At 49.2% G+C, this 71,729-nt stretch overlaps 1 protein-coding gene across 2 annotated transcripts; it reads right to left on the bottom strand.

Annotated features, from left to right (window-relative positions):
* Positions 1 to 23,217: 23,217 nt before the first annotated feature.
* Positions 23,218 to 54,479, bottom strand: LOC120906296 (homeotic protein ocelliless). 2 transcript variants are annotated; one of them, XM_040317852.1, is made up of 5 exons: positions 53,060 to 54,476; positions 34,749 to 35,094; positions 29,762 to 29,916; positions 26,085 to 26,730; positions 23,218 to 25,983 (listed from the first exon to the last, which is right to left on the bottom strand). In XM_040317852.1, the coding sequence occupies exons 2-5, from the start codon at positions 34,927 to 34,929 to the stop codon at positions 25,601 to 25,603; spliced, it is 1,365 nt and encodes a 454-aa protein (XP_040173786.1). In that variant the 5' UTR covers positions 34,930 to 35,094; positions 53,060 to 54,476; the 3' UTR covers positions 23,218 to 25,600. The 2 variants fall into 2 exon arrangements, with proteins under 2 accessions (XP_040173786.1, XP_040173785.1); XM_040317851.1 differs by having other exon boundaries at positions 25,806 to 26,730; positions 34,758 to 35,094; positions 53,060 to 54,479.
* Between the last annotated feature and the right edge of the window lie 17,250 nt (positions 54,480 to 71,729).

Here is a 71,729-nt window from a genome sequence, read left to right as displayed (position 1 = left end):
TAGTGGCGTAATGGCAACCAAAAGCGAGCGTAATGGCATGCAAATTTTATTGGTGAAAAATAACTTTACTTGAAACAATAGTAACAAACACATTTTGTATTTATCGTGTACAACATTGCAATGTTTTTTGGTTTTTTTAAAAAATCGTGCAGTTAGTAAGCTGTCGAATCCTATCTCATGGGAAAAGATAGCAGGTTTTTGTCGGTCATTCAATGATTTCTACCGAGAAAACAATTGCATTCCACCAAGCGTGCACCTTTTCTACTTGCGAACTCGTACACGAACAAATAATTCCCGCAGTTGGATGGGCCGCTATCTCACAAACTGCTCGAATTAGTATTTTTGGAGGGTTTGTGTTTTGGCTACATTTAATACTTCGAAGTTCACGACTTGGCTAAAAATAGCAAAAGAAAGGATCAGCCCTCTACACTACATAGGAGAAGCATTACATGTCTAAAAATATTCCCAAGCTGGATTATTGTGAATACAATTAATTAATTTAAGCGATAAAATCCTGAGTTTGATTATGACGATCATCTTCAACCACACGGACAGCGAGCATCTTCAGTGTTGTTGTAGTATGTTTTTTGTACAGTTTTTCCCCTAGTTATGCTAATTAGGGTTAAACAAATTTTTCAATTTTGACAGTTTGTGTTTCAAATTGGTATAGTTTTTGCATTTCCACAATTGTCAAATGCAAAAAATAAGCTTTTTTCTTATATTTTCAAAACTTTAGAAATAATCAAATATTTTTTATAGGAGTGTCATTGGATAAGCAAGTATATGCATTTTAATAAAAAATAACTGTTTATTTACAATATTGTGAGTAAAAAAGTATTGTGTGAGTTACGCGAATGTCTCTGAAATTCTTAAATCTTTGTGTAAAATCTTTCTGCGAAACCAGTGTTGCATTGTGCTTAGAAAGTTGTTAGCTAACAATATTACGCAACTTTAACACAAGTTTCATTTTAAAATAATGTCAAGAACCGAAATTATAAGCTACGCAATCTGCAATATTTCAAACGCGCATACAAAATGCATTGTCCTACCCTTGTGAGCAGTGTTAAATGTAAAGAGTAGAAATCGAAAAAAAACGAAAGAAAGTTATAAATGGTTGATTTTTTTCGAACGAGATATTGTAAAACATATTTCTCGAGACATGTTATGATTTTCTAATCGATACGACTTTTCCATCAAAAGAAACTAGGAAATAAAATTACAATAACTAGGGTTAACACTAGTCATTGACACTAGGGTTAATGTGTGTTACCGTTGAATCAATCGAGATTGAAATTCCATTCGATCGGGCAGCTCGATTGGTTAAATTGGTGTGACTTTGAGCACTTCATTAAAATACAGTGGAACGTCGATTATTCGAGCAGCTCGGGACCGGGCGGTTGCCGGTTAATCGATTTGCACGGATAATGGTCCAAGAAATGTCAAAATTCATATGAAAATTAAAAATTCACTAGTTTTATGATTATTTTACCTTGAATCAATCGATAAATCGTTAGTAGAAAATTATTTCAATCAATAACTATAGGTTTAACCACTGTTCATGAACAAAAATAAATTTCGAAAACACCACTAGACACTACAGAGCTGCACAAAAAACTGGTTGCACACTTGACTATCGCAGCAAATGTTCGCTGTACGTTCGAACAGCTGTCACATTTATGCGCACGGTTAAGCCGCCCGCCGGTTAATCCGCCCCCGGATAATCGATTTTTTACTGTATTTTTATTTTACGAACCTCGGCTGCTGTTTTCTCACGTGTAAATACGTATGTACCGTGTAGACGCCACTACAGATTGCAATGAAACGTATTGAAATATTTCACGAAACGCTCACGAAAGATTGCACGCAAGTAGGAAATTTTGAAATCCTTCAATTTTATTTCACCTCCAATGAGCTTTAAGTGTAAACCACCGAGCTTTAAAGCGCGACGTATATCAAGCATTTTGTATTGCAGTTTAAGCTTTCGATTCCCAATGAACAATTTTGCCTTCGTTGTCACGTAGTTTTCCACTTACGTTTAGCGCACACTTGCCTGTGCCGAAAAAGGGTCGACAATCAGCCATTATTTGGACTACAGAGCGAGATACAGTCCAATCCGGCACACTTGCGCATGAAGTTACGTCCAAATTAGTAAAATGGGTTTCGTTTTAAAGTTCAAGGAAAAAAAGTTTAACATTTAAACGCATCAAAATAATACCCGAATCAGTTAACAACAAAAACAATCAATATGGAACAATTAATTGAGCTTGAAATTTCGAAAACTTGTGCTTTGGTCATCTCCTACATAATGCAGGACAAAACGAGATTCTTTCACTCCCAGCAAAAATCCCATGTTCCTCGCTTGACACACAAAAACGTTACATGCAGCAAGCAGCGCACTCGCTTCCAAACGACATTCGAGCACGCAGTGCTACCGAATGCTTTTAACCACAGTTACTGTTGGTCGGCCCACGGTCGTGCCACCTAGTCTTTGCCGCACGAAAAGTGGATATTGATTTTTCCTTCCCAAGCAGCGTCGGCACCGGTGAGTATGTAGATGCAGATACTAAAGAGTTTTACAACGTTGAGCAGAAAAAAATGAAGACTGTTAAAACGAATGGTAGGTTTGTTGTCTGCAAACCATTTTATTAAAGGAAATGGTAGGAAATAGAAATAAAAAATATTAAGTTTATAAGGGTGTCGAGTGTCATGGGCATAGCGATTTTCTTTGTCTTTCATCAACTACTGGCTGGTATGTGCTAATACAGCAATAGGAAAATGTAAGAAATTGCTAGAGGTGTAACTTTCTGTTTACATATTGGTCTGTTCTCCTTTCCACTCGACACAGCTTCGGTACGGCACTCACAGCTCATCTGCAGTGGTGTGGTTCAGGCAACCAGACCGGGGGAAAGCGGTGAAAAACATTACTTTTGAAATAAAAAAAAAAAAATAGCACATTTTCCTCGACCACCTCCTCGAGACAGTCCTGCGGTACAGGGTGGGTGAGGTCGAGTGCGGGCACGAGGCAGCTATTTTTATTCGCCCGGATGAGTTGTTCGTCCATGAGCTGAAACTCGTTGGCACATGGCAATGGTTGTGTACACAGCTACTTGGCTCCTGCAGGCTGGTGTGGCGGCAGGACCTGGCCCAAGAGGGAAGTCCTAACGTGAAACAATCGCACCGGGGTGTCAATTCCATTTCGTTCCATCAGCGTTTTCCCGAGAACCTTGCCTTGTCGACGGTTCCCACCTAAAGCCCACCAAGTTTGTATCCCCTCCTTCCTCTTTTTCTCACATACACACACACCCTGGGTTGTTGCAGGTCTGTGGCCCGGGTCTGCCAAGAAATAGCGAGCTACACTGAGCACACGTGTGTGTGTGTGTGTGTGTGTGTGTGTGTGTGTGTGTGTGTGTGTGTGTGTGTGTGTGTGTGTGTGTGTGTGTTTGCTTGACAACAACGGCACAAAAACGAAGCAGAAGCTCAAAAAGGTCTCCCGCGGCTCGCGTGTGCCGGAATGTTGCCACTGGGAAAGCGGAAAACCAAAACCTTTCCAGGCGACTACTTACTTAACCCACTCCACTGTTGCCAGCGTCCCTTTCCAGGGTACGCCGTGGTCGGGGAAAATGCTCCGAAAAAGTCCTTCGCCCCAGCACTGGTGAAAGCAGGACACGTTTAGTGACAAGCTCCTTGTGTACCACCGGAACCTTCGTGAGCGAGAGAAAGAGAGAGAGAGAGAGAGAGAGTGGAAAACGGGGACAAGACAACCCATCCGCACTCCGCGCGTAATAGGTAATGACGTTCGGTGTTTTTTTTGTCTTTTATTACTTTCTTATTTCTTCGCCTAGTGTAATCGAGTCTCAACATTGGCGAGTTGTCGCCAACAATAGTAACATCAATGGCAACAACGAGCAACCGAGTGTACCAAGTGCGCCACTGCAGAGCACAAACCCAAGCAAGGCCGGCGTCACCGTGTCCATCGTTGCTGAGTGGTTTCCCCTTTTTCTGTGCTGTCCAACCCAGGGTCACCCTGTACCCGTGCGTGGGCACTCGCAGGGGGCGTGTCCGATGCCCCGGCACCCAATCGGAGGCCTTCGGGCAGACGTCATCTTGGTAATGCTCCGCCCACTGCGCAAACCGCACGTATACCTACGACGGCTCCACCTTTCCGGTTCCGGCTGCACACACACACACATACACATAGCCACACACGTTGGCGGGGGGGGGGGAGTTGGTTGGACCCCACCCGAACGCGACAGCATCGGCAGCAAGGACATTCGGGCGCTTTTATTTATGTGTTTTATTTCTGCTGCGAGAGCGAACTCCGTGCGCGCTGAAGGATATGGTGGCACAGGTATGTATCAGGCGAGGCATGGGGACGTGGCGGGGGAAGGCGTTGGGGATATATGCTGATAAGGCGACCATCACGATACACCTTTTTGTTTGTGAGTTTTTTTTTTTTTGTTTGGCTCGCTTATGTTGTTCGTGCGAGAAATTGTCAGCGCAGGGGACGGTTTTTGGAAAACATTTGGAAACGAAAAACAAAAAAAAAAGGAAGGTCTTATATTTGAATATTTATGACACAAGTCCACCCACCCCCAGCTTCCTCAAGGCCCCAGATCCCCTCGCACAACCCGACCTTCTTGCCAACGTCCAAGGTCCTATTGTTAGTGGTTGTGCGGGGCTTGTTTGCTTTTTTTTCCATTTGTTTGGAGTTTGCTCGCTGCCGCTACCGCGTGTTATTTTCCCAACAAAAAAGGGTCCTGTTTTATATACATTTTGCGAAACAGACTAATGATTTCAATGAACTGAAAATCCAATTCAGGCTAGATGACTCCCGTTTCGGCAGAAAGTATTACAAACGGGTATGTGTCTTTGTTTTTTTTTTTCGTTGCTTTCCTTTCTTTATATAGCTTCCACTCGTTGGCAAATATTCAAACCGTAAACACCGGAGGGAAGCAGGAATACTAGGAACAGGAGAGGACGGTTTTGCCGGAACATGATGGGTAGATACATTTAAAGCGAATCCTTGGGCCTCATTCGGCGCAGCCGGAAAATCTGGATTTCTGCAAACAATTCTTTGTGGAATTTGCTAAAACAAGGTGACACACAGGCTGCCAATAGCCTAGGCTCAACGGTAGACTGACTGGATGGTGTTTCATGTTAGTTTGTCTTTACTGCAGCCTTAAGTTTTAATATCATGTGATGCAGCTGTCTAAATTTCTTTAAAGATATTGTCACAACAACGCTCACAATGCTTAGTAGTTACGGTGTTATGAAGCAGCCTCGCCTCGTGGAGGCCTATGCATGAAGATATGTAAACGTTGCAGGAACATTGGTTGACAACTCATGTGGAGGAAATGTCATTTCATGTAGCTGGAACATTGTTAGTAGTCCGCTAAATCAATCAATTTCTGTAGTTTTTGGCAAAACAATCATACATTCCATGTAGATGTAGATAACGTAGAAATTCATATAATTTTAGCTTCAAATCAATTTAACGAGATGTTTCTGTGCAGTTTTCTCCAAATAAGTTTTGAATATTGATTGATTTCAAGTTACTGTATGGCGTAGAAACGGTTGAACTGAGTTTTAAAAAGGAAAACAGACAACCGAACCGGGGAAGAGTGTCGAAAGCTCTTTGAAACCCCGAGAGCCGCTTACGTAACGCTAGTCGGAATAATAAAGTTGTATTAGCCTAATAAAGCCACCAGCGTTACGTAACGTCAATGAGATTGAACTCGAGTTGGGAAACAGTGTTTGCTGTTTGCTCGCTTTACACGGAAGTTATAAAACATTTCTCTGGTAGCGAGGGCGTTGTGACGTCAAAAAACAAAAAAAAGGGGAACGTTCTAATAATAATTAAAGTGCAGGAGAAACTGTCAAAAACTTTTCGAACAGTTTCTGTTGTTCTTCCTTTGCCTGTGCAACTCACTTTAAAAACCGCGGCCTGTGCAACACGGCACACGGCGTCCGCTGCTCTTTCGCTGTAATTAATCCGATTTGAACTTTGACCTAGAATTTTAATCATCGCCCGCTCCTTCGGCCGCCGGCCTGGCGACGAACCTCGCCCTTCGGTGGCAATCAATAGCCTGCCGAAAGTTGCAAATTGCGTTGCCGCCTGGGCGTGCTTTTATTATAATATTTTTATGCTTTTTTTGTTTTTTGTTTTGTTCCCATCCAACAACGGGAGCGGAACGGCAGAAGGAAAGGCGCCTCACTGTGCACGATGGGCAGATTATTAGCGCGCACACGGGTGTAATGCGCTCGATAAGAAAGGGTAATGATTAGAACGGCAGGAGCCCAAATCGATAAGGCATCGCGCACGGGGTGTGGATATATGATGTTCGTGAGCGGGTGATAGTGAAAGCGTAAGAAGGAGGGCGAAATAGAGAGTTGAGAGGAAAATTGCTATAACAACAACAAAAGTATGTCTGAAAGTAATAACTCCCTCTTCAAACTCGCCAACATTATTTGCTTTTGGGAAGGAACAAGCGGGAAAAGGGGGTAGTGCAGAGCTTTATGAGTGTTTATGTCCCTCTGCGTGCGTACGTGCGTCCAAATGCACCTGCAGTGTGTGTGTGTGTGTGTGTTGGGAGCGAGTGGCACAGCCTTGACATTTGCTGAAAGATCCTGAACGCACTGAAAGGAACAGAATTTTCCCTACCATTCTTGTCAGAACAATGTGTGGTTTCGTTCCTTTTTTTTCGTTTAATCTAGAGGGAGTTCTCCTTTTTTTTCCTGTGCGTCGGTTGCGGAGCTATTGTCCAACCATGAGCAGGCCAATAAAAGAAAAGACTACTCATCCTTAAAACCCACAACCCTCGAAGCCCCCCGTACAAATAGCGCTTAAAATACGTTTTAAGAAGACACACACACACGCACACACACACACATAAACCCACTTGGTGACCATTTTCATTCCCGTCAACGAACGAACCACTATTAGATAAATATTGAACGTCAGGCTTTGCATCGTTTCGGGAACGCACTGTGTGCCCGCGGCGACCATTCGTTCCGCTCACTTAGCGCAGCAGAGTAACGACCGCTGGAACGCGAAGGAGGAAATAAGCAAGGACCCTTGCCCTCCCGGAATTGTGATGCAAATGTCTCAGATCCCAGCCAGCTGACCACTGTTTTCACCTGTCCCGGAGGTTTCGCGGTCCTTGTCGGCTGCCAAATGCTCGCCGCAGCGAGAGCGCGCGGTTCGTCGCCTGATTTACAAAGCTGCTGCGGCGAGCGAGCGCACGGGTTGGATGGTGCAACACGCTTTCAAAACTAAGAAGTTAAAACAAAAAGACAGCCAAACTTGGGAGAAGAACCTCCCCGGTGAAACGAAAAGGATGGAACAACACTACCGTTCGCTGGCTGATTAATGGCATCAATGCTTAATCAAAATTAGAGCGCTTCAAAACCGTTTCGCCTTTGATCGGGCCTTTAGGAGTCGCGTCGATTTCCCACCGCAGCGAGGAACCGCTGGAGCGGGCAATAATATGCGGTGATTCGATTTTCCGCGCCCCGGCATGCGCAATCGACGGATCTAATTCGCGCAGCGGGCGGGAAATGGTCGCCGGGCCCTTCTGCTTTCCGGGCGCTCCGATTTCTCCTGATTAGGTTACGGGTGGGAAACCAGGTTCAAACGTTTTCGTTTTTCTTCATCCCAGCGGTTTCTCGCCGCTCCGCTGGAATGGGTGCGGGACGGCGCGCGGGACCATCTGACTTCTGGGAGGATGAGCTGACTACTGAGCAGCAGCAATGGTTTAAATCGAATTATTGTGTTACTGTGCCCCTCGCTCTGTTTGCCCGCTGCCGCACACAGCCACACGCACCAAGCAAATGATGCTCCAGCAACGTATGCTCCTCCTTTGCGTGTTTCAGAAAACATCAAAGCCAGAAAATCAGAACCTGCCCCGGGTATCGAAATCCGCGGGACGACTGTGTTCCGACCGAGCAGAAAGAATTCGATTTTCGAAGTATTTTACAGTCAATTTAATTTAAACAGGAGGGTTTCCCTCTCTCTCTCTCTCTCTCTCTTGCGTTCCAGCTCGTTTGGCTTTGTTTCAGGTTGCTGCTGGTATGATTGTATGATCAGAAATATTCCCTTTTCTTCGCGTACTTTGCGTCTTGCGCCCGCTTGCTTGCTACGGGCTGGGTACGCAGCGAATTTTAGACTCTAACTGGGCTAGCCTCCTCCCGCTACACATTTGCCACCGAAGGGATGGGGGGAGGGAGACAGAGATAGAGACCGAACCGAAGCTGTTCAATTCGATTCGCAGCGACCTAATGAAGCGAGCTGAATTGCGATGAAAACAAGGAAAAACAAAACCGAGCTACAGAGTGGGGGAAAATGGAATTTATTTGAAAAAAAAAAAAGGCAGGCAACCGCTGCCTGGCGCCTGGCGGAAGATGGGCACCACCGCTAATGAGCACGCCTCCCGGGGAGACAGACACCAGCAGAGGGAGAGACAGACAGAGAGTGAGAGAGAGAGACATTTTACAAGCTCTAAAGGCACGATTGGCGTACACGGCAATACATCAAAGCCTGGACAGCGTTGGCGACGGAGAGGCGCAGCAAAGGGTTGTGAAACCGTTCCACCATCCATCTTTGCCAGCATTAGACACAGAGTGCGGTGAAAAGCCTGGTGCCGCACCTCCCGGAGCTCGTCTGGGCTGCGGCTGTAACGGGCTGGAGCAGATTTGCTGCTGGTTGTTGCCCATGTTGCGCTGGTTCGATTACGCACGGAGGTTCCATATTTAGATCGGCCGTGTTTTACCTAGTGAGCGTTCCAACTCAGCAAGCGCTTTTTATATTTTCCCCCCCAAGATGGCTTATTGCAGCATCTTGGGTACGTTCTTTGATCAATTTCCGGCTAGGCTAAAGGTAAGTTCTAATGGAAATAGTTTGACTGTAGCTTAGGAAACCGATTCAATCAGGTACATTTGTTAGCTGTATGATGTCTTGCCTATATTTAGGGTATATGCTGAAGTTAGGACCTAAATATTACTTTAGGCATGATGATGTAATCAAGTCACCGTTAGGTTTTGTGTCTTATCTTGACTAAGTAGAATAAGTACGAAGAATAAGTGTAGAATTCTTTCTTCGAGAGTGATATTCTACTCGATCCCTGTTCCTGTCATAGATTACACTTGTTTAAACAGTCATATTATCATTTTTGGTTCTACTTTCAACATTTTGGTCGATGGCAGACTCTGTTCACTAAAATCAATGCATTAGGCTAAAGGTAAGTTCAAATGGAAATAGTTTAACTGTAGCTTAGGAAGCCGATATTTATAACCGCATATAACCGCTGAAGTTAGGACCTAAATATTACTTTAGGCATGAAGCCGTAATCAGGTTATGTGTCTTATCTTGACTAAGTAGAATAAGCACGAAGAATAAGTGTAGAATACTTTCTTCGAGAGTGATAGTGTACTCGATCCCTCTTCCTGTCATATATTACACTTGTTTAAGCAGTCTTATTATCATTTTTGGTTCTACTTTCAACATCTTTGTCGATCTCAGACTCCATTCACTATTATGATATCATGACTCTGCGAAGTAATCTTCTCTCCATCTTAGGTTCTTAGGCTCGATGTATGTTGCAAATACGTATCCCAGTATGATGCTGTTTGCCGGGTTCTACACTTCAGATCAATTCCTCTATATCTGCTGTCTTATTGTAGAACCCAATTCTAAAGCTATTATATCAGTTATTTAGCGATGCTTCGAGCGTCAACTTTATCCCTTCAATTTATTTCAGTGTTATCTCCAGTGTCCAGTTATTCTAGCATGCTTGAATTTGTGAAAAAGTATCCATTGTATGCATGTTTACATCAAGAGATATCTTTTGTTTCAAAGTTTGTGACCATGCTCTTCGCCTGCCGAACAAATGTATAACATCCAAACAATTCCATCGGATTCAAATTAGTTTAACAGCTCCAAAAATCACTCAGTACATTCATGAGAATCTTTGAGTAGTTTTGCTAGAAACAGAAGGTACTTTGATAGAAGATCTGAACATTAACAATATTTTTCTAGAAATGTTTTGGTCTATTCTTATATTCAATAACTGGAAGTTTAACTTCCAGAGATTATTGGGTATGCTAACATTCCAGAGATTGCTGGGACTCTGATGTCATAAGATTCTTAAGAACTCACCGAAAGCCTTGAAGACAACTGTCCCAGCTCGTTACGTAACCGGTAAAACATACTAGCATGCTGCTCGTTAAAATTAAATAACAACACTCCGATGCGAACGCACTCGTACGCACGGAGCGCACCAGACGGATGCCAGAAGGATGCAGAGATAAAACCCATCGCACTAATTAGTGAGCAGCAAAGCGCAATGCCCTCCGCACACCGGTCCGATAATGTAGCATGCCGCATGCGATAGCAAATCTCGCAATCATTTTTCGATCTACAATCACAATCAATGCATTGCTCGTTTGCATGCGTCACTAGCGATTAGCCCCTCGTGCCCCTCGGCTGCCCGTATCGCCGGCAACTCCGGTCGCCGGTGGCAACTGCAGCAGTAACTGCGGCAGATGTTGCACATTAATTAGCGACGCAATTTTCAAGCTTCTCAAACCGAGCTCGCTTCCCCCCTAGAGCCTGGTCGCAATCGTGCGGCAATGTACGGAGTTGGGCTCGCGTTCGAGTGGGCCGGCTCGATTACACCTCCCATTCAAAACAGGTGATCCACCCTAGCGGGTGGATTCTAATTCTTCAGCAAAATTCAATTCGTTACGCTCATTTCCGAAAAAACCCATCGGCCCATCCCAACGGACGAGCAAGGCGGGAGGAAGACACCAACAGCAACAACAACAACTACAGAGAAAAAAAAAAAGATAGTTTACGCAACTCTCCTTTCGCTCTGCCCGAATCTAGCTAGCTCTGTGGTGCTGCGTTGCCTGCCAGCCTGTGGGTCCCGGGTGACGAAATTAAATGAGTTTCCAACAGCACACACACAAAAAAAAGGGATCAAATCGGTGAGCGCACGCAACCAACGGTTACCGGCATCGGACGGTTTCCCTGCCCGGGAGAAGAAGGAAGACAACAACAAAAAAAACAACAACCTTTTATCCTTTACTTTACTCAACCAGGCTTTTCTGTGTAGCACACACACACACACACACACACGTACACAGAGCGAGCACATCTTTTCCATTACAGTCCTCCCGGCTGCGGGACTGATTGGCAAAACCTGGAACCTGGTGGTGGCTGGTGTACTTTGCCGCGCCTGCCACCACGCACCGTGGCGAGCGCTGCGCAAGCGGGGCAGAGTTTTCCGGTGCAAACCCTTCGGGGGTTTTTTGCGAAGAAGAAACAAATTGATAGTCGCCTCCGATAAACTGACAGGCAGCGGCACTGGCGACGGCCGCAACAATTGCTCGCTTCCCATCGGCCGGAGTTGAAGCGTGTCCCAATCCTAAAGCAAACTATTTGCGCCCCGTACGCCGTGACGGTTTTCCTTCGCACGATGTGTCACACCGAAGCACACACACACACACACACACACACACACACACACACACACACATGGGAGGATGTGTCACTGTTATCCTGTTTTCAGCCCTGGCGCTTGTTGTTATTTCTTGCTGTGCTGCTGCTTTCAGCGCCCAGCATTTTCAACATTCCTGGCGCGCTTCCAGCGCACCCCGCCAACATCGGGCTGATGATTCGATAATTGAAAGCAAACTCAAGAGGGGGAAAAACCTCTCTCTGTGTGTCTGAGTAAGAGTGGGCATGAGCGAAATGATTTTGATATTTATAGGATTTTCCGGAGGTTTTCCGGGCAGGGCGGTAGTGGTAGTAGTTTGCCCCGCACCAAATTGGGATGATGAAGTGAGCTCGGATGGGTTTCACCCACCCCGGGTAAATAGCATTATTTTTTTAACCCATTTCCATCCTACCGGCCGCAGTGCCTACCGGTCGACCCGGGGGCGTGAAGGGGTACGGTAATGTGAATTCCCTGCGTGCGGCGTGGCTGTTGGGCCCCGGACCCCGATAAGGTTGGCCTGATTTGACAAATATTTGACTAATAAAGACGATGATATGGTCGATGATAGTTTCTTTGCCGGCTTTTCTTTTCCCCCATGCTTGGAAAAGCGTGTCCGTGTGTGTGTGTGTGTGTGTGTGTGTGGGAGAACAAATTTAGGAGGGCGCTTGTCTCGGCGGCGGATGCGGCAGTTTTGACTTTTCGAGAGGGGTGTGTTTGCCTTCTCGAGGCGTCACCGCCTTGTGCTAATGATGATGTTTGACGATGTTACCCGGCGGAACTAATCGATAAAGGCTGTTCCGATTTTTGTTATTTTTCTTCCTCCCTCAGCTGCTCCCACGCACTATCGCACCCTGCAGTTTTTTGTTGTTGTTGGTTTTGTTTTTTTTTTTATCACGGCTTCGGGGTGCGCCAGGTGGACAATAAAATTGGCACATGAGTATTAACCGGAGGTCGCGGGAGTGGTAATAATAAATGCGTAAACACTTTGGAATTACTTTACTCCCCTTGGCTGAGGTATTTGATGTATATTTTTAATATCGCTCTCTCGCTCTGTTTCTTTCTCTCTCTCGCACACACACTCTCATTGGAGCAAATGGTCCTAGCGAGGTTTGCAACAGCAGCATTAAATAAAGCCATTCCCGTCACAGGCAGGCAGGCACCATGAAAGCCCATCTGATGGCATTTCGATCAATAATCGGGATGTAAATTGAATCAAGCTTGGATTAATATTTTTTTTACACCCCCGTACGGGCGTTGCCACGAGGATGCTTTAAAGCGAGCGAATTCGGTCGATTGCAAATGGTTGATTCGGTTTTGGGCTTTGGGCCTGAGTTGGCGAGTTTGTAGTGCTAGGAGAGATGGCGCTGGGCGTGTAAGACATCAAGAGCCATTTTTGTTTGGGGATTTGAGATGCTGAGTCGTTGTACCTTTAGACGAGAATATATTCCAACGGGAACGCTATTGGAGCTGGACGTCCATTTCCTGTTTTTCTTGGAACATGGAGCATTGGAAATACCGGAACCGAGAGGCATATAAGATCCGTAAGAGGCTGTCAGCGCGCTAGTGCTGGTTGGTTGTGTACTAGAGATGGGTAAGGTTGGCAAATTCGGAGTCAACTGTGATTCAACTTCGAAAATTTCGGAACCAAGTCTGGGAGGTAGGTCCGCCCAGCATTATCCAGAGCTTATTGGAATCGCCTGGAGCCGTTCGGAGTTAGAGTAATCCGGAGTCGTCCGGAATCAGCCGAAGTTAGCCGTAGTTATCCGGTGCCGACCGGAGTCCTCTGGAATTGGATTGGAATCTGAGCCGTCTCGAGTTGTCCGGAGTCCGAGCCATCCAGAGTCATCTGGAATCGTCCAGAGTCGTCCTGAATCGGTCGGGGTATGAGTCATCTGGAGTTGTCCACAGTCGGCTGGAGTCGGGATCGTCCGGAGTTGGCTGGAGATGGCTGGTGCAATGTTATTGGCTCGCTTACTTAAGAAGTGCACGAGCATTACGAAAGAGGAAAAAATATTACGATATGTTTACAGTACGGCCAATGCCAGGCGACTCCGGACGATTTTGACTCCAGACGACGCCGGACGACTCGAGACGAAACTAGTTATGCCGATTTGGCGAGAGTTGAAATCGGAGTAGCAATAGCCAATTGAAGCTAGTAAGGCATAATAAAAAATGGAGCAGAAATCATTTTTTGGAGCATTTTTTGTAGAGACACAATGCAGAAGTATCTTGCTTTAGTAGCTTGCGTGCTTTCATTGCATTAAGGCTCAACACAGATTTAAATTCATACTTATTTCAACCGTGAATGCGACAGAATCAAAGTTTTGTGCTGAAGTGTATTTCAATACTGGAAAGTGAACTAAACAAGGTACAACACATCGATGAATGTGACAGTTTTCCATTCTGTACGCAAGCGAGTCTTCTGTTTGTCAATTGAAATCTTCCTCTTCCTCACCTTCAAAATGTTCATAATGAAGAAAGAGTGGATCAAGATGTCAATTCCTCTGCAGGATAATCCCAGACAGTGAGTAAAATTCTAATTGCTCCTTTGTTTCATTTCTTCAAACATCCTGATCATCACTACTTTATGGTGATCAGGTTGCTGGTGAGCTCTTTTTTGGATGAATTGGACGTGATCATAATGTATCTAAATACTGTCCATAGTAAGTATTGTAGCTTGTTAAAGAATATGAACTCAGTGAATGTGTTGTATTACTGCTGGATTTTGTGTACCTCAATGTCACAAACAAGATGTTTGATCCATAGGAAGCCATCGTTTAGCTTAAATTCATGTGGAATATGAAAAATATACTCATCCGTTGCAATTGAATTGATTATCCTGTGATTTCGCATAAAACGTAAGACAGTAAAGACTCCAGGTACTCCAATGTGCTGATAAATGAGAATGTGCTTTAAGAAATGTCCGCCACTGTATTACCTTTACAGAGATATTTGCATCTAATGTAATATATCTACTGTAATTCTGCCTATTATGTATCTTCAAACCACTCGTTAGGTCTTCTCGGCGGAAGCAAGAATAGGAAGCACTACCAGTGCCAACTACCGTTGTCACCTTATCGGGCCTTCATCTACTGTGCTCATTAAGGAAATTTGTATTCCCTACCGGAGGACAACAAAGCATCGCTCGGGCAAAACCCGGGCAAGATTTATCTCCAGCCCGTCCTTATCAGCCTTTGGTGCGCAACCGTGCAGGGTTCCCACTTGCTGCCCAGAGCTTTCCGGGCTGCACATGTCGCGAACGCAAAAATAAACGAGCGCGCTAATGGGAACGGGAACGGCTCCGGGAAAATTGGAGAGGCGGTGCTGCCGGTGCGCGCCAGGATACCGTTTTCAATTTGTTGTCGCACTTGGCGGTTGACCAGGGACGACGCCTTTTCCCCCACGGGGTAGGCGTAACCGGAAGCCCCCTTAACCTGGTAGGACTGGTCGCGTGCCGGGCCTTAAAGTAAACGATTAGCATTTTTGCCGTCAGATAGTGAGGACACACACACACACGCGCGTTTTGTGGGTTAGCGCAGGGCCGAGGGTATGCCGTGAGGGTTTTGGCAAAAATTAATCATAATCGTATTTCTTATCTGCTAAGAAGGAGAGCAGCGCGCATCCACCGCAACACGCAAAAGGACCGGAAAGCGCAATGGGGAATGATGATGATGATGATGAGCCTCGGCACGCGCCCGAACGGCTGCCGGGCCTAATAATCAAGTGCTACCATACAAGTAGGCATAAAACCACCAGGCCACACACACACACACATACGCACAGATGAAAAGTGCACAAACCAGGCTTCCCGTTGGAATTTTTATCCCAACAATCTTCTCTATTAAAAGCCGAAAAATAACTAACTCCCAACGACTTCATTCGACTTTTTGGCAGGGAGTCGACTCCTCTGCCATATCATCCCCGACCATGCACACACACACACACACACACAGCGGCACAGGATAGTGGCAACAACAAACAGCTCATAAAACTTAATCATCCGAACATCATTCGGCCACCAACCCTTGGTAAAACGCGGGGCGTGTGCGGAACCGCCTTTTGCTGTGTTTTGTACTGCAGCTGGGGCGTGTATGTGTGTTGCGTATTTGAGGTTTTTGGTCCAACCCGACTCACCCGAACTCCCTGGGAGTTAATTATCCTTCCCTTGATGCGCCGGTTCAGAAGCGCAATAAAGATGTTGGTGGGAGTTGTCTTTACTTTCTTTCGTTGCTGGTTAAACGTCTTCATTAAGCGAAACGCAATTAGTGTGGCAACTGATTGCCAAAAAAAAAAAGGAGGTTGCGCCGCTTATCAGCCAGCAGCCAGCAACCCTCCAGCCGTTTACTGCCACTGTACAGCGGATTGTACAGCGTTGTTTAACGGCACTGCAAACTTCTTAGCGCATTAGCGGCTCGAACATGACCTCGTAACGCGTCGGGCAAAGAAGGGCGCTCTCTTTACAGCGTCACTTAACACCTACTTCTCAACGCACAAACGCCCGAAATAGGACCTCCGAAATAGAGAACGATCCGGGTTGCAGGGCCTCTTCAGCACGAAACAATAAAGGGCACACACGCTTTCAACACGCTTGCTTGTCGTCCCGTAAACACACACACACACACACACACACACACACACACACACACACACACACACACACACACACACACACATTGTGAACTGTCAAAATTGACGATCCCGAAAAAGAGATGCCTTTGTGGTTTCAAGTTACTTGCTTGCCTTTTTTGTTGTTGTTGGTACTTCTTTTTGCGCCTTCTCCAAATTGGCCATATGGCTCGAGGTCTCGATGGCGTTCGAGCAAGTCATCTCAAGTGCCTCCCGGTGCTGGTGCAATAGATGCGCAGTATGTAACGCGTGTGGTGCATTGGCGCTGAGTACTGGGAACCACTTGAGGAGCCGCATTGTGTCGACTGTTTGGGAAGTTGGTCTGGTTTGAGTCGAAGGGGATTTCAGACTTTCTGGAGTTTCTGAGAGTGCTCACTCAAGCACTGGCTGTTTAATTTCTTCAAGCGCGTTCACTTTTTGGCATCAAGATTGAAGATATCACTGCTCCAAAAAAAAAAAAAAGAAAAAAACCCCGAATTCTCCCGAATCTTCCGATACGTATTTTTCAGACCATCACCACCCAGCAGAACATATCCTTGCTACCCGTTCCTACCCATCTGAACAGCATCAGGAGCTTGCTTTTTACCATCGGCTACTGTTTAGCTCACTTTTTCGGTCAATTATGCAATAATCTGCGCAACAAGGTGGCCATCACGGCGGTGGGTCACCCGCGATGACACAGCTGCTGTTGCTGCAACTTCCAGTAGCCAGCTTCCCGAGCCGGCTACCGTTGGCGTTAAATCCTCTAATTTATCACCTCCGCGTTAAGCTAGCGGACTTCCGATCTGGCCTGCGGTTTTGACGCGCTCGGTTCGTCGCTTGCTGCGCTACGTTTTTACCTTTGTTTAGCTTCCTTCTTGCTGTGCAGCTTCCTTTTTCAGATGACGTGTGCGTGTGTGTGTGTGTGTGTGTGTGTGTGTGTGTGTCATACTGATTTCTTTTTTATGTCCCTTTTGTTCAAACTATATTATCGAATCGGCTGCTATTTGTAGCGTCAAAGGGACCAACAGTTCGAAGTAATAAAAAACACACACACAGCTCGAAAACCCTTCCCGGCTGCCAAAGCCGGAACTAGTCACTCTGGTACCGCCACCCGGGGAAGCAAAAAAAAAACAAACCAACCTCAACTTAAACGCTCATGATTGTTGATTTATTGCAAAATCTTTTCCCGTATTTCCCGTACGGTTTTTTTTTTGGTCGATGTTTTGGGACGCGTTTGCGTTCGCTTTTGTTGCGCCCGTTCGTTATGATTAGTTCCTAAATGGCTGCCGGGTTCCCTTCGCGGTCATAGGTATGTGTCATTCCATTTCTCGTGGTCTCGGCTCGTTTTTTCGGTCTTCCTTTGCTTTCCTTCCCTCATTTAGCCGCGTCCGTCGCGATTGCGGTGGCACAGTGTGTATCATCGTTCGCTGCTGGGTCGGTGCGGCGAAGGTGGCGAAGGTGCTGCAGGAAATTGAAGGAATATTTTACACCCCAAATAACCGACCGAGCCCGATCAGGGTAAATATTAATAAAGCGCAAGACGCGCTGCCAACAACAACGCCAACAACAACAACAATAAAAACGGAGCAGCATCGGACGGGATCGCCGAAGAATGGCGTAGAAAATGTCTTAAAAAACGACCCGTAAAATGAACCATCTAGCGACTAATCGTTTCGCTTTATCAAAACAGTGACAAACGATTTTTCGTCACCATTGAGACGATGTCGGGGAATTTTTGGGATCTGAGGAGGGGTTTTTTTTTTAATGTTTCATTTCGGGCTCAATTCAACTGCGCTTCCTCTGCCCCCGGCCAAGCGTCATTTCGTTTGCTAGGCGATATTAGGCGGACCTGAGGAAGAAATAAATCCCTCCTCCTCCGCAACCGCCCGTACGACCGCCGAACCTGAGGCAATAAATGTTAGATTATGACCGGGCGGAAAAAGGAAGAGAGCCCTTTTTTCCTGCCCGTGACAGAAAGGACACAACAGAAAGGTGGGAAGCTTCACGGTTTGCCTGCTCAGTGGCCCTCGGTGGCAAACGGCAAACTGCCAGCCAATTTGATGCGATCCCTTCTGGCCCCTGGAGGTCTCGGGCGGGCCACAGAGGTCGAGTACAGAGTAAGCTGGAGAAAAACAGACGAAAGAGAGAGAGAGAGAGAGAACGTGATAGTGGGAGCACAACGGAAGACGAAACACATACACCAGATGAAGAAAAACTGTCATAAAACAGTGGTGCGCAGGCTCTAAATAGCTCCGGTGGATTTTTGTCGCTGTTGTTGTTGATTTCGTTGTTGCTGCTGTTGGATCGTGTGACCGATCCGTCGCCCGGTCTGCTCTGCTTTCTTCCGCAATTTGGGAGCGACGTTTGCGTGTTCCTGTGTTTGATTATGACCCAAAAAGCTAAAACGGAGGAGAGAAAGAAAAAAAAAACACAGACAGAACGGCCAACTTCCTTCCGCACCTACGCCGTGGTTCCCACGTTTGACAAACAAACAACAAAACCGGGCACGAACGAACCCTTGGGCGAACGCTTTCATCTGTGTGGCGGTGGGACCGTTCGTACCGCGCACGGATGTCACGGTTTTGCGACGGTCGTGCTCGGCGCGTCCAATTCGTAATTTTACGCCTTTGCCGCAAATCCTTCGCCCCCCCGGGGACCGACTTTGGGTCATTGCAGTGGCGTTGGAATGTTGTGCTGCTGGCCATCGAGCTAGCTAGTGATAATGGTTTTTTTTTTGGCGGGCTAAAGTGTTAAAATGCTTTCCAACTCCCCAGCATAAACGTGCAGTTGTGTGCAATTGGAGGAAGTCAAAGGGATGATTCTAGGGATGATGTTTTGTCTTTGAAGTGTTCCTGAACTTCCGTCCTACTCTTCACTACTGGTCCTATCGAATTAGGACGAGTTGCGTGTGCTTGTAGTATTAGAACATCCGGATCCATCTGCTTAATAGTTTTTTCATTACAAGGAATAGTACCTGTACTTAAAGTATACGCGAAAATCATGATATAGACTAAGATGGAGATGTATATCATCAGGATCTAGTTGCCACAATGTACTCCACTATACGTGGAATAACAAAAAGCAATCTTTAGTTGGACTATAGACATCCAAGACGGGGGGGGTGGTCCCGTGGTACAGTCGTCAACTCGAACAACTCAATAATATCCCGTCCTGGGTTCAAGCCCAGAATGGACCGTCCCTCCGTAACAAGAATTGACTATCCGACTACGTGGTAATGAATGAAATCTGGAAAGCCTGTATAGGCCGGGCATTTCCGCGTAGGACGTTACGCAAAATAGAAGAAGAAGAAGAAGAAGAAGAAGAAGAAGAAGAAGAAGAAGAAGAAGAAGAAGAAGAAGAAGAAGAAGAAGAAGAAGAAGAAGAAGAAGAAGAAGAAGAAGAAGAAGAAGAAGAAGAAGAAGAAGAAGAAGACATCTAAGACATTTACGATCTTAATGAGAATAGGAAACATCTACATGGTTATACAAAGTATGAGTCAGATAGAATGGGTTAAAACTGCACAATAAGTTGTTACTGTTATACTATCACCTCGTACTTCCATACTTGCGGGGTGAATAATGTCGGTAAAGATTGCAATTATAAACTAAGTAAAGCGTTGTGGAGAGCTATTCATTCCAGTTCGCTGTTGTTTGGCTGATGTAGTTGATGTCTCTTATGTGCCAACACAATAGCATGGAGTATTTCTCTGAGGATTTATGATGTAAAGTACCTTTGCACCGATATAACCTTACTTTTCCTCATAATAGTGTAAGATGTCCTTCCTGCATAAGAGAACATTGTTCGAGAACCATACAAAGCCGAAGTAGAAGGATTTGAGGCCTATGGAACTTTCTATGCTCAGAAGTTTTCTATGACTGACTTGAAACACCTTACTTCGGGTCTTTATAGAGAATATCTATACCCGAGTATATGAACAATCCTAACGATACATTGGGCTTTAGAAAGTGATTTTACAATAACATCCAGTTCGGATAAGATAGGTCGGTCGCTAAGATAGAGATGGAATACTACCATGCCAAGCACCTGGACAGTAGCGCACAGTAATGCGATGACATGATAATGAATATCTGAACAGGATTCGTACTCAGCTTTGCCTGCAGGGTCAATGCAAGATAAGTGCTGTTTAGCAAGTAGCTTACCAAACCATAGTGAAAGATTGGAAGAGATTGGATCCATCGGAAGAGACAAATTTACCATCAGAGGCTTCCCAACGAAGATTTTAGGTTAAATTTTGTTCATTGGAGCATTTGTTGGATCTTCATAACGTGCACTATTCCAGTCGAAACGATTCTCGCAGGTTGCCCAAACAATTCCCCAATGCCAACTACAAAACGCACCGAAATGCTCTACATCAAGCGAGGACTTCCGCAACAAGGAACACCCTCGGCCGCTGTTAGGGAAGATTGACACTTCAGCTCACAGTTCCAGCCGTCACTGTGGCAAGGCGGGACGCGGTGGACGAAGCGGCGACAGCGGTGGCATGACATCACTGACGCACTGGCGCACTTATCAGCGCACAATTCTCGTCCAGCCTCCGGGGAGGTCGGGCGGCGACCTGTGCGCGCTGTGTTGTTTCAAGCCGCCCGCTCGCAGATAGCTGCATTCCGCCGCCACCGCCGGTAACTCCACCGCCACCGTCAGCAGTCCCGGCAGTCCCGGCCCATCATCGCGATCCACCGCTCACCCAATAACAATAAATAAACAAATGCTTTTTTTATGGAAATTTTAAAAGTCGATAAAACGCTTCCAGCGCCTTCAGCCGAGGGGTCGAAAATTGACGAGTCGCCGACGACTCCCTCTCTCCCCCCCCCCCTTTCCTCTCTTCGCCCAATGGTACCCTCCACTTCCCTCCCCTCCCCTCTCTCTTTCGATCTCTTTCTTCCCCTTTCTCTCTTTCTCTGTCACCCGCATTGCAACTGTCCGTCCGTTGGTTGATTCTTGCCTCAACACCCGCTTTCCTCAGCCATTTGACGATCCAGCATCTTTGCCGCCCGTTGCCACCCCCGGGGAAAGGAACCACTCAGAAACCACTCTAACTGCCACCTGAGATAAAGCGAAAAGAGAAGAAAAAAAGGGTAGAAAAGTGCCCCAGCACTGTGTGTGTGTGTGTGTGTCGCCAAGATATTTCGGTATATGCCGGGTGCGCCCTGGACACTTTTTTTTGTTTTGTTTGTTTGCTGTGCAGAATTTCTGCAGCCCGGCGCCGTGACTAAGTCGTGCACGGGTGTGTGTGTGTGTGCGTGTGTCTCCGTCCATGCATTAGGCTTCACATCTCAATGTGCACGACGAAGCTAAGGTGTGTGGGGGGGGAGGGGGGTATGGCTAGAATAAATAAATTCACATTAACCGTGCACATGGATTTAGTGTTGTGCTTTTTTCTTGTGCTGTTGCTGTTGTCTTCCTTCCATCATTTCACAAGTTGTTGCTGCTTTTTTATCTCTTTTCGGGGTTTTTTTTTTGCTGTGTGATTTGATTTGGCACGGGCCGCCCCATGCCGCCCAAAGGCATGTCGATCTCTCTCTCTCTCTCTCTCTCTCTCTCGCTCTCTGTGCCGCTGTGCCTATCGGTCTTCGGCACGAGCTCCATAATTGTCGTTGAATAATTTTGAATTTTAGCGATAGCGGCGACACGACACTAAACAGCAGGCAGGCAACACAACAAAAAAAAAAAACATAAACGCACAACGCTAAACACAACGCTAGCACGGGTGGCGGCGGCATGCCGAAAAGGCCCCGGTCAGAGAGATAACGCAGCATGCGAAAACAGCCCATTTTGAGGAGCGCGGAACATCATGCGCGGGAATAAACAGCGCAAAAGCTGAGCCGAGGGGCACTGGTCGGTTTGGTTGCGCTAAAAGTGGATACTAGAAAAGGTGCTTTTTCCCCTTAGTACGACCCAGAGAGAACAAGTGGAGAAAGATAAGGAACGGGCGGTGGATGCGCGACCTCCGGGCAGGCTGCGCCGAGCCCAGTACGTGACAGTTGGCGAAGTATTTAATTTTTTTTTTTTCGGATGCCTACAGGCAAGTCATTCGAGAGCGGGAAAGACGAAACGCACTCGATTACGTGTGTGGTTGGTTTGATTTTTTTGTTTGTTTGCTCAATATATTTTTATATCATTTTACCCTTTTTGAGATAATATATAGTTTTTCAATAATGGTTTTTTTTTAGAATACTATGTACAACGAGCGACCCTAGCTGGTGTCGCTACAGCAGTGGGACTCTGAGAACGTATGCAGGAGAGAAAGAAAGAGAGAAGAGAAAGTAAGAACGATAGCGTGTTCGCGGATATGACAGAATTGCAGGGTTTTCCTGGATGTATTTCGCAGCGGTGACGTAATCAGCAGTGAGAGTGGCAGAAAAATGGGAGGCCCTTTTTTCTTTCTCCCATGTACGTGTGCGTGTGTGTGTGTGTGTGTGTGTGTGTGTGTGAATGTGTGTGTGTGTGTGTTTGAATAATTCTTGTGGTAATTGAGATGAGATTCTCCACTTCTCGCTACCATTTGGGCCGTCCCATTTACTACGATCCCCATTTTCTCCTTCCTTCTCTTTCTCCCACATAGTTCCTCTCCTTTTTTCCACCCCGGAGTCCCGGTGTGCCTAGTTTGCCACAAACGTTACCCAATCTCACGCGGGGGCCACTGCTTCCGCCATCCTGGCACATCAGGATGTATGATTCTGTTTTTTTTTTTTTCGTTTTGTTCGTTACTTCCTCCGCGCTGTTCTTTACACGGTGAGCTCGTACGCAATTAGCCTTTTGCCACTGTACCTTTTTTATTTACCCCGTTTCCCCCGGGGGGGGGGCTTCACCTTCACATGCGCTCGCGTTCGTTCGGCCCTCTTCTCCTTCCCTTTAATCCTTGGCTTTATTTGAATTCGCTTCCTTCCTTTGCCGCGCTGGTGTCGTGTTATTTATGAATGTATGGTTTTTTTTTTGTTAACCGTTTGCGTGTGAGCTGTGTTGATGCGCTTGAAGCAGGAAAAGGAAGAGACCAGTGAGAAGGGAGGGGGGGGGTAGTGGATGAAGAAATGGTACCATTAAGATTGCTGTGTGTGTGTTTTGTTAAATACATTCTCAATTTATTCCATTTTCCCAGATTTACAAGCAGACTCTTTTACCCCTCCCCCATCTGTGTTTGTGTGTGTGTGTGTGTGTGTGTGTGTGGGTGTGTGTTCTGTGTTGGGGTGTGTACGTTTCTTAGTAGCTTAGTAGCTTCTCCACGTGATTTCGGGATTCTTAATTTAACATGGGTTCGTTTGTAGTGGATTTTTTTTTTTTGCATTATTTACTTTTATTTCTTTACTTTTCTCATTAACATTCGCTCCGTCTCGCTCAAACACACGCACCGGCCGCTCACTCGCACGGTTTACTACAATAACTAAGCCATGCCGTCTCCTGCCCAGGCCTGCCAGTCACACATTCACACCTATCGCTTACACACAACGTTCACGCGTACAATGGAAAAGTGAGGGTTGATGAGGATGAGGGGATAGGAGATATAGGGGAAATATTGTACCTATCCCTAGTGAGATAAAGAGAGAGAGAGAGAGTGTGTGGGAGTGTGAGAGAGAATTTTACATACTGTCGTCATGTTTACTTGCATTTGCAGGTTTGTTTTCGTTTTAGCGTGTTTTTTTTTTCATTGCGCTCGTTGCCACGCTTCGACAGTAGCGTCCACTCCTCCCTTTCCTCTCTCCTCTTCGTGTCGTGCCCTGAACGGGCACCCGAAATGCACTCTTTCCCGTCCGGACTGCCGCGGACACATACAACCTTACATGCTACCCGAACTTAAATAGTGGTACGATATACAGTTAAAATATTTTAATTTGCAATTAAAAACTATGTATATGTGTGTGTGTGTGTTTTATCTTTATGTACTACCTAGAGCCGTATTGAGTGTTGTTGTTTTTTTTTGCTTCGATTTTTTTTTTATCTTTCTTCTCCGCTTCTTACCGCTACGCCTACAACCCAAAAGCCCCTGCGTAAAAGCAGGGCCTTCTGGTCCGCTTTTGCCCTGTTGCCCTTGCACGTGGAGACCCAGCAGCTGCTGGGGGAGGGAAAACAAAACAAAAAACCCCAACGAACGCTCGACCTCCCCCCCCACCCCCCGCACCCCCAAGAATTCGATAGTGGTAAAGATCACGAAAGGATGGACCGTGGCACCTAGCCGGGCTGTTTGCCCTTCCCAATTGGCGGAGCGAATACGGGAACCAACATTGCACAGCGTCGCTTGCCGCTAGCAGTCCGATGCAAAAAAAAAAAACAAAAGAACGAAAAAAAAACATAATCCAATCTCTCACACCCAACAGCGGCAGCGAACCCTGCCCATCCTTTTCTCTTGCCGCCGTGACGCTCTCAGTTCTGCGCTCAAGCTCATGCTCGTGGTTTTTTTTTTTTTGTTAATTTAAAAATCATCCTATACACATTTAATTCGTAATGGTTTCTTGCCTTACATACCTAGGAGGTAAAAGGGGGGTGGGGGGGGGCGAATGGATTTTCCGGCGAAAGGTTGGGATGGGAGGAGGGGATGGATTGAGTATCCGGACTTTCCCAGATACTTCCGGAGAATTGGGTCGGCATCGGCGGCCTCACACACGCACTGAAATCGATTGCGCTGGGGTGTGGTTGGGGAGGGAGAGGTGGGGCGGGTTTGCATCTGGTTCTAGTTTTCTACTTCTTCTTCCAGTTTCTTCTTATCCTTATTCTTCGTGATTATTATTCGTGAAGAACGCACCGTCATGGGTGAGATGGCAATAGAGCGCATGTAACCAACAGAAACAGCACAGAAATAAAAAAGAAGAACGACCTCGTCCACTTCCCTCACCCCAGCCAAACCCTCCCCCCCACCCCGCCCACACGCGGGCAGCTAAGAAAATACTGATATGAACTATTTGATATAACATTTGTCTACTCTCGCGCCGCGGGTTTGCTTCTCGCATCCGTTCCCCGATCGCGCTTCTGCTGTTGTGTAGTAGTAGTAGTAGTGGTAGTAGTAGTAGTGGTAGTGCGGTATCCTAAACCTAAACCGTGCTCCACCATGGCCTGGCTCAGAGCTGTGACGAGGTCACACTGACGCGCTGTAAAGGTTCATCCGACGGGGAACAATGCATCGTTCTCCGCTTCGCACCGCAGCACAGCACCGCAACAGGGAGGACTAGCTATGGGTGTGTGTGTGTGTAGTAGTGAGTACTTGTGTAATGGCGTTGGAGTAGTAGTAGCAGCAGCGCTGTTCGACTCCCTGCTCACTCTCTCAGCGCGTGTTTGACGTTTTGATATGATCTGCTCGTGTTAGCTCTTCAAGAGTGTGTGTGTTTGTGTGGCGTGTGTTGAAGCTAGTAGAGCCGCCGGTACAGGTTATCCTCCGTCGCCGCGGTGTGTGTGTGTGCTCCTCCGTGACGTCCTTTTTTGTGAGGGAGATTGTGTGATATGGGATGTGATCGTCGCTCGTCGTCGCTGCTGCTGTCCAGCCAGCCCGCTTACACCATGTTGACGTACTTGTCCTGCGGGTTCATGTAGTCGAGCCCGTTCGGGCTGAACGTTTGCGAGCCCATCGGGCCGGCGAGCGCGGACGTGGACGCGAGCCCGAAGTTGGCGGAGGTGGTGTAGCCGGTGTGGCCCATGTTGTAGTTGCCCTGGTTCTGGTTCTGGAAGTAGTCCATCTGGCTGTAGTAGGACGGCGTGTTGTAGTTGTTCGGGTACTGCTGGTACTGGTTGTGCCAGAAGTTGTACGTCTCGTGGTTCGGCACGTACGACAGCGGATTGTGGGACGTCTGGGGCGTGATCGGGGGCGACGGCGTCGTCATGATGGAGGAGTTCGACCCGAGCGGCGTGAGGTTGCCGGCGGACGGGCCGTTGCCGAGCCCGCCACCCACCCCGACGCCGACGCCGCCGAGCCCCCGTTGCCGTTGCCGCCAACGCCGCTGCCCACGCCGCCGCTGCCCACACCGCCACCGCCCACGCCGCCGCCGCCGACCGAGCTGAGCGACTGCCCTAGCCGCGTGTTGATGTTGACGTAGGCGGAGGACGAATGGTGCGCTAGGTTGAGCTCCGAGTCCTTCAGCAGGTCGTACCCGGTCGGCTTCATGCCGGAGGGTTCGTTGCCGCCGCCGCCGCCGCCACCGGCCGGCCCGTGATGGTAGGACGAGGGTTGCTCCTTCTTGCAGATCACGTTGATCGGCGGACTGACGGAGGTCGACGGTGTGATCGGCAGTATCGGTGACGCATTGCTGTGGCTCAGCCCGAGCGGCCCGTTATGGCTGGGGCCGGCCGGGTTCGACTGGCTGCCCGCACCACCGCCGCCGCCGCCGCCGCCATTGCTGCCGGGCCCGCTACCGTTGTGGCTGTTGTTCATCGGCGTGTGCTTGATCGTCGGCTTGTTGTTCGCGTTCACTATCGAGCTTTTGGTGCCGCCGTGGCTGCCATTGTTGCTGCCGGTGCCGCCGGACGAGCCGGACTGGCTGCCGGACGGTCCGCTGTTGCCGCCGGACTGGCCCGAGCGCGCCGAGCCGGTCGAGCCGCCGCCGGACGATTTGCTGCTGTTGAGATTCGATGAGGACTGGTGCTGGAGCTGCTGCCGGCACTTGGCACGTCGATTCTTGAACCATACCTGGGAGGAAGGAAGCAAAGCAAGAAAGAAAGAAAGAAAAAAACAAAGCAAACATCCATTAGAAACTGCCACTTGTTAATCGATAAGGGGGAGAAAAAAACGAGCGCCCGGCTCAGTGGTGCGGAGGGCTGCCTGCTCCGGATATTAAACAGGGACGGTCCTGCGGTGAGCTCCTGCTGTGTGCGGCCTGGTGCGCACTTCAAACAGATAATGACTCTGTAATCACTGCTCACCGTGCCCACAGCCGACTCCCTCGCACAATGGCAAAGTAATAAAGTGAAGTGAATCGCAACAAATCGCGCTCCCGCCTGTGCCGTTCCCCCAGGGAAGCGCACGCACACGCTTCCACTCCAGGAAGGGTGGAAATCAATTTCCCTGCACTCTGCACCGCCCCCCGATGCTTTCGGCGGGGAGGTGGTTTGGAATTACATGCGCTCTAAGCCCGTGGAAACTCCCAGGAGGGAGTTAGGCTCCGCTTTTCGATGCTGCGAGACGTTCGTCGTTGTCAGTCGAGCGGAAAATGTGTTTCCCACCCTTACAGCTGCCGTGTCGGGGAGGACAACAAATGGTCCAAGCGGAAGGAACGATTCGCTTGGGACACCAAAAAAAAAAAAAAGCGCACCACAAAACGCCCAGGTCATCCGAGCCTGGTTCACCCAGACTCAATGGTACACTCTAGGACCTCGGCCCATGATAGCAACAACAGAAACAAAAAGTTTATTGGCAAACGTGCACAGCGGGAAGACGGTGCTGGTTCCGGTGTCCTTCCCTGCTGGCTTCTTGCTTTAGGCTTCTTCTTGCCACTGCACTCCCATTGATCGATGACAGCCCGGGCAGAAGAAAGAGCCCGTGCAACCGAGCGCCCCGCAATGAAGCTGTCACGCAGCCGCAGTTTGTTTGGTTAGGGCTTGCCAGGGACCCCGGTGTTTGGGAGCGATCGGTTCGAAGCCGTCTTTGTGCGCGGAGGGCTCGCACAAGCAACGGATGTTTTTGGTTGCGTATTTTACGAGCGGCCGGGCGCAAGCGCAAACATGCAAACAGGGCCCAGCACCCGTAACAATGCGGTTTGTTTGCTCTGACTGTCCAAAATTGTTCCGTGCAAAATAAAGTAGGCAAGAAGCAAAAAAAAAGGGGCCACAGGGAGCTGAAGCGATAACTCGGTGCACATCTAGCGGGCGACCAGAGCACAGATGTTTGTTTGGGCTGTGTGTTCATTGCTGCCGTGACAATGCGATGGCTGAATGCGGACATGCGGAATGTGTGTTCACAGCTGTAAATGATGTTGCAAATCGGTAATGTGAACATGACGTGCTTACAGCGGAAGTAAATCTTTAGGGCTTTGTTCTTGCGATGCTACTGGGAAACGGATAAGTGTGGTTGGGATTGAGTCATCGTACCAACAACACGACAACGTCCGACCCGGCAGCATTGTCCAGCGTTATTTGGATGCTCTTTGCACGAGCCTGCTGACTCCCCGTTGTAAGGTAAACAAGGGATTTTGCACCAGAGGCCCCGGGACGTTTCAAAAGGTAGGATCTTTGCATTCAAAGTTGCTGGATGAACATCTTCTTGCATTTTAATAACATAGTGATGCGAGTTATCAAATCCAAGTATCAATTCCAACTACACATTTCAAAACTATGGCTACATTGCACTTCAAAAGACAGGATCTTTGCTCTCTAAGTATCCAATAGGTGTTGAGAGCGCTCCAAAAGATATATTTCATTATTTTTGAAGTTCCTCATGGCATATCTAATCCAAAAATGTCTAAAATTGGTTCCATGTGTTTCAAAAGACAGGATCTTTGCTCTCTAAGTATCCAATAGATGTTGAGAGCGCTGTAAAAGATATATTTCATTATTTCTGAAGTTCCTCATGGTATATCTAACCCAAAAATGTCTAAAATTGGTTCCATATGTTTCAAAAGACAGGATCTTCGATTCTACAGTTCCTCGCTGTCGCTCTCATTTGCATTCAAACGCTTCGAAAACGTGCCAGTTGAAATACCACTTATCACAAGCAAATTTTTATGCCTCCGAAAATGATCTGTTTAAACACATTAACCTTAGCGCAACGCTACAACGCTAACCGACGCCAAAGCCCACAAGGGGGTGTGCAGCTCGTTGTATAAATAAAATTATTACTTGCACAAACTGATGCGCCCGTACAGATAGCGGGCGCACAGCATCTGAAACTAGATTCAATTTTCCGCACCGTACGCGGCGCATTTTCTTTTCCCGCTTTGCCGAACAATAACAACGACCAAAATGGATTTTCACGGTGTGCCGACAGTCAAAACAAAACAGATTTCCTTTCCCCCTTGGGTTTTCGTGCCGTTTTCCGGCTGTCTTGCGCTGGCCGGGAGGGTGTTTTTGCTGCTCTATGTTAGCGCCCAATCTCGAGCGTCACTCAACCGAAAGTAGCAACCGAAAACCGCGACGGCGAATGAATACCAAATCCTTGATTATCACTCCATTATTTACAGGGGGGGGGCCCTCGCCACGGGTATGCGAAGAAGCAGCATCCTATTTCCAAACGCACGCGCACACCCTCGCCCTGCGGGAAGAAATCGCACGCGCCCGCACCGTTCCCGAGGGCAATTGATTTAAAATTAAAATTAAATCAACAAACTCCTCGCTCGCACACCGAACGGGCGCATAAATGTTTAATTCGCCACAAACAACGCAAGCAAACAGCACCGAGCGCAACCGGAGAGAGAGAGAGAGTGAGAGTGGGTGCGAATAGGCCGGCGGGGAAAATGTGTCACTTGACACCGAAAGTGCCACCTTCCCGCCCGCCGACGAGTGTCGGCCTGCAGTGTTGTGTTTGTGCGCATCGCGTGCACATGTTTTGCCGCCGGGAATTTCCCACCCGATGTATTGCCCGATATTGTGCCCGGGTGCCCAAAAAAAGGGGTTCCTCGTTCCGTTTACGGTTCGATAGAGTTGTCGCCGATTTTTTATTTTCTCTATTTTTATTCGCCTTTCTTCTCGCTTCGATGGTAGGATTTTCCACCTCACCCAACACTCACCTGTACTCGTGATTCAGGAAGATTGATCTTGAGTGCCACCTCCTCGCGCATGAAAATGTCCGGATAGCGTGTCTTGCCGAACAGGGCCTCCAGCACGTCCAGCTGGGCCCGGGTGAAGGTGGTCCGTTCGCGGCGTTGTTTTCGCGGGTTCACACCTAAATGGGGGTTACCGGGAAAAAAAGGGAAGGAAAAAGAAAAAGAAGAGAAAGAAAAAATACGTTAGAAACTGAACTGAAACGCTCGATTTGGGTTTTTGTTAGACGAGGAACGGGGGTTGTGTTTTTTTTTAGGAAGCTGGATCTAAATTGTGAGGAAAGGAGGGGTAGGGAAAGGGGAGGCTAAGCTTACACTAGCTGCTCAAAACTAATCGTACCGAATACTGTATCTGAAACGCAAAAAAAAGGAGAGTACGGAATACCGAGAAAACCGAGCAAAACAGAAGACGAACCTTAAGGAAGTATTTGGATAATCTTGTTTGTTCTAGAATTTTGCCTTTTTTATTGCAATGACAATCATTAAAAACACAAGACATAGATAAAGAGACTGAGGTGATCGTACAAAATAAAAATTAGCTAATAATTTTGACAAAGCTCAGTGTTGACAGTTCTTATGAGCAACTAAAGACTTGTGACGGAAAAAGCGGAATTAAAAAAAAAATCTTTTGGGTAGCTCCACAAAAAGAAGAGACAACAAAAAAAAAAACTTCAACACCACTACTACTCCACGAGCGTGATTGGAACCCGCAGTGAGTTCGTCGTCGCAAGAGCGCGGTACACACGCATCCACGTACGCCGGCCCATCCTCCCAGGCGGTTCGAACGTCCTGCAAGAACACACACGGAAGCAAAGTTAGTTGGCTGTAAATTGGAGAGCAAGAAGAAGAAGAAATAAAAAACAAACAAGCAGATATCGAATACACATACGGACGTATGGCCAGTCTCACTCACATTACCTTGCAACCCGGTCGTCTATCTGCACATTCCTGTTTAGCTACAGCTGCACAAGTCAGGGTTTAACGTACTTCAGTACAGCCGAACGGTGGCACTAAACAGCTAACAGTGGAATATTAAATCAAATGCAATGCAATAACGGTAAAATCGAAGAGAAGGAAGCAGTAAAAGGTCCCGTGAAATTTCCCCCAGCTTCAACTGGGCAAGTGTTTGCCGATGGTACAGCTGCTGGTATGTGAACGGGGAAACAGGGGCCGCCATTTAAATCGTCGCGCAGCGCGCGCCGACTGCGCACAGCACTTTTGGTCCTTCGAGCCGGATCACGCAAAGCGGAAAATAGTTGAGGGGCAACAACAACAACAAAACAGCAACGCACACACGCAAGAGGGACGAACCAATGAACACAGAAACAGGCACACACACACACATACAAACACACATACACACATATGCATAGAAGAAAAATTATGCGCATCGACAAACGCGTTCGAGGTCGGCTTGTTTTATATTTGCTCGGGCACGAGCGTCTCCGCAGCCGCAGATGTGTGCGCAAAAAAGGTTTGACAAATTTATTCCAAATCACGCGCGCAGTGTCTCTCTATATGTGTGTGTGTGTGTGTGTGTAGCTTATCTGAGGGGGAAAAGGCAGTGCACAGGAGCCGCAGCAAGGCGCACCAAAACGCATACAGAGGGGCGCCCCAGGAAACAAGACCCCTGATTTATTGCTCTGGCACGTAGAGCGGCGCCCCCTTGTGCAGCGTTCTGTGCGGTGTGTGTGTGTGTGTGTGTGTGTGTGTGTGTGTGTGTGTGTGTGTGCAAGAGACACCTTTACAGCGGCAATGGCATGGCGAAACGCTGGCCAGGAGGGCCGCAAAACAACGCGGCAGCCAACCAATCCAGCCCTCCAGCGCAAGGGGCGCGCCTCGTCGGATGCTGCCGCCCGTGTTCGGCCCGCGTCGCGTACAAATTTTACAAAATGGTGTCCGTCCCGAATACCGCGCCGTCTGTCTCTTGCTTCTGTTTCTGGCACTGGCAATTTCGCCGTTTTTTGTTTGTTTTTTTTTTTGTTTTCCGTTTCGTTCGCCGCTCGTCTTTGTTTGCGCTCTTGCCCTGTGCGCCATTCGCCAGGCGCAGTTTGGTGTGGCGCCAGCAGCAGCAGCAGCAGCAGCAGCGCCATCTTTGCACAGACACCGTGTATACAGCATTATCAAATCTTGCCAGCGTACGTCGGTGCTGGAGGATGTGTGTGTGGGGTTGTGTGTGGCTGGAAGCACGTTGAGCATGTAGGAGCAAACACAACAACAACAACAACAAACCACGCTCACACACACACACACACACAGACAATCAGTAAAGTGAGAAAGTCGGGCAGGCCACGCGGACAGTGCGTGTCGTGTCAATATTTGCCTTTCCATTCGAAAAAGTCACCACTTGTGCGTGTGTATGTGTGTGTGTGTGCCTGAGTGTCCCAAAAATACACGAGTCACGTGTGTGCGCTGCGAGGTTTCCTCCATCCATCAACACCTACTCAAAAAAAAAGTAGAAAAAGGCTCCGTGTCCCTGTACAATGTGTCTTCCCAGTTCAGGGGGCTTCCCTCGCCGCCCGCACTCGGTAATTGATATGTAAACACACTCGTGCCAGCGCACGGAGAGCGCGCTAGGAAGTGAACCTGGACGGCATTCGGCAGCGGCCGGGACTTTTGACTTTTCGTCCGGCCAGGCCATGGGGGGCTCGATTACAGCGCGCACGCAAAGGGAAACCTTTTTCCGACACCACGGCTCTCGTATTGCACCCGGCCGAAGCCACGCGAGGCAGCGGCCCTGTGTTACCTGTTCCGTCTGGGCAGTCGTTTGGCTTTCGGGGCGGGAGGGGGGGAGGGGGGGGGGTTGAGTGGGAAGGTGCTCGTTTCGGTATTAATTAGCTGAGCCGCGCTAGAATTTCTCAACGCAACAATGAACGCCCCGGGATGGATTTGCACTGCCGGGATCGATTAGACGATGGGTAAGGAAAACACCTCTTTCCCCGCAAAACCAAAAGGGAGTGGGGGGGGGGGCGTACAGAGAGGAAGCCGTACGACACAGCGGGGAAGCCCCACAGCGGAGACCAGCGCGGTCGCGCACTACTTTCCTTTCGTGTCCAGAGCCAAAGGTCACGCCGGGTTCATTCGCCGTGGGGCTGTGGCCAGGCGAAGGCTTCAGGAATTATCCAACCGACGGGTGCACTGTGCTACACCCCCCCTCTAAGGATGGTGTTGATGAAAACAACGACACTATCGTAATCAATGCGAGCCGCTCCGAAACGTTCTAGAATCTCGGTAAGCGGTTTATCTCGCTCGCCACATCTTCCTAACAACCCCGGGACAGCTGCACCGGCCGCTGCGACTTCCCAGCAGCAAATCCGCTAATGAAAGTTGTGTGTGTGTGTGTGTGTGTTTTAGGAAGCTGTCAGTGTGACACTTTTTTTTGCGCTACTACCCACCAGGTGCAAGCGAATCTCTTGGGCCCTTTTGGGACAGCTCTGAAGGAAGATTGCATCCCCGAGCAAGATTTGAAGCAGTTTTTAAAAGCACAATGCTCCATTAAGTCGCCACTGGGCATGTTCCCGCCGATCCATTAGAGAGAACAAAAAAAAGGGAAGAGAGTGAGCGAGAGAGAGAGAGAGAGGGCCAAAACCTAATGAGCATCCAAACAAAAGCAAAACAAAACAAAAAAAAAACGCCAACCAAATGAAACGAAACCAACAGCAGCCGCTCGTCCAGCGGGGCGCAGCCGACCGCAACGCGAAAACTTTTCGTGATGGCCGGGCTTCTCGTTTCATTAAAATTTAATTTGTCACTCAAGCGCAACCAGAGAGCGGAGCTTCCAGAAGAAGAAGAAGAAGAAAAAAACAACAACAACAACAAAACTACCACAGTCAACGGACAATTAAGGGGCAATGGTGCGTCCCCTCTCCCCTCCCCCCTCACCCATCCCACGGCGCGACCAACCGAAATGGAAGCAAATGGGCGGCAAAAGCCTTTGTACGTAAGTATCGTCCCATTCCAAGAGCAAAATAATAATAATAAGAAGAAGAAGAAGAAGAAGAAGAAGAAGAAGAAGAAGAGCCTCCGGACGCACCGACAAAGAGAATGTAGAGAAGAAAGACACACACACACACACACACACACACACAAACACAGACAAAAAAAACCCGAAACAGAAACGGGCAGTTGACGGATGAATTATTGTCACGGTGATCACTCGAGCGTAATTTTGGAAGCGCGCACACCCAATTCCGTTCCCCGGCGTTCCCATGCGTTCTTTTCCACCGGGCGGTTTGCTGTTGATCCTCATGGTGGGGGGAGGGGGGGGGGTGCTTTCTGCCTTCTGGAGTTTTTTTTTGGTCTTTTTCTTCTTCCGTTGCTAGATTCCTCCCGGCTGCAACTGTGGAGTCGTCTTCTCTCTCTCTCTCTCTTTTTTTCCGTTTCAGATATTCGTGCGAAAGAGCGAGCGTACGTACGTAGCCAACTACGGCCAGCTACACTGCTGTGCTGTTTGTGTGCTGGAAAATCTACATTGGAGCACAAAGGAAGGCGGTGGGAAGTGCGGTGGGAAGAGGTAAAGGAAGGGAGGGACCCGTGGGGGCTCGCTGAGCTGCAGACACTTCTCTACCCCCACCTGCTCCACCCTAAGGCAACAAGACCCCGACACTTGGACTGCGGAATCAATCATCCGGCAGCGCTGATGAGACGCTTTCCGTGCGCCGACGCTGGGGAAACAGGGGACGAGAAGTGCCTTGGGCGAGCCGCCGATCAGACGGAAGCTGTAAGCGCCCCATGTAACGAAGCTACCAGCTTTGCGCCAGCCCCGCGTACCCGGGGCAAACCGCGGTAGCTTCGAGGCCGGTAGCTACAGCCTGCGCAGGGTCCCCCAGGATCAGGAAGTTTACGGGAGCAAGCAAAGCTACTTAGCGGTTAGCGTGTGCTGGTGTTCTACGGGGCGTTTGTGTGTAAGTGTTAGTAAACAGTAGTAGAAGTAGAAAAAAAAGCGAATATTTACCCCACATACCTTGCGGAAATCCTACAGCATCTAGCCCGTGGGGAAGACCGAACGGGGCTAACGATGTCATAGGCATTCCGGGCGGTAAAGGTCCATGCGGATGCGCATGGTGCGGATGGTGGGCGGACCCGTACCCGTGCGGGTGCGGCCCGAGATCGGACGACTTGAGGAAGCCGGCCATCAGGGCCTCGGTCGAGTGGAGCGCCACGGTGGATGGGTGTTGTTGACAGTAGCGACCCCCAACTGACGCGTACTGGTGCGCGTAGCTGCTCACGGTGCCGGCGTTCGCGGTAACGCGTTCGGTAACGGGCTTGTTCGCTCTCCGGTCGCTGCGCTGCGTCTAAGCCTGCAGAAGGGATAGAAAGAACACAAAAAATGGTTAGTTGTGGATCGCAAAAAAAAAAAACATCATACACAGTAGGTGAAACAATAAGCACTGCAGAAACACACACACACACACACACACACACACACACACACACACACACACATACACACACACACACACACACACACGAGTAAAGCTCTCTCACAATTACAATAGAGCAATTTCACAGGAATTTGGAAATCGCACCCAATAAGCGTGAGGCTCTAGAAAGTGCTTTCCCGTTTTTGCGCTTTGTGTGGCACCGTCGTGCAAAGCTGCTTGGCCAATGGGAGTTCCGACCGACCTTGACCCATCCCCGGGATGGTGGATAATCCATCCCCGGGGTCCCTTTCGACCCCTGTAGATGCACTGCTCACTAATCAGGCAAGAGATCCGGGGCAAAGGGATCCAGCCCCGGGATAATCTTTCCCGTCCAGTGGTTCGGCATCGTGGCTGCTGAACTGTTGGTTTCGGGAAGGCAAATCCTGCCGAGCCGTGGTTGAGGTTTTGTTTGTTTTGCTGTGCGTGTGTGAGTGTGTGTGGGTGTGTGTGGTAGAACAGAAGCGCAACAGGTACTGGGGACAACCTTCCTGGCGGTACGCCAAAGCCAAACACAAATTGAACAAAACGAGCGAACCGAGTCCCCGGGACCAGAGAAAACATAAATAATCCATTAAAATGGTATCGAAATGCCGGCAAACGGTTTTTCGGGGGTGTCGTTCTGGATATTTCTGGTTAGGTACCTTGAGGGCTAGAAGTTGATGGAGAGAGAGTGGGAGAGTGTGTGAGACAGCGAAATTCAACGACAATCTACATTGAATCACCCGCAGAACCTCTTAGAAGTGATAACGCACTGGCTAAGCCGCATTCCATTCTCGCCTCGCGGGGTACGCCTCAGCCATTTGGGTTTGCAATCGATTGGAGTGAGCATCAGCGCTTCAATTCGAATTCCACTCGGGTAGTAATTGAGGGTGACCGGGCGTGAAAAGTGTCTCAGTTGCAAAAAGTCACTTCTATTCCCGCCGCTAATGATTTGCCGAGCTTCTTGCAGACACATTCTCTCATTCAGCATCCGGAAAGAAATTCCAGATGCCGCACACAGCTTCCGAAAGCGACCACACCAAGCGACACGAGCGATGTGACATCGGAACGTGCCTGTGCCGGTGCCCGTGACTGGGACAATGGGACGCGCCACATTCATGCGACCATGTCCCTTTGCGTCCGGGGCCGGCCGGGACGTTTGTTTTCCGGCACGTTCCGTGCGTTTCAATTTTGTCCACTCCCTTCGGGTTCGGTTGTTTTGTGCGGTTCGCCCTGTGCGGGTGGTGCAAGCGCAACAGCAAGCGACGAACCCGCACATCGACCCAGGCCCAGGTATGTGTCTCATGATCGGATGAGGAGCAAAGAGAGAGAGAGAGAGAGATAGAGAGAGAGAGAGAGAGAGAGGAAACAGCTCCCCACAGTAAGCCGACAGTGCAGTGCATTGATTGAAAGCGTAAATATTATGGTTATTTGCTGTCGCTCTTTCTCGCTCCCTCCTTCTCTTTCTCTCCCTCTCTCTCTCTCTCTGTGTCCCTCGTAAGGGTTCGCTGTCCGCTGTGGTGGTGAGTAAATAAATTTCATTCAATTAGCCGCGCGAGCTCGGAATCGTGTGCGAACAGAGCATGAATCAACATTATTTGTGCCTCCCTTTGCGGAGACGGCGTGCAAGGAGGCGACCGTCGCTGACAACACGCGGCCCGTCCGTCCGTCCAGTGCGTCGTTCGATGTGGTCAGCGAGACCAGACCAGGACCCTTTGGTGTTGCGGTGAGTGTCATCTCGTTAGAAACTGACAGCTCGAGCCCGAGCTTCAAGATGCCCGAGAGCGGGCTCGTCCCTCCCGGGGCCAGTTACAGTGTATGGTGCTCGTGCCGGTGTGTGTGTGTGTGTGGTCCCCTTTTTCGGGACAAAAGGCGTTGCGGAATTTTCAACCAATCCCCTCAACCGCTCAACCAACCCCCGCCAACCGCTCGCTCAACTTCCATTTCTCAAACACATTCCGCCCCTCGGAGGGCATGGTTGTGTCGTAAATCGTCTTCACGGGCAACGGCGCCTACCGCCCGCTATCATAATTGCTGACCGATCGCGTTAAATCACCACGCGCCACCCCCTCCCACCTACCACATCACCCCGCGTGTTTCCCAAAAACAAAGTCTCCGATGATCCGACAACGGCAAAGAAAAGAACAAACAAAAACAACAACAGTCACGCATCCACTTGAGGAAAGAAGGAAAACACATACACACACACACACACACACACACACACACACACACACAAGGCATCCCTTTTGACCTTTTCTCCGCCGCGGAGAATGCCACGGTCTCGCGCGCCAGGGAGTGAAAGCCTCTGCAGGCGCAACCAAAACGAACGAGCTGCGCGGCGGTGCAGGCGACGAACCTTCGACGCAAACCCGCAAGATAATCACTTAATCAATCTCGAGCCGCCTTGATCGCTCCCCAAAGCGGGGGAGGGCATCCCAAGGGGGAGGGGGTGATTTAAATCGATGTAATATGAATCAGATAGCGGACCGACGATCCGTCGGCCGGGCCGGGCGGATAAGATAAACGATCACGCGGGAGAGATCTCCTCCCGGCCGGAGTGGAAGTGGTGCCGAAGAAAAGACAAAAAAACAAGCACGCCCAGGGCGCGCTACTGGGCGGCACCAACCTGGTGTGTGTGTGTGTCTGCAACCGATCCGCGCCGCACCGTAATCGATACGATCGGTGCTCTTAAAGGCGCCTTGAAGCGCTCGCACACACAGACACACACACGGCGAAGACGAACGAGAATGCTCACTCGCGGTCATTAATAAAATTAAGAGATCAAATTAATTTCGCCTAATCTGATCAGCCCGCAGATCAAACATGGGTATTAAGGGGTGAGTTTGTGTTGTTGTTGGGGGCTTTTTTTTGGTTGTGCTGTTGCTGTTCGGTTTCGTTTGGCCTTTTTTTTTTGTCGTTGTTTTGCTTCGTTCCTCCCCCGAGAGCTTTTTTGTTTTAATTTATTTACAAAACAAAGTGTTGCCACGGAAAGCACACGCGAGCTGGGATGATTATTTTTCTTCTTCTGCTTGCCTGTTACGGTGCTACCTTTCTCCCGTTTTTTTTTTCGTAACCTGTGGTCCGATCCAAATCCAAAGCGTAGCAGCCGAAATTGTTGTTTTGGTTTTCGCTGATCGGAATGGTTGCATAATTTAAGGCGCCGTTTAAGAGGCTGTTTGTTTTCTAAAGCATCCAGCGAGGGAAGGAGGGAGAGGGAGGAAGGAAAAAGGGTTATCGCATGCTCCCCCGCCTTTCTAATGCGTTCCACTTTGCATATCAAGGCTGCTGCCTACGCTGGCTCGTGCAGACGCAGGAAAGTACAACAAAATGCACTCCTCAAAAAATGGAATAGAGGATGGGGGGGAAGAGAAGAGATGGGAAAAGCAGAACACGAGTTCAATTAAGGGGTGGTAAAACAAAACAACCAAACCGATCAAAAGCCACAATCGTTTAGGGCGGAAAAACAACGAGAAACTATTTATGACTCATCGCGCCCCGAAAGCGACGAACCCCCGGGAACGCGCACGCACATCTTAATCCGTTTTTGTGGTCTCTTCTTTATTGGGGGTTATTGGGAGGGGTTTTTTTTTTGTTCACAACGAGCTCATAAATTGGTAAACTCCCGGTAGAGAGCCATCGCTGGCATTCAACATCAATCGCGTAATGTAATGCGGGTGTGAGAATGTGATTCTGGACCCATCCTGGAGCGTGTCGTACGCGCTGTACGGTCGGTTCACTGTTGTGCCGTGAAAACGCGATCCATTCTTAGGATCTTTTTGCGCAACCGTGCCGGAGCACCGGCTAGCAGTTCGAACCAGCGTCGGAAACGGTACGCGCTCACTCAATTCCAAGAGGGAGAGGGGGGGGGGCAGGAGAGAAGCGGGGGCGGATTGCTTATCGGTTGAGTCAGAGCAGAGCCCGGTCTGCGCCTCGGCTGCGGTCAGGTTATGTTAAAAACCGTTCGAAAGGCCGGCCGAAACACCGAAACGAATCAATATAAAATATTCAACCGACAGGCCGCCGCCGCCGCCGCCTCCTCCGTCCCGCCGCTTGAGGCTCGGCCGCCGTGTGTCGTTTTGCTTGAGTGTCGCTTGAAATTCCAAAATTATCAAAACGACCAGACGGGCGCGTAATCAGGCAACGGATCCGAAGTGACACCATTACATTCCGGACAGGTTTATATGCTGCGCGTCCGTCTGCCGCAACCTGCCTGCCTAGACAAGGCCTCGCGTTTGTTGCCTTTTTCTTCCCCCCCCTCTCTCTCTCTCTCTCTCTCTCTCTCTCCACCAGGGACACACCACCCGGGCCAGGACTGACTCCTCCAGTGGCCCTTATTCGATCGATGATTTATAACCCATCTTGTCTTGCGCTTTCTCGCGCCGCGCTAGAAATTGCGCCTAGGCTGCACCGCGCTCATACCCATTGGATGCACTATTGACAACAAACCTAAACACACACACACGCGCGCGCCTCTACTTGGCGACCCTCCCGATACGTGGGGCGGACGGTGGCACAGACGCTGGTGGTTTTGGAAAGGATAAGAATTTATTGAAATGTTGTGTATTGTGGTGGTGGCGGTGCTGCTGCCGCTCCACACCGTCACCCGGCCACGAAGGCCAACAGCATCCGTGCCCTCGCGCGCCTGTGTAGTCGCGCGTGTGTGTGTGTCTGGATGTGTATGTATTACCTTCTCGGCGTATACCGCGAGGCCACGGCGGGGAGAAAAAGTGCCGTTTCGTGTTGTTTCGATTATTCAAATGAAATCAATCAAAACAAGTACAGCTTTCTTCGTTCATTTTTCTCCTCCCTCTCCTTTTTGGAAGAGTGGTGGGGGGGGGGGAGGTACTGGTTAGTGGCGCTGGCGTCGGTGTGGCGTCGTCAACGTCAACGAGATCGGGCGGCAAAGACAGGGGCCGAAGCCCGCCAGCTCGATGCAACTAATTGCATTAATTAAGTTTGCTTACATAAGCGGGCATAAGCGAGCAGCATGATTGAGTAGCTGCACCTCCTCCGCCCGCCTCCCTCCTTCCTCCTTGCAACCGCGTTTCCTCCTACCTTACAGATCCGAGATAGCCCAGTCGCTTGCCATGCTGTGCTCTGCCTTTCAACTGGCTCCCGTCTGTTTGGTTTCCGTTTCGAGACTAGTTTCTGTAATTGTGTGTGCGAGTGTGTGTTTTCTTTTTCTTTTTCAGTTGACAAAGACCATTCCAATCCGATCGAACTAGGCGAAGGTGACAACATCAATCAAAACGCTTCAAACTGAACGGAGGAAGGCGTAAAAATGTAAAACAAACACACACGCACACACAAAACTTGTACCGTGGGCCGTGTGCAACCCCTAATTGGTGCGATCCTATCGGTGCGAGCCAACACACACACACACACATTGGCGGAATTTGGATTTCACAAACAGAAGAAAACAAACCGAACCAGATTCAAAACATTCCATCGAACAGGTGAGACGACCGCCGCCGACCTAGATCCAGCTGGCCCACATCACCCACAAGGGAGAGAGGTGCGTGGGGGGGGGGGGGTAGGGGTAGCGGAATCATCGATCAGGAAGATGTAATCATTTATCACCCGTGCAAGCCGCTGGACAGCAGCAACAAATCTGCGCTCAAGGAGAGGTAACGTGAGAGCGCCGGTTCGTCGCCTGCCGTCTCGTTTAAGTCACTGGGCATAAAATTCACAAAAAAATGCGTAAAACAGCGGCGAAAAAAATGGGGAAAAATTGAGAAAGCATGCTTTTCATCATCGGCAATCGGTTTTTGAGGCGCTAATTATGAATGTTTACCCCCCCCCCCCTGCTTAATGTTGGTTCGTGGTCGCGATCAAAAATCCCCCGCAAATAAATACGCCTTAATCCCGGTCGTCCGACATTTTTGGCTACTAGATTTTTCTCCCCTCCAAGGAGCCTCCCAGCTCCCGGCTTGCCGCGTGGCACAGCAGACAAACCGGCCGCTGAACGATTTGGCTACCGATTCGGCCCTGCAGCCAACGTGTGAGAAAAAATAAACGAGCCGCCACGACGCGCTACTGCCGACGGGCGGACCGAAAATGTACTGAAAAGAAGAAGAAGAAGAAAAAAAACTCCATTCCCGAAACGAGCCAGAGCCAGACAAAGGCGTCCACCGCACGCTCACCAACACCCCATGTTGTGAGAAAACGGGCAAAATATGCAAAAAAGGCTGCTACTAACTTTGCCGCCGGAGCGATTCGGAAATAGAGACGCACACACACACAGACCGCGCAGTCCCCCCCCCCCCTCCCCCCACGAAAAAGCAACCCGTTACCCCGAGTGCTACCTTATTTCCCGCAGCCTGTGATTCCATTCTTCCACCGACCCCCCACCTCCCTGTTCCCGCCGGCATGCGCATCGTGGGCAGGCGAGGCGATAAAAAATTTGTATCTTCTAATCTTGATATTGGCCGTTGATTATTTTTACGATTATTTTTATACACCCAAACGTCTTCGTTTCGATGCGTTCCTGATGTGTGTGTGTGTGTGGTTTTTTTTCTTCTTCTTCAATCTTTCCTTTCTGTCTGTGGGCCGAGAGGTTTTGGGAGCTTCGGTGCCCGATGGTGTGTGTGTGTGATTGTGCCTGCCTTCAGCAGCACATTCCTTGCCGTTTTATAATCGAAAAAATATTTTTCTGACACTGCTTTTGCGCCCGACCCCGCCCGCCCTTTACGCCACGTGTGTGGGGGTGTTTTCATAAGAAGAAGAAGAAGAAAACGAGAAGATTTTCATACAAAAACAGCGCCCGCCGTTCGTCGTCGCGCTCGTCCCAAATAATATTTAATAATAAAAATATCCAATTATGGAAACCGCTCGCACAGCAGCGCGCGCGCCCCGCTAGCTGTCTTCGAACCCTGCAGCACGGGCGGAAGAATTCTATTCCTTTCCGCTGCCGCCGCCGCCAAACCACCCGCGCTTCGGCGCAAACACAATTGGCGCGGCAGCAGCAAAAAAAAAAAATCAGCCGCGGGGCAGATTGTGATCTCATTAGACATTCGCACCTTGCGTAGCCGGCGGGAGGGCGCCCCACATGGCCGGGCGCGCAGCATCTCACACGGCCGTTGACAGTCTGCAGACCGGTGAGCCGGCGGCGGCCGAACAAGCGACGAACCTTCCCCCGAAACCGCCCGTAACCGATCGGGCGCAATAAAAATATTTGCTTCTGTGTTCCCGCCCGCTGTTGAAAAATCCCACCGCTGCAAGCCGTCCCCACTATCAGTGCGGGGCAAGCTTCTGGGGTCGGTGTGTGTGTGTGTGTTTTTTGTATTCCCAGAAAGTTATTCATATTTTTATTCCCCTCGCCCCTTGCCCCGTGGTGACGAACACAGAAGAAGGCATCAGCCTCTTGCGAAGTTCTTCGTTCTACCAAGCTCGATTCGATCCGCCGTCCGCGACAGGACTTTTGCCTTTTTCCTTTTGCTCCTACCCACTCCCTCTCTCTCTCTTGGGGCTCGCTTTACTCATCTATCTAGTAACGAATGCGCAGGGGCCCCGAGCCGGAGAGATGATGAAGGAAAATATGAATACGGTAGCGTATAATATCGTCATATTTTTCATTATTTATATCTCGTTTTTATTATTATTTATGTATACGGTTTGGCCTGCCTACTGCCGACCACGGACCATAGTAGGTGGAGGGATGTTGGAATTGCCCGAGCAGGCTGTGTGTGTGTGTGTGGGAGAGAGAGAGAGAGAGAGAGAACAAAAATCTTCCTTTCGCTGCTCGTTCTACGCATGTTTTTTTTCGTCGCCTCGCTGCCGCGTAAAAGAAAAATCTTCATCCCGAGCGGGGCTCCCGCTGTGGGGAGTGGTGCCGCGTGGTGATCAAGCGACCAGGTAGCTGCCAAACCTGGCTGACCCAACTCAACCACCCCCCCCCCCTTCTTAGGCATCCTGGCACAACAACCGAAACCAGTTTAGACCGTCCACCGGGGCGTGATAATAAAATAAAGTACGCGGCAAACGTAGGCGGGCAACGACGGGGTAGGGAGGCGTCCCGGGAAAGGATGGCCGAACATTTTCCCTACGACAGCTATGACAGGAGAGGGAAGGGGGGAATAGGGAGGGACGGTGAGGTGCGATCGAAAATCAACACGATATGATCGAGTGTCATCCACCGGGGCGCGATTGTGCGACGAAGGGGAGCACCGGGAGCACAGGCGAAACTTCCCTTTGATATCCGCCGACGCCGCCCGGATTCCTTGATTACTGTTCGCCCCACAGCCGAAGCGCTTCGATGTTCAGCGCGCTCTGAATTCTGTGTGGAGCTTATGCAAGCCAAGGGGCGCGCGGGACTGGCCACGCGGGTGCGCGCGGGTCACAAATGTCAAACACGGTGGGGTCCCGAAAAATTCGATTATTTTGCCGTCAGAGAGAGAGAGAGACACACACACACACACGTACACGTCCAGTCCGCTTGGGAACACACAGTTGGCCATTTTCCATTCGCCCATTTGTCTTGCTTTTCCCTCCGGTGAGGCGGGCCCAGCAAGACCAGAAGTTGGTTTTTGAAGTGTCGTTACCGGGACGGACGGCCAGCAAAGGGGCGAGGGGATGTACAGGTTGCGAGAGCGAAATGATGATTTTGATCATTTTCGTGCTTAATCGTTTGAGATGTTCTGATGCTGCTCTTCGCTTTGGTTTTTTTTTGGCTTTTACGGTTGTTGGGTGTTTTTATTTTTATTTTTATTTTTTGCACTCAATCTATCCCATTCTTACAGTTCGTGTGCTCAAGGTGGCTTCAGCATCAAATATCCGTAGATGAACCACCCTCATTTTTTTATTCACTACATGTAAATGGGTAAAAAATCAGTTAAAGCTTTTCATTTTGCAGTATAACATCAAAAAATGGTTTGAATAAAATTGCAAAAGCAAGAGACTGTAATACAGTCCCTTGTTGCCTTGTAATATCAGCTCTATGAATAAATTTTTAATTAAAAATTAATTGAACTTGACGACAGTATGTTTGTTGTAAGAATTTATCTCATTTTTAATTTATTTTACAAATAAAGAAAGTTATAAATTTATGGCCCGCACTGTATGCAAGAAATTTTGATCTTTTTTTACTTTGAAAAACACATTTAAAAGATGAGTTTTTTTTAACTTTTTTTGTCCCCCCCGCTTCACTCACTGAAAACGCTTGTTTTCTCACCAAAGATTTCCTTCCTCACTCTCTCACTCTCCCTCTTCCTCCCCACTCGCACCGCACATCAAAGGGCCAGCACGCGTAAGCAAAGTGTACCAAAAATCCTTATGATTAAATTGAATGACAAGCGAGAAAGGCGGGTTGCCGCCGCCCCGGGAAACGCGTCGTTGTGGCAAACGGGAGCAAATCCGGTCCACCCGTTCGTTGCTCCCCGCCATCTTTATGGGGCACGGGATGAAATAAATCGACGAGCGCAAAAAACAACCTCCCCGTTTTCCTCGCCCATCCCCTCCCGCTGGTGCTCCGTGTGTGTGTTCAGTTTTCCAGCGTTCGTTTTTTTTTCGGGAGTAAAATATCTAATAATTAAGATTAATTTAAATGCAATTGATCAACGGAATGCCCGTCGGAATGTGTGTGTCCCGTCTTTCTCTCTTTCTCTCTGCCTGCCACTACGAACATGGTACTTTAATTTCAGTTTTATTCACACACACACACACACACATACACACAGTTCTGGAAAAAAGATCCTCCCGCGCTTCCACCCTCACCCTCATCAACCATCCTTTTTCGTGTGTGTGTGTGTTGTGATCGAGAGTTCACCAACCAAAAACCGTTCGCCCATTGCCACGGAGTGGAGCCACATTTTTGCTGCTTTTGTGCGTTGCTGCTGCTGCTGCTGTGTGTGTGTGTGCGCGCCTATGTGAATACATAATATACGGCAACGGCGGTATAAATAAATATTTATGATCCCGCGGTCCGGCTACTGAGGATTATAATTAATTATGTAGTTCTGCCTTTATGATTCAGATTCGGCATATTTTCTTCGCTCCCGCTGGCGATGCACCCGCTTTCTTTCGCCCCCCCCCCCGTAACGGTTTGTGTTAACTGGGAGGAAGAAAAAGCCATACCTAAGCCAACCAACAACAACAACAACGAAAATAGAAGAAGAAAAAAGGGTTCTGTATTCCCTTTCACCTTGGCGCGCGGGTTTGTTTCGATCCACCCCGGGAGCCTTTTATTTGCCCGGGAGCGTTACATTTTTAGCTTTAGCTCACAATCAAATGCGAGCAGGTTGCCCCGGCGATGTACGTGTTCGTGTCCGTGTGTGTCGAACATTCCAAAATCCATAAAAAAAAACCTTTCTGTCTGCTCTCGAAAGAACGAGATGAGAAAGTAATTTGTTTTGCGGCAAAATGTGACCCAAAGAGGAGAACAAATGGGAAGCAAACTGTAGCCGTACTGATTCAACAACGCTGCTCTGCGGCTCTACAAATGAGTGTGAACGGCCTGTTTGATTGTAGAATCTTGTTCAGCAAAATCATTCAACTCCGGCGGACCTCTGCGCGCAATAAAACGTTCGCGTAGCAATTTAGCTCGTAACGCTCGTTCACCATTTCCCACACGCGCAGGCTTCGCTTCCGGCCTGCTCAAAGGGTTCATCGAGCAATCCCTTTGCTGCGAGCGATGAAAGCATCGCACAAAGCAGCGGCGGGAAAGTTCAGCAGCTCAAAAAAAAAAAAAGGGTAAAATAAAATCGCTAAATTGCCCCCAAACCGAGCGGAAGCAAGCTTTGGGGCCGAACAAATTAGCAGCGTGCCAAAAATTTCCCGCCGGAAGCAGGCACTTCACAACGGTGCGCCAAACTGACAAACGAGCCCAGGAGCGAGGGCAAGGAGAAGAAGAAGAAGCAGAGAACAGCCCCGTCGGGACGAATTTTGCGTGCGCCTCATTTTGCACCCGTGCAATGGCAGCGGACACGCGCCCAACGCGTTGCTCCTTTCGTGTTGCGTACGCTCGCTTGCATTTTCTCTCTCGCTCGCTGCCCGAAGCGCTAAAAGCGAAATTTGAGCTGGCGGGCTAGAGATCAGCACACACACCCGATCGATTACGGGAAAGCGGCCTCACCCGGAGACGGGGCACACCCGAGACGGTGTCAGATTTGTTCGGTCGGTTCGGTGCTGCCTTATCGGTGTTGCATATCGATCGAGAGGTTTTTGGTTTTTCTTTTTTTCTTTTCTTTTTTGCACAAACAAGTAACGAGAGACCGAAAGCCAAGCGGTTCGGGTGTGAAGTGAGCATGCAAAAGAAAATGAAAGACAAAAAATAGAGGCAGCAAAATAGAGGGAAGAAAGAATTTGCCCATTTGCCTGCTTTCCACCCAAAGTGGCGGTACTTTGAAGCATCACTTTCCGATACAGCGCTCGCAGCGCGCGTGCAAACAGCGCATAGAGCGCAACGAAACAAACCAACGGCAAGCCGGCAAACGGTGACAAATGTAAAACAAGCCGCGTTTGCCGCCGCCGGCAAAAGTTTAGTCATATTTACAGTTGACAACCAAATTCGGGGAGCTGTTGGTTTGGCAAGCCGCACCAGAAGGCATGGAAACACACACACACACACACACACACACACACACACACACACACACACACACACACACACACACACACACACACACACACACACACACACACACACACACACACACAGCAAAGTGCGCAAAGTGGAGAAGTTCTAACAAATCAGCAGCAGCAGCAGCAGCAGCATCAGCAGCCGATAAGGCGCGCACGAGCTCCGGGGAAGCAATTGCGAAAACAGAGAACAGAAAAACAACGAAAGAACACGCTAAAATAATCGAAATGGCTTTCGAACCCCGTAAGGAGAGGGTATGGCGGGGGAAGGGGAGCGAGCGGCGATGCGCAATCTGCTAATGTTTTCGTCCACCTACCCCCCCACCGACAGTCCAAGCATTGCTTTTGGTTTCGGGCTCCAAAAATGACACAAATTAATAAAAAAAAGAAAGGAAAGACTTGCCCGGACGGGGAAGCGACGAACCCTCCAAAACCGCCACCGAGCGAACAGAAACGGCGGATCCGCAAATGGAGCTCATCGCTGCCCGTGCCCGCTGGGTGGCAGCCGTAGAACGGCACAGGACCGGCCAAACGGCTCGTGGTCGCACCGCCGGGCCGTGATTGAAACACAAATAAATAAAAGTTCAACCGAAATCAAGCCGCCGCCGCCGCCGCCGCCGTGGCTGCTGCCGCACGATTTGTAGCGCTTTGCAGATCCGCCGAATAAGATAGTCCACCTGCGCCGATTCCTTGGGCAGCATTTTGGGGCTCCCTTTTGGAATAGATTTGCTTCGGAGGAAGGCAAAACAGTGGTGGCTTCTTTGGTAGAACTGTGGCATCAAAAAAAAAACGGTCTAAGCGACGGCCTACACACTTCGGTTTGTGCCCTATTTTATTGCACACTTTCACGAAGAAACAAACTCACAACACACACAGCGCACCGGTGCACACTTTTGTCACAAAGTCACATCAGTTGGGATTTAACTTCAGCATTCACCGTCGGTTTCGGATTTGGAGAACTTTTCGAACGTTACACAACGGACGTCACAGTGTGGAAAGCATAAAGCACTGTTGCGGACGAGCAACTTGGGTTTTATCAGCCATCATAAAACGCTCATAAATATCCCGAACACCATCTCGCAGACGCGGTGCTCGATCGCTCGGGCCGTCGGGGCCCGAACCGTCATGTAAAAGCCAAACGGGCAGTGCGAAGAACGCGGAGCGCAGTTTTACGACTCGCGCGACGAGGGCAGCAACAGCAGCAGGTTGTTACGTTTTTGCTGCGAGGGTGTACGTGTACAGGGTGTGCCTAAATTGCTTGTACTACAACGGCGGGGCAACAAGCAATTGGGTGCATATGTGCAATAAGGGAACCAATAAATACGTCCAATTGCCAATTACAGCTTAACCTCACCCAACCGCGATCGACTGGTTCTATGCGGTTTTCCGGCGTTTCGACACTTCTTTCCGTGCAGCAGTTTTCCTTCGTTGGCCCGCGTACATGAATGTAAATTGTGCACGTAAATAAAGCAAGAGCAACGCTCCGCAGCACGTTGCACCGTTTAAGCGATTGTTTTCCGGGTAAAATGCAGCTCAAAATGGATTGCTGATTGCATAGTACCGATATTAGCTTACACTCCATTTGCTTGAGCAAATGTGCTCCACTACCTATTGGACATTTGACAGCAAAACAACGGCAAACCTGCTGCTACGAGCAAAACGACAGCAAGCGACGAACCTCGTTTTATTAAATAGAACGAAATTTCCCAAGTGCAGCCAAACCCGATTGAGCGATAGCCACGCAAGCTTCTTCTTTTTTGTTTTTGTTTTGCTGTATGAATCATCACGGGCGCAAAAGGTGCACACCTTCGGGTAAGGTGAGCCTTCGATCATCTTCGCCTGCGGCTACAGAAAGCGGATCAGGGAGGAGAAAAAAAAAGTGCAGGAAACAAATTTAAAAGCAGCATCGAAACACGAATCAAACGATCGCGGAGCAGTGCGGCAAAGGAGGGAAGGGCTTGAGTGCTGGCAGAAGGAAGCCAAAGCCAAAACAACACGCCAACAAAACTCGTACAACGGAAGTGTCAAAAATGTCAACCCTGTCAAGGCGCAGCCGAAACCGTCGTCGTCGTCGTCGTCGTGGACGTTCGGGACTGGAAATTCTAAGTCACTCTAGATTATCTGATGCTTTTCGGGGTTTCTCTTAATGCCGGTGTTGCTGCTGCTGCCGCCGAGGCTATCACACCCTCATTCGCCCCTACACGCTTGAGGGGCAATCAGCAAAATGCGTCGAGTCGACAGTTGAAATCAAACATATTTTCCACCACCACCACCACCACCGCCTGTGGATCGAACGTGCACCACAAAAAGGAATTTCGGGCAGAACGACTAGAACCAGACGGGGGAGGAGTCGCCCGGGCGGGGTTGGCTTTCAGAAGAAAGAAAAAAAACAACACGCTGCACATCGCGCAGTGTTTCGATTTGTAAACGACTCATTTACACGATGTTAATAGATCGTGTCGCGCACAGTTTGGTGTGTATGTTTTTTCCTCCTCCTTCGTTTCTTCCTTTCGCTTGCTTCCTTGTCTTCTTCCACTGCTTCTGCCTCAAGGATCGATCACGGCTACGGTACGGATCGTTTACGGGCAGCACGGAATAGCGGCGCGGCGCGGGGATTTGTTTTATAGCGGCCACTCAACGTCACCAGCGTCGGTCAAACAGCGCTGGCCGGCTGGAGTGGTGACTCAGGTGAAGTGCCCCCCTCCCCCCCCCCCCCCCGAAGTGCTGTCCACGACAGGCGCGCACAGGAAACACGGGCAAGCAATGGGGTGGTTCGGTGTTGCTAATGTTTTACAAATAACCACGACACGAAAGGGGGGCAATAATCTCGAACACATTTATAAACTTTCCTACGGGACCGGCGGCTGGAGCGGGCTGCGACCTCCTTCTCCGCTAGCGAACGGTGCCTGCCCCCTCCGCCCAACGAACCATTATGGGGGCCTTATCGAACTGGCAGCATCCCGGGGCCCCGCACATCCAAACACCAGCATTAGCCATCAATAAAATAGCGAACGCGGTGCGATATTTCAAACGCTTTCTGCGTCTGCCATAATGACGCCGGCACACGCTAAAAGCTTCGACACATCTAAATGTAATTCATCCATTTTGGGGGAAGGAGCCCCAGTGTTGCCGTGCGGGGTTTCTGTCGCGGCAGATGACTTTTTGGAGATGATTTTATGCTCCTCTCCTCGGGAAACGGTGTTCAGAAGCCCGCCCTCGTTTGCGCTGAGGAGCAACTACATGGGAATGACATAATTATGCAGCCGCCGCCGATAAGCAGTGCATCCCGTGCCCCCAGTGCGACCAGGAATGGAATGGGGCACGGAATCTTGAGAAGATTGCGAACTACAACCAAAAAAAAAAAAAAAAAAAGAAAAGAGAGCAATAACAATCGCACTGAAATTGCGCTGAATTGCCCGCGCGATGGCACCAGCAACTGTCCCCAAACTGTCACAGTGCCTGGCTAGACGCCCGATTCGTCAGTGACGCCAGTGACGGCGACCGCACGGCGGCCGCCGGAGACTCCAAAGATCCGGCGAGTCTTCTTTGCGCTATCTCTCTCACGCACTCGCTGTAGCTCTGTGTGGATCTTTGCGTTCGTGCTTGTTCTTGTGCTCCAAGTCTTCTGCTCCGGGTTGATAAAGAGCACTTAAGCATTCATAAAGATTTGTTCTTCGTCGGTGTCTTTCTTGCTGTGGTGATGGTGGCTCGTAGGGATCCCAAAATAAAAAAAAAGCCCCCGCACAACCCCACAAGAACAGCGTAGCCTACACAGCGGACCAGTTGAGGTGGTTTCTTTCTTTCCGTTTGTGTTTTTTTTTTTTTGCCACAGAGCTCCGATTTTGGGAGTTTGAAGTCATCAAAGAGGTCAATACACACATCCCGAGACGTCGATTCCAGTATTTCTCGATTCGTTAATTTGGCCGGTGCGGCTCGTTTCGTTCGAAATTGAAACTCGCGCAAGACCGTCGCCCCGGAGCGCACCCACACGCGAGAGGCAAACCGAGGCCCGAGGAGAATCAAAAGCCACCAGCTCTAATCTTGCACAGCGGTCCGGCGGGCACGCAACGCGGTGACGGGCGCGCGGTGTGGTATGACACATGACGCGTTTGACGCCCTGTCAGCCGAGCTCCAGTTTGAGGCCCGAGAGCGCGCGTTATTTGGACGCACGCGGACGCTTCCGAATGTTCGCGGGGTGTCTCCATTCATACCTTGCGCCCGGCTGGACGGTGCGAGGCAGGGCCGGCAGGGTGAGAATTGATTGATATTTCATTGATTAAAAATCTCGACCCACCAGGGCCCACAGCCCAGCCACAGCCAGCCCGAGATGAATTGAATAGTTTTCCGTTCGTTTGGCTGCCCCGTTCGCTTCCTTCTTTCCCGTTTTCGTTCTCCCGCTATCTGATCGTTTGCCTCTTCGCTTCCAACTTTCGTTGTGTGCTGCTCGCTGGCAAAGGTTCAGCTTGGGGGTCTTAGAACCGGAGCATCTCGCCTTCTCGCCGCCGCACAATCATACGCACGTCACGAGATGACGAACACGAACCACGAATAGGGTCCCGGATTTTTTGGACGTGTCCATTCATCGTTTTTCAATCGGAACGGACCGCATAACTCACCCGCAACGGTGCCCCTGGCCTCAGGATTCGGGCGAACAGGTAGCAGCAGCACCGGCAATCGCTAAATTTCTTCTTTCGGAAAGCACGCGGGGCAAACCGAAAACAGCGTACAGAGTCCGTGCGTCCCCGTACTCCGGCTGGCTAGCGACGTAAACGACACGGGACAAAGAAGCGGATGCAGCGGATGCACCGGACCTTTGGGTCCATTGTACGGAATGTGCCGGGGTCCGGGTTTTTCGTCGGTGGGAAAGTAGCGCGCTGCTGCATCCCTTGCAGCAGGGTGTAATGATGATGTAATAATCGGGCAACTTGCACCCGAACAGGTTCGGGCACATATATTTCGCCCTTTTTGTTGTTGCTGCTGAGAAAGAAACTTCTAGGCTTCTCTTGGTTTGTGGGAACTAATCCGAAAAATTGATGTTTTGAGCGTCGCTACAAAAATGGTGTTCTATTGAACGATTTCTAAAATAAACAGACTTTTACGAAAAAAAATCCCAGAGTGCAGATCACTCACGTATCTTGGAGTCAATGTCGGACTTTAAGCACGACGGCAATTCTACCAATCGATAACTGAAACTGAAAATCTTGATACTCCAATATCCCAAGCACAAGAATACCGTCGGACTTCAACTGGTCAAAGTTGAGACTTATTTTACACATGAAACGATCACGGGGGAAATTCTACATGTAATCATGAAAGTGGCTCAGGACATAAACCATAATTTGCCAATTCCCAAATTCCATGACTACCGCAGGACGTTTACCAAACAATCCTTGGAGTTTAACTTTCTAAGCTTATTACTACCGTCGGACGTTAATCAGCCAGTGCTGAGGCTTACTTAATGCGTCAATTGATGACTTGACCTCCTCCAGTAACCTCAAGACATAATGAAGTCTTCAAATTCCTCAAGCTCCAGACTACTAAAGTTGCTTACGCCGAGGACAAGGAGTTGACCTCATTCACTTATATTTACATCCTGCAAGCGTTGTCGAACAACATGCAAATGTCTGGAATTTCCCCCAATGCTTCAAATGCTCCAAATGCCCCAAGACTTGCGCTAGACGTAAAACAAACATTCCGGCGGCGTCATTTTGTACGTCAATCGAGGACTCGACCTCCTCCAGTAACTTTAACATCCCTCGATACCCCCAAGAAAGATTTACTCAGGCTTACAAAGACAAAACCTTGTTCAAGATGTTCCCAATTTCTCGGCATACCTGAAGTATGCCGTCGGACCTCAGACAAACCCTACAGTGACAACCCTTCGCACGGTAATCGATGTCTCGATCTCCACGGACCACCGCAAAAGGTCCTCACTCAGTTCCCAACTTCTCCGTAAATCTTCACTCCAGCCACTGCTCCTCCAATGCGCACTGTGTGGTCCGAAAAATTGATTGTTGTTGCTTCACCAACGCACGGAAAACGGGGGCAGGATCACTTCTCGCGAGGAACATTGCCAAACATTGATTGTTGATTGTTGCTCACACACACACACACACACCGATTGCACGCATTGCTCGCTGAAGACCGATTTTTGTATGCGCGGCGAATAGTGTCCCCATGACTCCATACACGCCCGTCGGATAGCCCAGACCTCCCTACCGCCCTTCCCTGTGCGAAAGCGTGTGTGAATATTGGTTGGTTTCTCTTCTGTGACGGTGGTACTCACCTTTAGGCAGCGTCGCTGTGATGGCACTTTGATAGTAGTGTATGTTGATTGGATCGTAAGCGGGCGGGTTGGCGTTCGGAAGCACTCCAAAACCCCCTCTACACCTGTGTCCGGGTGACAGGCAGCGGGTGTCTTGCGGACACCGCTCTTGCTGACCCACAGGAACACACACACACGAAGACACACACACACACCCACTTAAGCACTGATTGTTATCATAAGCACCAGCGTAAGCACTCGCGGAAAAGTTAGCCGATCCAGCATTGGAAGCAAGACGGAACAAACACCAGCGCACGTTAAGTTCACTGCAACATCGATAAAGCACTGAAAGCAGGATGAAAGCACGGTGTCCGCGTTGACTGTGTTGCTTTAACTGAATGATTTTTGTGGCACCTTTCCGTGGCACCGTTTCAGGACTTGTCGGGCTGCTTTCCGGTCGGTTTGCTCGCCTGCTACCGAAAGGTTGGTTGAATTGATTGTGGAACGCGTGTTTTATCTGCTTGGCAGGGCTAGATGAGGATGTGTCTGCCACCCTGTTCGCACGGATATGTGTGTTGCTGCTGGATGGTGCGCGCTAGTCACGCTCGGACGTCTGGTTTCCTGCACGACCGAACGCACGCTGTCGTCGCCGTCCAGCAATTCCTCTCGACTCGGTGAGGCACCCAAACCGTGCCACACTCACCACACTTACGCGTGCACATAAACACACACACACACACACACACACACGGGTACAAGCACACGTACACTCACTCACTCACGGTGGGGACACTAACGGAGCACACACACGCACGCACGCACACGGTGAGGAGGATCATTCAAGGGTGCGTTCGTCGCCTTCGACGACTTCAACAGCAATGGTTCAACTGCTCACTGTGGGGCCGTTTTTTGGGCAATCTTTTTTTTTTTCTTCTTCTCACACCGCTTCAGAGCACGCACGCACTAGAGGGTCCCGAAGGTTGAGAAGCTTTAAGAGACACACCGCGCTACAACGTTCACGAAACGTGCACGCACGAGAGCACACGCTGGCAGCCGTTTTTCACTGGGCGCGCAAGCGGCGAAACTGAGCGGCGCGTTCGCACGGACCCACGGCACGAAACCGTCGTGCAAAGTGGCCCTTTTTACTGCCCTCTTCTTTTCCTTTCCGGGAGCGCAGACAACCCCGCTTAAGACACACAACAACAAACGAACGAACTGTGGCCACTGACACTGTTTGCAGGGGGGGCACACACACTCGGTTTAGCGTTTTGCGCGCAGAAAAATGCCCCGTACGGTATGGTGTGTTGCTTTAATTAAACAAACAACAATAAAAATGATAATTAATGTTAATCCGCTCGGCACATGTACTCCTGCTGAATGGTCGCGTCGAACTAAGTAGAAAAACAAACCATCCCTCATGAGCTTGCTGCTGCTGCGGCGGCTGCTGCTGGCTGCGACCGGGCCCGACTGGTATGCCACATCGGGAGCGCGCGCGCACTCACTCACACCAACGCAGGCAGCGGTGCCCGTCCGGCACGCACACTAGCGCGCCGGCCGTGCCGCGAATCGTAGGCCTTTGGCAGCTCGTTCAGGGCGGACACCTTTTGCTGCCCACCGTGCTGTGAGCGCGCGTCGGGTCGGTCGTTTCACTCGCACGGGAACGGCCCGGGCCGCGTACGCTAGCTCCGTCCCGCTTCGGCCAGCAAAACGTAACGGATTCGTGTGCGTACCTTTGCCACTCCTCCTTCCTGCTCTGTCGCACGCACGAGTGCGGCCCAGGACCAGGCGCTCTCGCTCGCTCCCCGGGACCAGTGCTTTCATTTTTACTTTCCGCTACGCACGTATGGAAACACAGCTCTCTCTCTCTCTCTCGCTCTCGCTCTGTTTTGAAGGTGAGCGTCTCTTTTCGGTCTTTCCTTCAGCTCCGAGGGAGCTACTGCTCTCGCTAGCTGATGGAGCTACAGCTCCAGCGCCTCTGGTTTTTTTTTATATTGGCTTTGAAGGGGCACCTACTGCGCTACTGAGGGGTTCACTCTTCTGCGCATGCAGCGTTTTCAAGGGCCGCACTGTTACGCAGCTGCACAAAGAAAATCACCCCACCGATGTACGTACACAATTAGAGTGGGTGAAAACTGTCAGCATCAAACCAACGTCCTCTACTACCGCCCTTACTCACCCCAATGGAACAGGGGCATCAATCGATAGCGGGGACAAAACAAAGAAAAGCATTCCAGCACTTGGTGCGCATCCTTTGCCCCGAGCCCGAAACGGGGAAAAGCACTCGGGAACAAAAAAGTCTTACGGGCAGGGTGAGCAAGCTCACAAGCAGAATTTTTCATCAGAATATGCGAACCACTGGGGCTAGATTATTTTATTTTGCAATTACTTCTTGTTTCTTATTATATTTTGTTGTTTGCAAACGATTCGCTGTCCGCAAAACTGCCAACTTGAATTGGTTGAGGTTCTGCTCCCTTGGCACTCTGTGCTCACTGTTGAATCGATCAATAATTCTTGCGAAAATGCTATCCACTTCTCTGTACTTGCGTGTGTGTACGTGTGTGTGTGTTTGGGTGTAAGTCTTTGGGGATGTTATCAACCAACAACAACGGCCAATGTTTCCAATATTGAATGTGAATGCGCGCGCGTGCGCGCGCCTTCGTACCACAACAAGACTCGTCTACGACCAGCGAGTTTCGAAGAGGGCCGCCATTTTGGGGACCGACGGACCATTTTGTGTGCTCCAAAACTATATCTGGAACAATGCTACCATCTTCCCCTCTACACCGCCCACATCATACCGTCTCCAGCGCAGCTTGCTCGCTTATTAGGATCCTTATTAGGTCGCTTATTAACGGCGTATGACTCCAACACATGAAACACAGGAGTTCAAAGAACCTTCCAAAAAAATGCTCCAAAAAACTTTTGGGGAAGATTGCACTCTGTGCTATCGCGGCTTTTTAGCTACTTCTGCGTTCCTGCTCTTCCCCGGCGTGTGCGTGTACTCTAACGAGGAAGTATGCAATCAGCTGGCCAGTCTGCGAACGCGGGGATTTGCCCCCCCCCCCCCCCCCTATCGGTCCCTGTGTACTGTGCGCGTGGTCCGCTCCCCGTGGCTGCCCGTGGAAAAGGTAATGCGATTAGGGATTACGCTAGCACTCCCCACCCGGGGACGTACGCTGCCTGATACCGAAAAAAATTCGGCCCCAAAGGCGCGCGGGCGCTGATTTTAAAGTCGGTGCGCCCACGACCCCCGTCAATAGGGCAAAACATTAAATCAATAATCAGCACCGTTTAGGGACGCGAACGGAGGGCGGAGGGCGTTAAGCGTTGGGGCCTCCTTCAAATTTATTATTCTTTGTTTTTTTTTTTGGCTTTTGGTCGGTTGGTCGGTACGTGTGTGTGTGTGTTTAACGGGGGTCTTTGAGGCGTTACTAATTACCAGAAACAAGGGTGTGTAGCATGCGCAGGGCTACACTGCGCGTACTTGTTGCCCTTGTCTTTGGCTCGTCAAGCTGCGTGGGTTTTTGCGCGCAACAAGCTTGCTCCAGATTGTTGTGTTGTAATGCAAACATGTTGTAATTCAGCAAACATCACACGTCCGAGTAGAGCCATACACAAGCACAGGGTAAACATGCTACTGATGATTATCCTGGCCTCTGGCCCAAGCCAACTATGCCTCATTCTCGGCAGCCGCAAACAGGATCGTAAACAGGATCATCACGATCACGGCCCGGAGGCGCTGAAGTGTGCCTTGCCCAATAAAACAAAAAAACCAAGAATGAAGAACCATGAGGGGGGCAGAGCAGTACTAGGCAAGCTTGCGCGTCATCTGCAAGCCCACTGTTTGGACAATTGCTGCTACGGCTATTCAACACTTTTAAAAGGCAAGCTACTTTAATGAAATCTTGGGCTCGCGCTACCTCCCCCATTTTCTTTTGGATGTTCGGTTGTAAAGCCAATCCACACCAATCGATTGACTTTTAAATTACTTTGACCGCCTTCCCAATCCGTGCGTGGCCAGCTTTATTACCCCGCTGCATGTCTTTTGGGCAGTAGGCAGTCCGGTGCGTCCACGCCTCCCATTAGCTGCCGGGCAGGTCCTTTCCTGTTCCTGACGATTCCTTGCAAACCCGAGCTCGTCGCTGTACCCGTTGTACCCGTTGCAAGGGTTTGTTCGAGCCATTTTGGATGGCCACAGTTTCTGCGGGTACAGCGAGCTCGCCATGTCCTCGCGCTGGCCTGTCTGCCACTACCCCGCCCGGTCAACCCTTTTCTGCTTGCCCATTGCGCTACCCCCGTTTTCGGACAGCGGACCGACCGTTCCACGGGACCATTGAGCAGAAACTTGCCTCGTTTTGGTGAACGAACTGCTTCGCTCCATCTACCCCGGGCAGGGTGCAAGGACCAAGGGACAGCTTTTAATGAACTTTTGTGCCAGCGTCCGCAGAAGGCACGAAATTTCGGGGCTGTGCTGACGAGTTAACTTTCGATTCCACCCACCCACATCCCCTTTTGCACCACGCACCATTTGGCAGAAGGTAAACGAACGTGCCTCACGAAACTCTCCACTTCCACTACCCCGGCCGTGTGCTGGTGTTGGGTTTCTGATGGTGAACGGTTTTTGAGCTGCGGGAAGTGTAACTTTACGTGTTTTGTTTTTTTTCCTTTAGTTTTTGGTAGAAGTTTTATTTAAAAATGCATTCAAAAACACACACACACCCACACACCCGAGTTTTGATGTTTTGAATTTTCTCGCCAAGCGCACGGCGGCGCACAGCTACCGGTCGCTAGGGGCCCGTAGGGCAGCCACAGGCCACAGTAATGTAATTGCGAAGCGCGACCGAGGAGCCCCGGCGATTAATTAACGAACACGAACACGCTCCTGCCAATCACATCAGCACAACGCCCTCGGGGGGCATTCGGTGTGGCTGGCACCGTTCGCGCGACGCGACCGTACCAGGCAGGCAGGCGATTGATTTTTGCACCTTTCGTTCATTAATTTGATTGTTTTGTGATTTTTTTTTTTCTTGCATGCAGTTGCACGATGGAGTTTGATTAACTTTCAGCGCAAACGACCAACGGTGTTGGTGAGTTTCAGCACTGTAGCATTCCAAAATTGATGCTCTGTCACTGCAAAGTTTCATAATTCCGAGCCAAAGCCTTTAAAATATTAAATGAACAGAAAGTGGTTTCTCCCAGTTGATGAAACGGCAAAGGAAGATTTAGGTTTGCTGTGACAGTAATACAACTGTAGAAAATTCACCAATACCTGTGCAAGCCTTAAAGATAGTTAAACATTATTGTAGAGTAGAGAAATTAAAAAAAAAACTAAAATCATTGAAGATAAATTAAGACTTTTACTCCGTATGACGAAAGGGTATATATTTCAATGAAAGCTAGCTTTTCCTCAACTTGCAGTAACCTACTGCTTCTTGTGATTTTATGTAGAATATATATAGAAGAATTAAAATAGTCAGAGTAGACAAAAACATACAAGAACGTTTTGTTTCCATGTTGTATGCAATAAGTTAAAAAAAATAAATAAAAACATCGATAAAGCCTAATCATCTGCGGAGGTCTAATGTTGCTTCTTTCCATTAAAATACCTCCACAGTGAAGGGCAAAAATTTGATTATGGCCTGTGGCTTTCACTGCTAGATTGATAATCTTTTCCGGGATTCTGCTCAATTGGCATGGTAGTGGCATTTTGCTATGCTTTTGAAATTCCAATAATATTCTCTTTTACAATAGGAAAGTACAATTTGCACCAATCCGTATCCCTGAACTTCCAATCGCGTCGGAAAGCTAAATAGTTTCTCCGAATAAGTTGAAAACGACGTAACTCGGACACGGACTGTGTATCATCACGGAGCAACTCATTATTAAACAGTTTTAGTGTTTCATTGTTTCAACGCAAATATGATTAAATCCCAAAGCATATAATGTGAAGTATACATTCTCATCACGGTAGTGGTGCGGCTTGTTTTAACGAGAATTTTATAAATAGAATTTCACAAATACATTCTGATAATGATGCTAAAGAGCAGCTAATTAAAACCAAGCTAGTTTTAGGGGAAATGTTTTCATACCAAATTATTTTAAAAGCAATTTCAGTTTTCTGCTTGCACTAAATCATTGGCTGTTACCATAGAAGAGCTGTCGTTTGGTACAGTCTCATCAAAACTTGAATTGTAATTTCGAATTCCGACTGTGGGAGTTTTATTCTTTTTTTCTGTATCTTGTTATTTATTTGTAATGTGAAAACGTTTCACAATAAGTTCAATTCCCAAATTTGTTAAAATAAACACTAACCTTTTTATGACATTAGATATCTGCAATCTTTCAACGTGGCACACTGGACGTCGATAACAAATCACACAAATTGTTGACAGTTAACAGTTAAGCTTTAAGTCTTTAATGACTGGAAATATAGCTTTACAAACAAACAATACAAAATATTACAATCGGCATCTTGATCATCATCTTTTCTTAATTTCTTCAACAATGGTAACAGTAAACCGTTAGCAAATAATCAAACTACCGTCGTTATGTGAACAACATAAAAACAAAGCATCAATCCAATAAGATCTATGTCTAAATTGTTCTCTTTTTTGAGCGAATTATGTTTCGGCAGTACGATCAAGTAACAGCAAATCGATGTAACTAGAACAAAAACAAACAAAATCCGGTTCGAAGGACCATTACTGTACAGCGCTTATCCGTGCCGCGCTGCCAGTATCGCATAGAAGTCCGAAAAACTTTGGATTGTCTGCTCGTTGCTTGTAATCCTGCTGTAATTCATTCCCCGTGGTGCAGGTTTAGAGGCGGGTGTACCAAAACACGAGGCAACATTGACAATCAAGACGTTCCATATCCTAATTGGCGTACGAGCAGCGCAGCATAGTGCAGAATTAAAAACATTAAAAACAGAGAAAACCTTCAAAAAAAACACCGAACGCTGACAATCCTCTGCCCAAACGTGTGACCTATGCCCAACCACAACTTGGCCGCGCTTGGCATCCTAATGTTAAGCATAATTTAAAGCATTTCCACAGCTCGGGCCTGGGTCTGGTTAGTTAATAAAATCAATAAAATAAAATACAAAAAATCCCCAGGTAACGTTTTTCGGGCTGTCTGAGCGCTTTCAATCGCTTCGTAAACTACGTCGCACAGATCATTTTCAGGAGCGAGAGAGTGAGAGAGAGAGATAGAAGGGAAGAAGGATAAAAAAAGGTACCAACGTTGAAAAACAAATCCGGAGCACCGAACAATGCACCGTGAAATTATGAAACTAGTTTGCTACCGGTATTGGGACGGTTATTGAACGCGAACGCGTTTCGGTTTTCCGCCGCTTCTTCTTGCTCCTGGAATAGCTCACTGGGTGTGTGTGTGTTTTTCTTCTTCTGCTTCTCCTTCTACGCTCCCTCTCTCCCTCTCACCAGAAGTCCATTTTCATCTCGTCTGTTTGTTTTTTAGTGCTCTTTTCTTTCTTTCTAGCTTTCCGCACGATCCGCAATTGATCCCCGCTGATGTTCCTATTTTTCATTATTAAAGCAGCCGTGGCCGTGCTTAACTTTTGATATTTTTCGGTTAATTTCGCTTACGATGGGCTTTTTTGTTGTTGTTGTTTTGTTTGGTTTATTCTTTCCACCGTCCCTGCACCGTATGTGAGCGTTTTCCTTCCCACTTTGCAGCACGAAGGCAGAGAACAGGACGGCACGGGACAGCTCGCGAGCCGCATTGAGCGACAGCAAAACAAATTACCTCCATGGCCCCGTCCACCCCTTATTCCACGTCTTTTTCGTTTTTCGCTAACGCACGAATAACGCAACACCACGGTGTGTTCGACGGGCGCTTCAGAGTGGCCCCAGAAAGCATGAATGTCGATTAGTTCGTAAAGCTGCTACATTGAATTGAAAGAAAAATCCCCCCGTTGCCGTGTCCGAAATAGCGTCCAATAGCGCGCGCACACACAGTCTGCGCAACGTGGCGGCACAAAATGTTAGAAGCGGCAAACTGGCTCTCCTCCAACCCCCCCCCGCCCCTTCCCATCCCCCGACACCTCTGGCACGTTAACAAAAAGAAAACAAAGCGACAAGAAAAACCACAGCCACGGCAGCGATCGGAGATTGGACGCGTCGGCACACGGAAGCTATGTTCGCGAGCACCAAGCGACAAATCTGACACAATCGTCGACCTACCGAAATGATCGATCCGATCTGTCGCCACGGGGTATGCGTGTGTGTGTGCGCGGGAGGAGGGGGGAGGGGAGGGAGTACGTTGGAGCTAAAGCTAAAAGAAGGTTGGTGAAAAATAATAGCCAAAAAAAAAAGCAAGCAAGAAGTAAGGAGGCAGTGGCACCCGGCCGCAACGCGGGCGCGCAAGGGGATCCAAAACACACCGACAAACGAATCTAACGAATGAGCGCCTAAATGAACGGACCCGCACCATCAGCAGCCGTAGCAGCAGCAGCAGCACCCGGAGCAGCAGCAAACCGAAACCAGCCGAAAGACGCCTTTATGTTAATAAATTTATTGCTATACACATACACTTCGTGAGCTGATTAACAATATTAATCATAAAGTCATAATTTATCATCCGCCGGCAGTCGAAAATAAAAGTCTTAAAATTTTGCCACCGCCATCGGGCCTCGCCACGAGCTTCGTTGGGTGTTTGCCGGGTGGGGCGAAGGGGGATGCTGAAACAGAACTACATTCTGATACGGGTCCGGGACCGGGGGGATAGGGGGTAAAGGGGGGATGTATCTTCGGTCTCCCCCTTTCTTTGTGACCGGCAAATGTTGTCTTTTGCTTTTCATTCCTTTTTTTTTTTTTTGCTGGTTTCGTCTCGGCTTCTCCTTTCCCAAAAAGCTTCCAGCAAACTTCAGGATCCTGCCAAAAGGGGATGCAATGGAACGGTTGGAGGTGGAGGCCCACAACGACTGATGAGTGATGCTGGAGCTGGGGTACAATTCGCAGGAAAGAGAGAGAGTGTGTGAGAGGGTCTTAGTGAAGAAACAACAACACAGAACGCCGCCTTTCGCCTTCAAGGATCGTGACCAAGTGTCGTGGCTTCGATTTAGAGAGAAGACGAGCAGAACAACACACTCGTACGCACTCGGTTTGGGTCGCGCATTTCGGTGCTGGGTGGGTAGAAGTTCGTTCCAGAGTTTGGGTGCGATGGGGCGAGGGGGCGTTCATCTATGAGCCAAGGATCGCTAGGTACAACTGCAGTAAGAATTCGCTGTAATACTGACCCCGATTGTTGGGGGCTTTAGCTTGGCGGCGCTAAAGGCTTTGGCCACTGGAAAATCGGCCTACCACCCATCCACTCTTGCCTATCTTTCCTCGCAAAGCCAACCAAACCTTGGACTGATTAGCCAACAATTCCAATTGGCTTACTGTTTGCGTGTGTACCGTGGTAGGATCCATTGGACATCTTCGATCCGCCTTGTCCATCATAACCTCCCGGACACCCGATTCCCAGGCCTGGGTGGCTTCAACGTCCATCTCCAACACGATCACTTCCTCCTCTTCCACTTCCTTCCCTCTCTTCCCAAGCATCTAGATAAGCAAACAGCGCGGCCGGATCGAAATTCGTAGGCTCTTTAGAGCCTCTTTTTTCGCGCCAACCCAACAAAAAAAAATCTCCCACGAAATAACCTTTTGAACGCCACCACGTCACCGCAAAAGTACGGCCCGGCAGTGCCCACCGGACCGGACTTTACCCTGAACGGGGTGTTAAGTGGGATGGAGGGGGGGGGGTAAAGGAGACGGGGAAGGGTTAAGGAGAGTGTCCACAAAAGCAGTTGCTTCAGTTTGCAGCCCGCAACCGAGACGCGCCTGACAGCCTGAGAACGTTTTAACGTGCACGTCAAAGTCGTGTCCGAAGCATTGACAGCTTTAGTGACAGATTTTCGATTTGCTCCGATCCGTGCGCGCAGTAGGATAAAGGGCGGGATTTGGAAAAGGACGGACACACACACACACTGTCATGCGCATACGCAGTCACGAAAATCGCTTTCTCAATCAAAGCTTGATCCACGGCCGCGCGCCTGTGTGTGAGCCGATTTTGCCGGTTCGCTTGTGTGTAGTTCATTCGGGCCCCCTGGAAAGCATCGTGTAGAAAGGGGTATAATGTAATTTAGGTTAAATTTGGGGAGATCTTTGTGATGCTGTGGCCGTGGCGTTTCAACAAACGCAATGGCGGCACTGACCGCCATGCATAAGCTGTGGGATGTGGGAGGATAATACAACTGAGTGTTGGGGAAACTGGATGCTCTGCTCTGTCTGCGCATTTGTACGCGTCTTGACATGTCTTCGGAAGCTGGTACGGGTTATGAGGTTATGAGGAACTTGTGAGGAACTTGTAAGAGACGCATCCTAGCAAACATATGCATTCATCGAGCCGAAATGTACAACTGTGTTTTTGTACTTGATTCGGACTGAAACAATCAAGGAGCAATATTCTTCAATTTAACTCCAGAACTAGATAAACAAAAAGATGTTCCATTCACTGGCCCACAAATGTAGAAGCCGTAGAATTGTGGAGTTTCTAGCAGCTCCTGGAATTTCCAATGGCCAATAACCATCCATGCTAATGATGGTCCGTTAAGTTTCTATTGCAATAATAAAACGTTTGCTAGTGATTGTACTTCGATTGTTATCTCATCGGATATTAAATTGGAGTTTACGTACATAGTGCCAATACTACCATGGCTGTTACTATTACAAAGATGTTATCACCATTCTTCCTACTTCTGGCACTGCACAAACTTTACGTTGAATACTCAATAACGGATTTGCGTTGTAACAAAACCGTCGTGGAGTTACTGTGTCTCTCTACGATGTAGTCTCTTCAGGATACAGTTTTTTAAATGTCGCATCATGAAGATGACTGGACCTGTCCTATTTTTTTACAGGTTTTTTTTTTTGAAGTCGCTTACTTTTGGCTATGGAAGTGTAATGGTCATCACATCTCCGTGTTCTGCGAGCATTATTCTCACCATCTCTCTCAAATGCATACACTAGATTGCGCTCTACCCTTTTTCTATTCCTTGCTAGGATTGTTGTCGTCGTTTGCTGTTTATGTTTAATGTACTTGAAAAGATCCAAGTAACCATGTTCAAAAAACCATAAATGTTACGTCCGGGTACAATGTCTGGTGATACGCGCAGTAGAATAAATCAAATTAACGAATCATCAAAAGAAACTATCAAAATTTGCCATAAAAACGTGTTTTTAAATTGTTTTTATTTTATCTTTTTAAACACATGTTATTTCATCAAGATTAATCTCTTCTTGGAGACTTTTTCTCTGAGCTGCATATGCGTGTTGGCTGCTTAGATACTCCAAGCTGAATTGTTGGATGGTAATTCGCAAAAATATTTTATTAGGTATCTAGCAAGATTGCCGTAGTTCAGCGTAGCTTTCTGTATGACTTTTCACTGATAGTCCATTCGTAGTGTTATTTAAAGTACTACTTCTTCTCTTCAATGTTATCGGTAATGTCTTACGACCTAAAAACATGCTCGTCTAAGATTTAAGGTCAGTATGAACCGTGTCAAAATGCAGAAAATGGCTAGAAAATTCACTATAAAAAAAGAATACAAAAAATGGAATATAAAAGAAGAAAAGCGAAGCAGAAATAAAAAAAAATAGAAGAGCAGAATCAAAACAAGTGATGAAGGACGGACTGAAATATTAGATTATTAAAAAAGGACTAGTAAACGATTACAATCGTTCTGTATTACAGAGAAGAAAGAAACAACAAGATGGAAATAAACTAAGCAAATAGATAAAATGCAGGAAGAATCAAAGCAAAGGAGAAGAAATGAAAAGAAGAACAAACAAGTAGCACTAGTAAGGGATTAGAATCAAACGAAGGTGCACAACAAACTTACTATCAGAATTGTGTTATCAGATACGATTGAAATCACAGTCACACTGCGCCCAGACACTTCCTAATCGTACTGGGACACCTTTACGATCCCACTAATCGACCTACCCCTCCTCTGCTCTGTGCACGGTATAATCAGAAAAAGCAAGCGAGCATCGCATGCCAACGACTTGCACTTTTACACAACGTTTATTGCACATACTGCGGGTCGCCCGGGTCGAAGTCCCGTCGTCGTTATCGGAAACGCGCGCGCGCGCGCGCACTTCCTAATTGCTCTCAGGACGGAGGAGCTCAGGCCATGCGCGCCCTTGGCACGGTTCGTCGCCTAGCGTCTATGATCTGCGTCTACGGTCGTGAAAGTGCAGCGCAGCGTGTGCAATCATTCTCCCAGTGCTGTCATTAAATTAAATAAAAAAAAACTATTCCGTCCGTTTTGTAGGCTTCGTATTGTGGTTGCTTTGGGTCGACTGTCCTGGGCGCCAGCGCCTCATCAGCCTCCCTTTTATTCAATCAGATGCTCCGCTTTTCGCGCCTTGTTTGCCGACTAATGCCCTGCGCTTGACCAGCACACACCAGGTTTTGTGGGCGCTAGAAGTAATGCTCACGTGCTCCACCAACTCCCCCGCCCAGCCATAACATAAGGTCAACGGCATCAAACGGAGGAAGGAAACAGATCGAAACGCTCCACTGATTGCGCTTTCTTCATTGCGCGCGGACCCATCAGAACAGCACCTTTATGGGCAGGGTCATTACGATTGGTTCGGTTTGTCTGCCAGACAAGAAGTAAAAGCAGAAGAACAGGCAAAAGATGAGAAGAAAACGCAAGAAATTAACGAATGGGATGGTTTTTTTTTTTTTTTTGGAAACGCGACCAACTCCACAGAAGCTCCACAAACGCGCGGACGCGTTTAAGGCTGCACAATTATTAATTCTTAAATTATGAAATTATTATTATTTGCAACAGTTTCGCGGCTACTGGCCCTCCCTTTTGCAAGCGTATCCAGTAGCAGACATCGCATAATCAAAAGGCCCCCGAGACACAGCGCTGCAGCTCGACAGTGGGAGAATAAAATTGGACTTCACAAAAATTCCGACTTTAATGCCCCCATTCGGGCAAGTTCGTAGTCTATGGGGGCAAACGGCGGCGACGAGTCGCGCTCTACGTCGCGCCACGGCTATGGTAATGATCTGCAAGCCCTCCGTACGGCCCCAAACTGCTCCTCCCCTCCCTCCCCTGGTGCACCCAGCTCCCGAGCAAACGCCGATCGTGTTCCGATCCGAAAAGCTCTGCAAAACGCACTAAAAATTAATTTCAATCCGCTTGTTGTTTCTCAACATCGCGCACCACCGTTTCAACGCGTGTTCTTGTGTTTTGCTGCCTGGAAGGAGTTTCAATCCGCGTGTGTGTGTGTGTGTGTGTGTGCGTTAGTTTTTTTTTCCCTCTTTTTCCCCCTTTTGCGCACTCTCCCTCAACTTTTGTGTCTTTGGTTTGATGGGGGGGGGGGGGGCAGGGTGGACCAAAACCCGCGCTGTGCTATTGCCAACCGAATACATGTGTTTTGTGTGCAGTGTTTTGTACCCCTCCTATACCCCCCCCCCGTCCTTCTCCTCCTGTTCTGCACGAGTCGCGGGTGCAATAAAAGCATTATAAATATTTTATTTTACTTTATGATTTCTTCGAGCGCTCCCTTGGCACCATCGTTTCGCTTGTCAGATTTGAGACTCCTTTACTGCGCTCAGGTTCGTTTTCTTCGGCCTCCCCTCCCCTCGCCCTCCCCCCCCCCCCCTACCTTCCCAGCCTGCAGTTTCGGTGCCGGGATGGATGGTACTGCCGGAAAGGATTTTACAGCCACCGGCGGGAATTGTCCACGAGATCGAAATGAGGCGGGCGATGCTGTAACGCTTCTCATAACTTCTTTCCCCCCCCTCCTCCATCCGGCCATTCCTGCCACAGTCACGCCGGCTGATTGGAGCCTAGCGGGAGCAGAGGAATAGAGAGAGATGGAGAGGGAGAGAGAGAGAGAGAGAGCACGGGAGAATACAAGCTTCCATCTTCGAAATGGTTTAAAGCCTCGAATACCAGTAGCAACTTTCCGTTTGCCGAAGATGATGACTCCTTGCCGCTTCTGGGAGGGGAGGAGCAGGGGGAATGGAATACCATCTACCTTCATAATGGGGAGAGGAAGAGCATGGAGAGAGTGGGCGAGGAGAAAAAGTGAAACACAGTAGCAGTTTGGAATAAATTAAAATTAAACTCTTGATTGCCTCCAAACATGCCTCCGCAAGCTTCGGGCGTCGTCCCGGACCATCCCAAGCCAAACTCTCTGTGTGTGTGTGTGTGTGTTGATGGGGAAGGATTTTAGGAGGGGAAAGGCAGGCAAGGAACAAAGGCCCAAGTTACGTCTCCCGAAGGCTGGTGGGACGGGGAAGATTAAAGCTTCACCAGTCCCCGCGCTGGGTGCTTTGCTTAGATTGGGCCCCGCGTGGACATTCGTCGTGAACTGCGTATTAGACATTCGGGACCCGCGCGGGCCTTACGGGCTACGCGGGCCACTGCAGCACCAGCGATCGTCCAAACTAACCAGAACGATCAGCCCGGGCGGCACGATGAAGACGCGCACAAAAGGCCACCCCCGGGTTGCTGTTGCGGCGCGAGAACGTCGTAAAACGAGATTTAAGCAGCTGCACGGAGGCTGGGTTCCACACGCGGGTGCCTAATCCGAAACTCATTAACTAACGCCCGCCGCCAAATTAGAGCGTCGCCCGCGTAGATAGACGGAGTTGCCCGGGGTATTCGCGAAACCTCCAACTCACCTCCCCTAGCCACTCTGTCGCCTCGACGCCGCCGTTTTTCGCTAGTCGTCGCAGCAGTTTTCCCCCAAGAAACTTGGGACATTGTGTGGAGCCTTTCGGGAGCTAGCCACAAGCTGGAGCATAACGCCAGTGCGCCGGCCACAACCTAACCTCAATTAACACGCAAGCCGACGGTGACGGATCGGATCGATAGAGCGACCCATGGGGAGGAGGGGCGGGTTCAACCTTCTGGTCTTTCACCTTACGATAAAAGTTGCTGCCAGCCCGCCCGCCAGCCAGCCTTTCGCAAGCCTTATCGATCCCGTGTGTCCGTCCGCCCGCCTACGCACCTTTCCGCGCGATGTCCGGTGTTATGCGATGCGTGGCCAAACAGAAAACAGAAAAAAAAAACAAAAAACAAACTGAGAAGCCCTTCGCTGGGGATAGACGGGGGCGATAGAAACATGCAGTTACCAATTCGAAAAGGGCTTCCCATTTTGGAGGGTGGCCTGCTCGCCTTGTCCTTAGGTTCAACGTCCAACGGGCCGACGCTAATGGAATCGAGTCGCCACCCCTGTCCCTGCCGCTCGGGTTACACTAAGGCGGGAGCTCCACTCCCTGCTCGCAATGCCGCTGTGATAGTGTCAAATTTTTGGAGCCCCCCCCCTCTCCTTTAACGCAAGGGAGACCAGGTGTCGCAGAGCGAAGGGAAGCCGACACGCCACAGCTGTCAACTATTCGGCAACTAGGCAGGTTGGTAATGTTATCGGGTACCGCCCCGCCCAGACCCCTGCGCTCCCGGACCTGCACATCAGACGACGAACCCATCAACGTCATAAAGGGGAAAGTGAGCGGGGATTGGGGATGGAGGGAGTACGCGCACACGCACGCGGACATTCGCGGCGGGCCCCGTGACGGCCTGTCAAGGCCTGCCTGGCCGAGCTGTCATCGAACGTTACCAGCCGGTAATCGCAGCTGATCAAGCGATGGAGGCTGACGAGGCCTGTCGGCACCTTTAATTTCTCACCAGACGCTCCCCCGCACACGCCTCTCACTCGCTCCCAGATGTAGCAACTCAATCAAAAACGGAAGGGCCACAGCACGGTTTCGACAGAGCATGCGCTTCCCCGGGGAATGCGAACAGGTTTGTTCTTGGCCTCAGTGGCAGCTCCGCCAAAGCGGCTGCTGCGAAACATATCTTCAGGTAGCGCCGGAGCCCCTTGCTAGTGACATCACACAATAGGGCCTCGTGGACCTCGCGGGAACACATTCTGACACCTTAGCCCCATATTTTCCCGACCTGTCCCTTCGGGTGCTTGCGGTCAGTTGTGCCCTGTGCGGACAGGCGCACAGGCATTACCGGGCTACCGGGCACACCGAATCTTCAGACCCAGCAAACAAAACCCTTTTACTTGCCACCATCGCGTTGGGCACCGAGTTCAAGTACGAGCGGATGATACCGGAGCCGGATCAGGGAAGCGGTGTGGGCTACCCGTTCCCTGACCCGTACCGTAAAGCGCAGCGGGGTGTTATGTCAACAGATTATGATAACCCTGATGAATGGCCAATTTGGCAGCACAACACAGCGCGCAGGATGTGCGCGAGTCGGTCTTTGCGGGGCCACCTTGGCCACCAGCAGATTATGCGGCACCGGTCTCCGCCCCGGAGTACCGCTCTGCGGACTGCCTCTTCGGATAATCCGCACACCAACTCATTCTGTCAGTTCATCTCGCATCATTTGTGTGTGTGTGTGTGTGTGTGTGTGTGTGTGTACCGATCGTTCAGTTTGCTTTTTCGCTTGTTTTGGTCCTCGGCGAACTCCTGCACGGGAGGTGCTCTGGTGATGAGATCTGCTCTCGAGCGGCATTAGAATGTCCTTCCCTTTTTTGTTGGGTTGTTTTTGTTTCGCCCCTACCGAGTCCTGCCGAGGAACCGGGTCGTCTAGTGTCGTTTGTTTGCCCTACCTGTGATTGTGGGGTGGTGCTCGGAAGATGTGTCGGCCAAGCCAAGTGGCTCAAGATCACACATTACACACATCCCAAGAAATAACATTTGTCTAACAGTGATCAGGTTTCACAAGGACGCCCAACATCAGGTTACTCCCAAATGCCTACAGGCATTGTGGTGGGTGCGCTTGAAACTTGAAAAAGCGCTACGAGGCGTTATAAAAACGCCGCAAGCGACGAACCCCATCCGATTCTTCAGGTCGATGCGTAAGGCGGGCTCTGTTATCCGCCTTGTGGCTTTTCCGAAATCTTCTGAAGATCGCCGAAGAATGCCAGGGCGAAGGTGCTTTAATGACTTCTCACAGTTCGGTGGCGTAAATATCACGCATCCAAACAGCATTCCAAAGTCGTAATGAAGTGTCAGCGTTTAACGATCGTGAACCTTTGATTTACAATGTTTTGTTTTTTGTTTTGGGCAGTGCGCAAACCCATAAAATTGCAAAAAACGCTCCCGTGTTCTACGAATTCCAGGCGAATCTTTCGACCAAAAAAAAAAAAAAAAAAAACAAAAACCTGTATCCCGGTTGTAGGCCGATGTGTTTGATATTCAGGTCTAAAATAATTGTCCAGCACAGTTTTTCAATGAACGTACGGGGTCCCAACGGGACAAAGCTGCAGTCCACCAGCAAGGCAATGGGCCAACGTGACAACGACAGGGGCTCACGCCATGACGTCTACCCCGCGCTGGTCCCGTTTGCAGCGATATTCTTCCAGCCCCTCAAAACCGCAAAAACTTAACCGCGCACTAAAACTGCGTGTAATAATGATGATCTCCTACCGACAAAAGGGCACCGTACACACACCCGCACACCCCTTAACCGGTAGGGCAGCTCCCGCACAAAAGGGTACCAACAACGGTTCGCAAGAATGGGCAACCTCTGGGCCCCGGTAATCATTATTAAGCCGGCACAGGCTCGGCTAATCCCCTTCCCTTTTTTTTTCTCTCGGGGAGGCGTCCCCTGGAGGAGGTGCCTGCGCTGTCCACGCTGTCCGGCTTTCAGCGTAGGCAGGTAGCCGGAGGGAAACCGATCCTTGCCGGTGCTGCTGACATGCGGGCTTTGCAGTGGGCGCTTTTGTGTCTCCCGGCGGGCATCACTTTCACGCCGCAAATTTGCAAACAGGCCGTGCCTAAGCGTGCACGAGGGAAAGGAAGACGCAGTTCGATCTTGTGTCCTCGCCTGCACCTCGATCGAAGGTCCAGGGACAGCCCTATCGATCGAAAATTTCTCCAGCATGATTCACCACCAAACCAGGCTGGTAGGACTCGATTAGAGGAGGAACCACTGCCGGACAATTTATTACACACACTTCTCACCTTTTTTTTTTGTCCTTGTTTGGTCGGTGTTCTGCTTTGCCCTTGTCAAAGCTATTAACCGGACATCGATTTTTCGGTGATGCTTTCCCACAGCGCAACCCCAGGAAAGAACAGCAACAGCAATAACAAAACAGAAACCGACCTATGCGGCCTATGGGAATGGCGATGGCGCAACATTCTCTCGGAGCTTCGGCCCGGCTCGTTACTGCCCCACGGGTTGTTTGTATCTTTTACCTCCCTTTTTATGACACTCTGTGGCTCTGAAAGTGTGTGTTTTCTTCCCACCACAGTCTTACCGCAGTGGCACGTTCGTGGGCTTCTCGGCCGTCAACTTCACGCCACCGCCCCAAAAACCAAAAAAAAAAAACGGGGGACTTTCGGTCCCACCAGACCCATGCGGGGCGGGGAAAGCAAACGGTAACATAAAAATAAAGCATAATACAACTTGCCAACCTCATTCGATGGCAGTGGCGAGGCGCACATAGGTAAAGAGAGAGAGAGGGAGAGAAAGGGGGAGAGAGAGAGAGCAAGAATGCCAGGAAATAGTCAAAACGACTTAATCCAGTGTCGATGAAAACGTCGAACTGGAGCAAAAGTCCAAAGGGAAGAAACACATAAAAACCTCGCGCGACCCTTAAATCTGGAAGAAAAGACTCAGTCAGCACACACTCACACACAC

Source organism: Anopheles arabiensis, chromosome X (genome assembly GCF_016920715.1).
Source record: "Anopheles arabiensis isolate DONGOLA chromosome X, AaraD3, whole genome shotgun sequence".
Classification (NCBI taxonomy): Eukaryota; Metazoa; Arthropoda; class Insecta; order Diptera; family Culicidae; genus Anopheles; species Anopheles arabiensis.
The sequence above is the reverse complement of the archived record's forward strand: the minus strand, read 5'-3'. Positions and strand labels throughout refer to the sequence as shown.

Bases quoted from the DNA above. Each gene is read 5' to 3' on its own strand.
- LOC120906296 (XM_040317852.1), bottom strand. From the start codon at position 34,929: ATGGCCGGCTTCCTCAAGTCGTCCGATCTCGGGCCGCACCCGCACGGG. The intron at 29,917-34,748 runs GTAAATATTCGC...ACCCCCATTTAG, and splicing joins ATTTCCGCAAGGTATGTGGG to GTGTGAACCCGCGAAAACAA. The intron at 25,984-26,084 runs GCGTGGGCGGTG...TGGGTGGCGGGC, and splicing joins CAGCTCGGTCGGCGGCGGCG to TCGGCAACGGCCCGTCCGCC.